This window comes from Camelus bactrianus, chromosome 15, assembly GCF_048773025.1.
Source record: "Camelus bactrianus isolate YW-2024 breed Bactrian camel chromosome 15, ASM4877302v1, whole genome shotgun sequence".
Classification (NCBI taxonomy): domain Eukaryota; kingdom Metazoa; phylum Chordata; class Mammalia; order Artiodactyla; family Camelidae; genus Camelus; species Camelus bactrianus.
Genome location: NC_133553.1, coordinates 31,755,474 through 31,821,985, shown reverse-complemented (window position 1 = coordinate 31,821,985; position 66,512 = coordinate 31,755,474). Strand labels below are relative to the sequence as shown.

General features: G+C 49.9%; 7 protein-coding genes across 20 annotated transcripts; 3 read left to right on the top strand and 4 right to left on the bottom strand.

Moving 5' to 3' along the window:
* Positions 1-567: 567 nt before the first annotated feature.
* On the bottom strand, positions 568-3,833 carry TCF23 (transcription factor 23). Its single transcript, XM_010948498.3, has 3 exons — positions 3,508-3,833; positions 2,564-2,806; positions 568-747 (listed from the first exon to the last, which is right to left on the bottom strand). Exons 1-3 carry the CDS (start codon positions 3,727-3,729, stop codon positions 568-570), a joined length of 645 nt encoding a protein of 214 aa, XP_010946800.1. The 5' UTR covers positions 3,730-3,833.
* Positions 3,834-13,306: 9,473 nt separating this feature from the next.
* PRR30 (proline rich 30) lies at positions 13,307-16,976 on the top strand. The gene has a single exon (XM_010948596.3). It carries the CDS (start codon positions 14,381-14,383, stop codon positions 15,590-15,592), a length of 1,212 nt encoding a protein of 403 aa, XP_010946898.2. The 5' UTR covers positions 13,307-14,380; the 3' UTR covers positions 15,593-16,976.
* A 506-nt stretch (positions 16,977-17,482) lies between these two features.
* On the top strand, positions 17,483-21,378 carry PREB (prolactin regulatory element binding). Its single transcript, XM_010948500.3, has 9 exons — positions 17,483-17,870; positions 18,421-18,613; positions 18,803-19,023; positions 19,208-19,288; positions 19,388-19,512; positions 19,710-19,883; positions 20,029-20,101; positions 20,296-20,455; positions 20,626-21,378. Exons 1-9 carry the CDS (start codon positions 17,736-17,738, stop codon positions 20,718-20,720), a joined length of 1,257 nt encoding a protein of 418 aa, XP_010946802.2. The 5' UTR covers positions 17,483-17,735; the 3' UTR covers positions 20,721-21,378.
* An 11-nt stretch (positions 21,379-21,389) lies between these two features.
* ABHD1 (abhydrolase domain containing 1) lies at positions 21,390-26,727 on the bottom strand. Its single transcript, XM_010948499.3, has 9 exons — positions 26,192-26,727; positions 23,547-23,707; positions 23,055-23,237; positions 22,805-22,850; positions 22,522-22,634; positions 22,217-22,390; positions 21,990-22,038; positions 21,724-21,889; positions 21,390-21,601 (listed from the first exon to the last, which is right to left on the bottom strand). Exons 1-9 carry the CDS (start codon positions 26,303-26,305, stop codon positions 21,390-21,392), a joined length of 1,218 nt encoding a protein of 405 aa, XP_010946801.1. The 5' UTR covers positions 26,306-26,727.
* A 4,014-nt stretch (positions 26,728-30,741) lies between these two features.
* On the top strand, positions 30,742-44,826 carry CGREF1 (cell growth regulator with EF-hand domain 1). 3 transcript variants are annotated; one of them, XM_074341807.1, is made up of 6 exons: positions 30,742-30,899; positions 42,334-42,430; positions 43,475-43,540; positions 43,627-43,697; positions 43,842-43,966; positions 44,167-44,826. In XM_074341807.1, exons 2-6 carry the CDS (start codon positions 42,345-42,347, stop codon positions 44,611-44,613), a joined length of 795 nt encoding a protein of 264 aa, XP_074197908.1. In that variant the 5' UTR covers positions 30,742-30,899; positions 42,334-42,344; the 3' UTR covers positions 44,614-44,826. The 3 variants fall into 3 exon arrangements, with proteins under 3 accessions (XP_074197908.1, XP_074197909.1, XP_074197907.1); XM_074341808.1 differs by having other exon boundaries at positions 30,773-30,899; positions 42,340-42,430; XM_074341806.1 differs by lacking the exon at positions 30,742-30,899 and adding an exon at positions 31,002-31,140.
* On the bottom strand, positions 42,736-57,355 carry KHK (ketohexokinase). 10 transcript variants are annotated; one of them, XR_012499272.1, is made up of 12 exons: positions 56,709-57,219; positions 53,126-53,242; positions 50,963-51,097; positions 50,651-50,785; positions 48,815-48,887; positions 47,739-47,885; positions 46,634-46,722; positions 46,338-46,495; positions 46,171-46,252; positions 45,705-45,837; positions 45,029-45,097; positions 42,736-43,651 (listed from the first exon to the last, which is right to left on the bottom strand). XR_012499272.1 is itself a non-coding variant. In XM_074341803.1 (11 exons), the coding sequence occupies exons 1-10, from the start codon at positions 56,828-56,830 to the stop codon at positions 45,055-45,057; spliced, it is 1,101 nt and encodes a 366-aa protein (XP_074197904.1). In that variant the 5' UTR covers positions 56,831-57,219; the 3' UTR covers positions 42,736-43,651; positions 45,029-45,054. The 10 variants fall into 10 exon arrangements, 9 of the variants coding, with proteins under 9 accessions (XP_074197904.1, XP_074197906.1, XP_074197903.1 ...); XM_074341803.1 differs by lacking the exon at positions 45,705-45,837; XM_074341805.1 differs by lacking the exons at positions 42,736-43,651; positions 45,029-45,097; positions 56,709-57,219 and adding an exon at positions 57,226-57,355 and having other exon boundaries at positions 45,113-45,837.
* A 334-nt stretch (positions 57,356-57,689) lies between these two features.
* EMILIN1 (elastin microfibril interfacer 1) lies at positions 57,690-65,568 on the bottom strand. 3 transcript variants are annotated; one of them, XM_074341797.1, is made up of 8 exons: positions 64,965-65,568; positions 63,881-64,024; positions 63,202-63,422; positions 60,084-62,009; positions 59,601-59,717; positions 59,129-59,146; positions 58,843-58,980; positions 57,690-58,438 (listed from the first exon to the last, which is right to left on the bottom strand). In XM_074341797.1, the coding sequence occupies exons 1-8, from the start codon at positions 65,132-65,134 to the stop codon at positions 58,101-58,103; spliced, it is 3,072 nt and encodes a 1,023-aa protein (XP_074197898.1). In that variant the 5' UTR covers positions 65,135-65,568; the 3' UTR covers positions 57,690-58,100. The 3 variants fall into 3 exon arrangements, with proteins under 3 accessions (XP_074197898.1, XP_010946812.2, XP_045367763.2); XM_010948510.3 differs by having other exon boundaries at positions 63,881-64,006; positions 64,965-65,567; XM_045511807.2 differs by lacking the exon at positions 63,881-64,024.
* Between the last annotated feature and the right edge of the window lie 944 nt (positions 65,569-66,512).

Sequence of the window (66,512 nt, the reverse complement as noted above, 5' to 3'; positions counted from 1 at the left end):
GCAGATACAAGATTCCTAAATTCCTCCCTGCCTCTCTGACATCAGGTAAGCATCTTGCAGTGCAGTAACAAAGCATATTCCCTTCTTCAGTTTCCCCTCTGCCTATGTGACCCCGACTGAGGTCTGTTCACATTCACAGCTGCCAAGAGCTTGTTTGGCCCCTGGCTTTCCCATCAGCACCCGCAGCTGCTGCCAGCCCAAGTTCCTACCCCTGTCCCTGGGCAGCAGTGTCTGTCCTCTTGGAATCTCCAGAGGGTCTGTGGGAGCCTGAGGGGAGAAAAGCAAGGAATGGTGCCCTGACTCAACTTCCAACCCAATCAAACCCTTTCCTCTCCCACTTCCCTTGTAATTGCCACAGAAGAGGCACTGGGGAATAACCCCCCTGGGGACAAGATGAGGATCTGCTCTTTAGTCCTCCTGAAGTGCCCACCGCTTCGCCTGGCCTGTGTGCTGGAACCTGGGAGCCGAGCTCGAGTGATCCGATGGGTGAGAGTCAAAATGAACTGACAAGGAATCCAGGTCCCTAAGCTCGGGTCACAGTCCAGGAGAAAAGGGCAACTGTGATGATCACTTGTCAGCAGATGCTGGTGAGACAGGCCTGGTGGGAAGAAGAGCATCTGCCTCTCCAGAGACTTGGGGCCCAGCCTCTGCCTCCTTTGCTCTTTGTCCCGAGGTGGCGGCTGTGGTGGAGTCCAGGCCAGAGCATCCCAGGCCTCCGGCATAGAGGCGAGATCGCATTGGCCACTTCTGCAAGACACGGGGAGGGAACGTGAGACATGCGCAGTAGGGCAGCCCCTCATAGTCCTTGGCGTCCAAAACTCCTCCTTCCCTAGCCTCCCTTCCTGGGACCCTCCCCTGCCAGGGCCGCTCCAATGACAGTGGTCTCAGGCTCACCACCACTCAAGGTCTCACACATTCTCCTGACCACTTGAACCTGTCTGAGAGGCGCAGGAGGAGCTGTCTGAGGAGAGCAACGGCACCCCATGGTGGGGAGGGAGGTGGCCAGCAGGGCTGGCAGCAGCCAGGGGCTAGGCAGTGGAGAGGGCAGCAGAGATGGGGCAGGGAGAGTCTCCTCCTGACACTGAATAGGACTGACCTCTTCTCTTGCCCAGCACCCAGCCCAAGTGCCTCTGGCCCCAGACATTAGTGCTGCCTGCTCCCTCTAAGCAGGGCACCTCCCAGGATTGTCCATCCTTCCAGCAGGAGCATGGGCAGTCCCAGAAAACTCCAGGTTTACTCTGCCCTGAGGTCTACCCTCCTCTTGACAGCCCTCCACCTGGGCCACTGGTCTTGGTTAGCTGCCCCACCCTACCAAGCTGCCAGAGTTCTAGATCAAGCCAGGCTCTCATTTATTCATTCTTCAACATTTTTATCCATCACCCACTCCATGCAAGGGCCTTACCTTGGCCACCATCTTACAGCTAAGGAAACAACTATGCCACTCCAGGACCCTGCACCAGGTGCCACCACTGGCATTTCAGAGTTGCCCCTTTTAGTCTCAAATTCTTGCATTTTAGTTGTATTTGTATGAAAGGAAAAAAAATTTCAAGACATTTTAAAACCATGATGTTTAAGGGAGAGAGATGGTGAAAAGTAGCCTCCTTAAAAATAAAATTGTCCTCACAAGGCAAAGATGGCCCTTTATAATAGTTACACTCTGTAATCAGCAACTTACAGTGCTGCCCCCCCTCCACCTCCTCCTGGGGCCTGCTTAGTGGCTATGAGCCCAGGGTCTGAAGTCACATACTCTGAGATTCAAACTGCATTCAGCCACTTAACCTCCCTAAACTTTGTTTTCCTTATCTGTAAAGTAATCCTCATTTAGTCTTTATGTGGATTAAAAGATAAAAATGCACTAAAGCACATAGTCTAGCTCCTGGCATAATTTTAGCCCCCAAGTAGTGTTAGCTGTTATTGAGATGATTATTGTTAATCATACTTTTCCTTTGTGATCTCATTTCATACACTGGAAGCAAAGTTAAAACTCACATTATCTTCCTTTTCACGTATAATAAAACTGAGGTTCAGGAAAGGTAGGCTGCAGGCAGGTAAGTGGTGGGTGCAGGAAGCCCCCCCTCCCCCAGCCCCAACCCCTTTCCTACCCAGCTTGGTTGCTTCCAGAGAGATGCTTCCTTAGACTTTTGTTCTTCCAGAAGGGGCTCCTGAGACAGAAGTCTGGAGGACACCAAGGTACTGTATGATGGGGTGATGCTCCCTGGAATCTAGGAATCTCCTAGGTGTTTCCTTTCCTTTCCCAGGCCCCAGCCCTGGAAACTGCCACCTTTTCTCCTCTACCACTAAGTGCCCCAGAGCCTTGGGGCCTTTAAGAATTTCCCTCCTCTTGAGGAACCACATACTCATGAAGTCATTTTCAATAGCCACCCGCATCGCACCCCATGAGAAACACAGAGTCAGTGCAGTCCCAAGAGCCAGCCTCAGCTCCTCCTTCTGAAACAGCAGGAAGCACTCGGCCCCAACATCAGCTCTGCCCAGGGCAGGGGGCCTGAGTCCAGCATCCCCCATCCCAAACTCCCTTTCCCAAGGCCCTTGGCCTATGACCTACCTTGAGAGGGTGTAAGTAACGGAGTCCACGCAGGAAGGGTGGCCAGGCAGGGCCAGGCATCTCATGGCCAAGCATGCGGGTGAGGTGGGCTATGTAGCTGGTGGCCAGCACCAGCACATCCAACTTGGACAGCTTGGTGTCAGGCGGCACGGCAGGCAGAGTGGCCTGCAGGGCCAGGAAGGCCTGGCGCAGCGTCCTCACCCGACTCCGCTCCCGCGCAGCATTCTCAGGACTGGCCTCGCTCTGCACAGAGGACACCAGGTGAGTGGGTCTGATGCATCTCCATTGTCCCTGGATGCTAAGAGCATCCTAGGGCGAGGTGTCCTGCCAGAGTAGTAGCACACAGGACAGCAGGGACCCGAGAGCCTTAGAGCTTTGTCCCCTCTTTGCTCTCAGGCCAGCCCCACTTTACAGCAGAGGAAATGGAGAGGAGGCCTTGCCTGGGCTCATAACTGGCTCCTATTCTCTTTCTCATCTTCCACTGTGTTTCCCCCTAGCCCTTGTTCCATCCACACCTGAGTATGAATCCTACTTATCAGGATGCCCTGGGGACACAAGGCACATGTAGCTACACTCTGCTCTGTAGGTCTGACCCTGGACCCAGCCAGCTCTGGAGATGAGAAGGCAGCTGTGCTGAAGAGCACCAAAACACTCTGGCCCTGCCGCTGACCACTGCTCTGGAACCTTAGGAAACTCACATCCTCCAGGCCTCAGTTTCCTCGAGAGAAATGAGTTGGGCCAGCTCTCTGACCCACACTCTGGTTAAGACGAGCTCTAATTTATCCCAACCACCCAAGCATGGAGACTTGGAGTGGAAGCGGCCAGTGTCCCCTCTCTGGGGCAGGACAGTAACAGTGAGTGAGGCTTGGCCATCAGAGGTGACATCGCATCCCCTCCAACCCCTTCCTCCCCCAGCTCCCTCTTCAGGTCTGGTGTTTCCTTACCCGGCCACGAGCCAGGCTCCTGGCCCTGGCCCCTCGCAGGCTAGGCGCAGCTCTGCTCCATCTTTGGTGGCTCCAGCCGGTCTCTTCCCACAGGTCCTGCCCTGTCCTGTTCAGGCGGCTCCTCTTCCTGTCAGTGCCTGCTAGCAACCGTGGCGTGGCCCTGGCTGGGCTCGGCCCCACTGCTGGCATGGCCAGTGCCTCTCCAGCCTCCCCCTGTGACATGCCACACCCTGCGCTGTGGTGCTGCAGCCCCAGGACAGGAACACAGTGGCTGAGGAGCCCTTGGGCTCACACTAGCCGGGACAGGCTGGTCATCCTGCCAGCAACGTTTATATCTGAGGGAGCTATCGCTAGCTCAGTCCTGCTCCGCTCCTTGCTCTGGGAAAAACGCCCACCCGGCACAGCCCCCACGAAAAGCCTCCTGACTGCCTCCCAACCGGCCAAGGGGTGGGGGTGCTGGATGCTGGGAGTGGCCAAGCCCTGGGAGGAGGCCCCTGCTGAAGAAGGCAGGAGGATGGTGGGAAGGGAGCTCCCTTCCAGGAGCCTGCCTGACCCTGACCGTAGTCCTGGGGTAGACCTGTAACTTCAGCACTGGGGCTACAGTCCATGGAAGGGCCCTGAGCTTCCTTCTCTGTGTCAGAAGCTGGCCTGTGCACATCACTGAAAAGAACTTTCCTCCCCCTGTCAGTGAACACGACCTCCAGCCACAGGGCTCTACTCCCCATCCCCCAACCATGCCTCCTATTTCCAACCCAGTGCTTCTACTTTTACCTTTCTGTCCCCCTGGAAGACCTTCCTCCAGCCCTGCCAGGGGAAAGGCTGCCCATCCTTTGGGTTATGCTTAAAGGATCTGTGAGGATTTCTTCAAACCCCACAGAGTCCAGGACCCACATCTCCCAGTTTGATTGGTGCCCCAATTTATGCGCAACCACATCCTGGCTAGCTTCCTAAAAGCTCAGTGTTCTTAGATCACTACATGCCAGGCACTGTGCTAAGTATTAATATGTATTATCTTATTATCTTATTTCTCAAATTATGTATTATCTTATTTCTCAAATTAACCTTTTGAGAAAAAAAGACTTGTATCATTATTTCACAGATGGGAAAACTGAGGTATCAGGAGGTGAAATAACTTGCTCAATGTCAAACATCTAGTAAGTGATGGAGGTGGATGAAAGTCCAGGCAGTCAGTTGGACTTGGAAGGCTGCCCTTCACCCTATGCTGTTCTGTCTCGGGTGGATTACTTAACACATCTATCCCTGTGCTAGAAGTGAGGTCTTTGAAGGCAAGGACCAGGATGTTTGCTGAGCTCCACTGGACCCTCCACACAGCTAGTTAGGAAGAGGCAAGCTGAAGGGACAGAAAGCCTGCCACAGTTGCCCGCTCTCCTTCAGGAACAGTCACTCATTCTTCTCCTAGTGCTTCAGGTGCTGTAGAAATGCCCTGGAAGTTTCACTACTTCCAGCCCCAAATGGGAGTCCTCTTTTATTATTTTTCAGTCTCCATTATGTCTCCAGATACTTCCCCTTTTTTTTGTCCTGTATTTCATTTGCACCCAACTCTTTTCTGTTCTTGTTCAACGTTGCCAGAAAAATACCTAGATTATCAATCTTTTCAAAGACCAGACTTTGTCTTTATTTCAATATTCTATATCTTTGAAAATTATTTATTTATTAGAAAATTATGATAAAATGTACCATTTTAGCCATTTTAAAGTATACAGTTCAGTGGCATTCACACTGTTGAGCAAACATCACTGCCATCCATCCAAGGAATATTTTTCATATTGTAAAACTGAAATTCTGTACTCACCAAACAATAACTCCCCCTTCCCCCAACCCCTATACCACTGAACTTTCTGTCTCTAAGAAGTTGACTATTCTAAGTATCCCATATGAGTAGAATCATGCAGTATTTGTCCTTTTGTGACTGTGATTTATTTCACTTAGCATGTCCAAAAGGTTCATCCATGTTGCAGCACACATCAGAACTGTCTTCCTTTTTAAGGCTGAATAATATTCCATTGTATGTATTTATCACATTTTGTTTATCCATTCATCTATTGAAGGACATTGGGTTGTTTCTACCTTTGCACTATTTTGAATAATGCTGCCATGAACATGAGTGTACAAATATCTCTTTGAGACCCTGCTTTTGATTCTTTTGAGTATATGCCCAGAAATGAAATTGCTGGATTATAATTCTATTTTTAATTTTTCAAGGGACTGCCATACTATTTTTCATTGTAGCTGCAGCATTTTACATACTGTCAGCTGTGTACAAGAGTTCCAATTTCTCCACATCCTCTGCAACACTTGTTATTGTCTGTTTTGTTTTTGTTTCATAATTGCTATCCTAATGAGTGTGAATCGATATTCTTTTAAAGCGTCCTCCATTTCACTAATTTTTAAGCCTTATCATTTTAATTTTCTTCCTTCTTACTTCTTCAGTTTTGCCTTACTATTCATTTTCCAACTTCTGGAGAAGAAAGCTGGGTTGGTTTGTCTTTAAAGTGTATTGTAATTTGCTAAATGATAAAAAGAACAACAGAACAAGAAGACATAATCATCATAAACTTTTTTTTTATAAACATATTTTTGTACCTAATAATATAGCCTCAAAAATACATCAAGCATCAACTGACAGAAATGCAGGAAGAAATAGATAAATCAACAATTATAGTTGATTTTAACATGCCCCTTTCAGAAACTGATAGATTAAGCGGAGATACATAAGCAGAGATACTTTTTGTTTGTTTGTTTATTTGTTTTTGGTGGGGGAGGTAATTAGGTTTATTTCTTTATTTTTAGAGGAGCTACTGGGGATCCAACCCACGACCTCATACATGCTAAGCATGAGCTCTACCACTTAAGCTATACCCTCCCCCTAGATTCTAATTAATACACTTAAGTATTAAATATATTCCAAAGTAGAGGATAAACAGTGGATAGCCCTGGAGAGAGCAAAAATAGGAAGAGTGTCAAGGCCAATTTTAAAATTTTACTCTGTACACATGTGCATTGTTTGGATTTTATGTAATGGAATTTGTGTATTGTTTTTAGACTTCAAAGAACAGTAAGTGCTAAAAGGCAAAAAAGCAGTCATGGTTCAACTGGCTGGCTCACAGTTTCCCCCCACAATACTCTGTCAAAGCCTTGATGAAATCAATATCCATAGGGATTATTTTAATTCCCAGGCTAGAAAACCCATTTACAAAGTAGGAAATAAGAGTAATGTGAGAAGTACTTAAAGACTATGCTTAGGCACAAACAAGCACTTGGGAATAAGGTAAAATGCATTGCAGAACTGCAAAGGCAACTCACTGTACATTCGAGTGTAGGTATGCAAACTTTAATACCGGTCTAGCAAGTCTCCATAGTAGCTGGTTTGAGGGAATGTGTTGATCAACTTTGGAAAAGTAAGAAGAGTCACAGAGACAAATTCAATGATACTCATCCCAGCACTGTTCAGAAAAGATAGAGCTTGGCCCAACAGACTTTGAGTATTTCTGTTGAGATGAGTGAAACCAACTCTCTTCGCTTGGTGCTCTCAGGCAATCAATTTATTAAATTGCACAATTTTTCTTGTTCTGAAACCATGTTTCTAGCCTCCTTCTGACTCCTAGGCAGTTCTGTCTACATGATTTGAGACTATTGATGATTTTGAAAGTGGTAAGTCAATCCCTACAACTATGACTTCTCATGGTAAATCAATTATGTGGATTCTGATTACATTTTGACCTTCCAAATACACTGTAGAGGGTTAGAATATGCTAATTATCGCCTGTCTGTGTGAAATACTTTTTTAGAGTAAATTTATGAATTGGCATTCTGGCACTGACTACAGGCTGTGTGTTTTAGTTGGCATGTTCAAGAGCACGTTTCTTATCCTGGAAAGTGAAAGGTCAGATATAACTGCCTTCCCTGATGACACGGCATATATGCCACTTCTGGACGGTTGCCTGTTCTCTACAGATTGTTTTACTTGAACCGACTCTGGCCATTGTGACCATCCATTTCCTAAGAGCTCCTTTCTAAGAGCTCACATACATTCTTCTTAATAATAGAGAGTAAAATTTTCCTGGCAGGCAACTAGAAATTTGACTGATTTGAGATTCTAGAATTTATCTTTTTTCCCTTTTTGAATATTTACTATTTCTGTTGTCTGACACCTCTCTTATAATCAGGATTTCTCCAAGAACACTCAAAGTAGTTCTGTAAGCAGCCCCTTCCTGTCATATTATAATGTAGAACCTAAACAGAAAAGAAAGAAAAAGAAAAGGGCAAATGTAAAGTTTTTTTAGATAAATCAATTTACTCATTCATTCATCCTCTCAACAAACACTTGTGGATTTCTGGAAAGAGCTTGCTATAGAGCATTTGAAAGAAACAGAACACCGTGTTCTTGTCCAGTGTTCTTCTCCACTACTTCTTGGAAAAAGTGTATGTTAGATCACACCTACAACAGGAAACAGCTAGCAGAACAGAAAACAACTGCATTACAATATCATGTTCCCAACTTGGATGCCAAATGCTTAGAGTGTTTCCATTTGCTTGGTCAGTAAAGTTTTATTAATCATATAGTAATTAACACAAAGCAAGGGAGAAAGTGGCTAGTGTAAACTGACATTACTATAGAAATTTTTTTTGAACAGTAATCTTCAAACTGGGGCCCTCATACCCTTAGGGGGAAGAAGAATATTTTCCAAAAGGATTCAAGTTCTAGGGTGACCAATTATCCCAGTTTATCTGAAACAGTTTTGGTTTTAGCACTGAAAGTCCGCATCTCAGGGACCCCTCAGTCCCTAAGGCTGGATCTCAAGTTCCATATTACCTCCTTCCTAAAACTGATATGCCTGAGATTTTGCCTGGTTCTGCTTTCCCACCACCCACCTTTTCATAAGAACCCTCTGTCACTTTATAGTAGCCATACTTCTTACTCAGTCCTAATTTTATTATGATGACTTGCCCTGGGGTGAAAAAAACCTCCAGGGCACCAAAAAAGGGAGACAATTAGAAATGCTGAAATGGGCAAAGCCTCCTTTAATCTAAGCATCACAGACTCTTGAAAAAGCACGTCACCTTTCACTTATATACTGTGATGGCTAATTTTTTACGTCAGTCTGACTGGGCCAAGAGGTGCCCAGATATTTGGTTAAACATTATTCTGGGTGTGCCTTTGAGGATGATTCCAGATGAGATTAACATCTGAATCAGCAGACTAATATGCAAATTGCTCTCTCTAATGTGAGTGGGCCTTGTCCAATTCATGGAAGGCCTGAATAGAACAAAATGGTGGAGTAAAGGAGAATTTACCCTCTCTGCCTGTCTTCAAGCTAGGACATCTGTCTTCTCCTGCCTTTGGACTCAGACTTGGACTGGAACTTATACCATTGGCTCTCCTGGTCTCTAGCTTGCTGACTGTGAACCTTGGGACTTTGCATACTCCCTCACTGCATGAGCCAATTCCTTATAACAAATTTCTCTCTCTCTCTCACATATATATATGTGTGTGTGTATATATGTATACATATACATACACACACACATACATACACACATATACCATATATGTATATGGTATATAGATATACTCAACCATACACCAACAAAAGTAGATAACTTAGATGAAACAATTTCTTAGGAAGATACCAATAGCATATATCTATATCTAGATAGATCTAGACACAGACACAAACACAGACACAGACACAGACAGATATATCCCATTGGTTTGTTTCTCTGAAGAACCCAGACTAATACATATATATTTCTGTTAAGGGCAAATCCTGACATTGGAAACAAGGTATTTTGTCCCTCTCTGGGATAGTCTGAATTCAGATTTACTGTGGAATGGAGAAGAGGTGGTATTAGAAGTTTTAATTTAATGACCTTGACTCTTCATCCCTTGGGAGCTGTCTAAGGAAGCCTTGCTTCTGAAGGGAGAGAGTCCTGAGAGCCTCACTGAAGACTGCAGGGCCTCCTTTCATCTAAGAAACAAGCTTATAGAAAGGCTTATGTCTGGTCTATCAATCTTTCTTAAATTTACAGTATTCAACAATTAGGCAGAAAACCAAAAAATATACAGAAGATTCAACCAATGCGATAAACTGACTAAATTGAACAGACATCAAAGAACACTCAACAACAACAGAATATACATTATTCTGAAGTGTGCATGAAACATTTTCCAAAATAGATCATATGTTAGGGCATAAAAAAAAGCCTTTGAAGATTTAAAAAGATAAATTTCCTGCAAAGTATGTTCTCCAACCACAATGGAATTAAGTTAGAAATCAACAAAAGAATAAATCTAGGAAATTCACAAATGTATAGAAATTAAACAACATACTTCCAAATAATCAGTATGTCAAAGAAGAAATTGCAAGGGAAATTAGAAAATACTTTAAGATTAATGAAAACAGAAAAACAATGCAGCAAAACTTATGGGATGCAGCTAAAGCAGTAAGAAAGAGGGAGAATTTATAGCTATAAACGTCTATATATAAAAAACAATAAAAATCTCAAACCAATAACCTACTTACCTTAGGAAACCAGAAAGGGAAGAATAAACTAAACTCAGAGCAAGCAGAAGGAAAGAAATAATGAAGATTAGAGCAAAAATAAATAAAATAGAGAATAGAAAAACATTGGAGAAAGTGAAAAAAAAGTTGGTTCTAAGATCAACAAAATTGGAAAACTTCATCTAGGTTGACCAAGAGAAAAAGAGGACTCAAATTACTAAAATAAATGAAAAAGGGAACATTCTTATTGACCATACATAAAGAAAAAGGATTAAAGGGGAATACTATAAACAACTATATGCCAACAAAAATAGATAACTTAGAGGAAAAGACAATTTCCTAGAAAAACACAAACTACCAAAATTGACTCAAGAAGATACAGAAAATCTGGGAAAAAATACTGTCAGAGATTGAATTAGTAATATAAAAACCTCCCACAAGAAAAGCCCAGACTCAGACAGCTTCACTGGTGAATTCTACCAAATATTGAGATAAAAATGAGTATCAGTCCTTCATAAATTGTTCCAACAAATGGAACAGGAGGGAACACGTCCCAACTCATTCTATGATGCCCAGTTTTACGGAGATACTAAAACTAGACATCACAGGAAAACTACAGACCAATATCCCTTACAAATAAAGACAGAAAATTCCTCAACAAAATACAAACAGAATCCAGCAACATGTAAAAAGAATTATACATCATGTCCCAGTGGAAATGGAGAGTTTGCTTAACACTCGAAAATGAATTGCTGTTTAACACACTACATTAATAAAATAAAGGACAACAACCATATGATCACTCAACAAATGAATAAAAAGTGTTTGACAGAATCCAATATCCTTTTATGATCAAACCGCTCAGTAAATTCCCTCAACCTGATAAAGAGTATCTATGAAAAACCCACAGCTAACACTAGATTTAGTGGTGAATGCTTTCTCCCTAAGATCAGGAACACAACAAGGATGTCCACTCTCATCTTTTATTCAATATTCTTCTTCTATCAAGGCAAGTAGGCAAGAAAAAGAAACCAGCATCCAGATTGGAAAGGAAGGACATTTATGGTTTTGGTAAGCAAGGTAATACCTCTCCTAAATGTCCATGTTTTAGTCCCTGTAACCTGTGAAAATATTAGGTTACATGGGAAGGGTAAATTAAGGTTGCTAATCAGCTGACTTTAGGATAAATTGTCCTGGATTGGGCCCAATGTAATCACAAGTGTAGTTAAAAATTGAAAGGGTTCACTGCCCTCTCTCTCTCTCCTTCTTTGGAGACAGCCCGCACTCTGTCTATGGAGTGTGTACCTACTTTAACTCTAATCTGAGCACCCAACCCCCATACCTTGTGGCCTTTCTCTTGCCTTTCGGTGTCTCTCTCTAAATAAATCTACCTTTATTCAAAAAAAAAAAAAATTGAAAAGGGAGGCAGAGTTGTTTAGAGCCACAAGAATGATCATGGAGATACAATGATGATGGCTTTGAAGATTGAGGAGAGGGACCACAAACCAAGGAATGTGCACAACCTTCAGAAGCTGGAAGAGGCAAGATAATGAATTCTCCCTTAGAGCCTTCAGAAAGGAACACAGCCCTGCCAACATCTTGATTTTAGCCCAGTGAGACCCATGTTGGACTTCTAATCTACAGAACTGTAAGATAATATATTTGTATTGTGTCAAGCCACTAAGTATGAGGTAACTTGTTACAGGGGCAATAGGAAACTTAAACAATGGCCAACAGATTTTTGACAAGGATACCATGACAATTCAGTGGGGAAAAAACAGTCTCTTCAACAAATGGTGTTGGGACAACTGGATATTTACATGCAAAAGAATGAAGTTGGACCCCTTCAACCACATTCAAAATTTAACTCAAAGTGGATCATAGATGTAATTTTAACAGGTAAAAACTACAAAAGTCTCAGAAGAAAACAGAGCAAATCTATGTGACCTAACTAAAAGATAGGCTAAAGATTTGAACAGATATTTCTCCAAAGAAGATAAACAAATAGCCAACGTGCACATGAAAGGACACTCAACATCATTAACCATTAAGAGAATGTAAATCAAAATCACAATATTATACTATTTCACACCTAACTAGTTTTGCGAAAATCAAAAAGACAGACAGTAACATGTGTTGGTGAGGATAGGAAAACTTGGACCCCTCATACCTTGCTGGTGGGATTGAAAAATGGTACAGATGATTTGGAAGACAGTTTGGCAGTTCTTCAAAGTGTTAAATATAGACTTATCATGTGATTCAGGAATTCTACTCCTAGGTATCTACTCAAGATCAATGAAAACGTATGTCTGTACAAAACTTGTACAAGAATGTTCACAGCAGCATTGTTCATAATTGCCAAAAAAGTAAAAAAAAAAAAAAAGTCCACCAATTGATAAACGGGAAAATAAAATATGGCACATCTATATAAAGGAATTTTATTTGCAATAAAAAGAAATAAAGTAACGATAAATGCTACATGAATGAAACTTGAATATATTATGCTAAGTGAAAGAAGTCAGACACGAAAGGCCATGTATTGTATGATTCCACTCATGAAATGTGTAAAATAGGCAAATCCATAGAAACAAAGTAGATTTGTAGTTTCCAGGGACTGGCGAGGGTGGGGGGGAATGAAGAGTGACTATGGGTATGAGATTTCTTTTCCTGGGTATAACTATGTCCTAAAATTAGATTGCGGTGATGGTTGTACAACCCTGTGAGGATACTGCACACTTTAAGTGGGTGGATTGCATGGTACATGAATTACATCTCAATAGAGCTATTGATAAAATAGCTATTAAAATATGAACACATATATATATGCATGACTGGGACATTGTGCTGTACACCAGAGATTGACACATTGTAATTGACTGTACTTCAATAATAAAAAAAAAAAAGAAAGAAAATAGCTATTAAAAACATATAAGCATATAAGGTGTGGAGCGTAAGTCAGTGCTCAGAAAACAAATGAAAACCAACAGTTGAAGGGAGTGTCCAGCCCAAACAGGCTGTATGGCTGGGGAGACCCCTGGCTGGAGGAGGTGGTGGGAGGTTTAAAGTATATGGGCAGAGAGCAGAGGTGGGGACTAGGCCCTGAAGGGGAGACTTGGGTGCCCCAAAGAATTTTGCTTGCTTCAGTTTTGTCAAGGGCCAGCCTCAGGATGATCTCTGAAAGAAGGTCCCAGAGCCTTGAGGAGAAGAGTATGTGATGTCAGCACCTGACCTTTGTGACACAGGTACTGGATTCCAGGGAGTACTGACCCCAGGAAATGGGGCTCCCAGCTCCCAAGTGGGGCGGCAACACCACCCCTTAGACAAAGTCCTTGACTTCTAGGCTTTCACCAGCTGGCCCCACTGCTGCTGCTGATCGTGATAAGCCATCTTGGCTGGGTCCAGGCTAAGCCAGGGGACATTAGCATTAGGGACCACAGGGATTAGGGCAACCAGAGTGCCAGGAAACCAGGATGCTTGCAGAATCTTTGTTTCAGATTTAGGAGAACAAAAGTCCGTAACAGAAGACCTCCTCCTGGCTGAAGGACAGAGGGCAAGACTCGGACAGAAATCTGGGTCAGAGTGAGTTTAGGGTGACAGATGCTGGGGGCAGGGATGAACTTATCCATCATTTGTTGACTCTGTTCCTCTCTCTCCCAGGTCCCCGTGTCGCTGAAGTGCCTTCAGAAACACAGCTCAGAGGGACCCTCATTGGTAAGAGCTCACAGCGCCAGAACACTCGCTATTTCTAGTCCCATCTCAGCCTCCATCCCCCAAGCCCCCTCCTCTAACTCTATCCAACCCATCCTACCCTCCCTCCTTCCCTATTCCTCCCCTCCTAACTTTCACCTTCCCTGGAGCATTTTGTCAGCTCTTCTGACCCCAGAGGTGATATTTAAGTTCTTGGTGAAACAGCCTGCATGGTACATTAGGCAGAGCCAGAAACAGACCCATTCTCTCAATATCTTGAGCTCTGTTTTTTTCTCCACAGATCCTAAGGGCTGTGTCATCCTCCCTGGCCTACCCAGATAATTGCTGCTGTCCCTCAGCTCCCAAGAGGCAGTTCTGATTCTCCATCCTCTACATCCCTCATCAATGGCCGACTGCAAAGGAGTGAGAGGCCAAATTTAGAGCCAAGCTCCTGCCTAAACACCCAGAGAGCCTGGTGCTACAGGGCTTGGTGTCTCCTTGGCCTCACACCAACAGCCACACCAACACCAGGCTGGAGCCACATTCTGTGCACAGAGGGCCTTGATTTGTCACCCACTTCTGGCCTCAGAGATATCGGTCCTGCCTCTGCCAGGTCTCTAATCTCTGCTCTTGACACTCCAGTCTCTTCTGGACTCAAGGCAATGTTGCCTCAAAACAAGGATCAGGCGCTGCTACAGAACACAGCACCCCCTGGGCAGCCCCCTCAGGGCCCCTCACAACTTGTGGACTCCCTTCCTTGCAACCTACAACCTCTGCCTCCCCAACAATCACTCCGTCCCACCCACCCCCCTTGCTCCCCTCCCTCACGGTCCCACTCTGCGGGCTCCCATTTCTACTCTTCTGACTCAAATTCTGACTTTCTCCTACATCCCTTCTCCTCTCTCCCAAGTTCCCCCACTTTCTTTCATCAGAATTACCTCTCTCTCTCCCTGCCACGGTCTTCCTCACCTTCCCACTGGCTATATCCCTCTCCCACTCTCACTCACTCCTCTTCTCCCTCTCAGCCGCAGAACTCCTCTCTCCTGGTCTCCGGTTGCCAGTCTCCTTCCCATCCTGAAGACCTGCCTAGCTCTACCCTCACCTCCCCCAGCTCCAGCCTACCTTCTGGTGAGGTCAGCTCTAACAGCCAGACATGGCACTCGCATCAGTACAGGGACCTCGGGTCCCTTGGGGTGGAGGGGGGATGCGTGGCAAGCGAGAGGGACCCTGCAGAGTTCAGGGACCCAGGAGTCTTGGCCCAGGTCCTGGTGGTCCATCTGGGGCACCACCGCATCGCCCGCGACCTGCAGCTACTGCTTTTGCAGCGCCTGTGGCTAGGCAGACCCGGCCAGGCCCCAGTTGTGGAGTATCCTGTATGCCTGGTGTGTCTCCGGCCCCGCAGCCCCTCTTGCCCCATCCCCAAGTACAGGACTGGACCCAAACTGCTTGCTTTCCCCCAGCTGCTGCCCTGTGCACAGGACCAGGAATCCGGACCACTCCGCATAGGCATTGGCTTTGGTCTCCGCCTGTCTCGGGGCCAGGCCAGGGCCTTGCATCTGTTGCCAGAAAGAAGGCTGGGGGAAGTAGGGCCTCAGAACGAGGCTTCTCAGGCCCGTGGGTGTCAAATCCAGGCACCTCAGGCCCCAGCAGCTCGAACCCCAGCAGCCCAGGCCCAGGCAGATCAAGACCCAGGCACATCCTCACAGATTGGGAGCCTTAGGTCTGTAGGTCTTCAATCACCAAACTCCACAGGCTGTTCAGGTTCTCCAACTCAGGCACCAAAACAGTTCACTGTCTCCCTGAAGCCCAGGCCTTCCTCTGCTCCAAAGAAGTCTGCCTCTCTAGAACCCATTCCCCGAAAGTCACTACCCTAGTTTCAGAGCCACGAAGGCTCCCTGGAGCACCTCCTCCAAACCCCACCATCCCTGCCAGGCCCCAGATCTCGGGGAGCCCCCGAGACACTCTGAAGGGCTGGCTGGCTGGAGGTCAGGTGTGTTCTCCAGCCCTGAATCCTGGGAGCCCCTTGTGGAGTCTGTTCTCTCCTGGCTGAAGAGGACCAAGGGCACCTGAGGCCCCACTTAGCCTTCAGTGTATCCAATAAAGCCTGACCCTGTGAAACTTGTGCTTGTGTCTTACTGAGCAGACACAGTGGGTGGTTGTACCTTCAGGAGGACTGGAACCCAACAAAGAGAGTCAAAAGAAACAGAATGGCCATGTATCTGAGGAGGGCAAAGGACTCAGAAGGCCTGAGCACCTGAGATGTGCAGAGGGCCCTGCCAGGCCCTTCACACATTTAATTCAATTCGGTGGGACAGATAATGGCATCCCCAGAGATGAAGCCACCAGGCCCCTTCCTCTGGCCACACCTTAGATTAATAAGGATGCATGCTGATGCATGCCAGGGGAGCAGCAGGAGGTGTCTCCTTGGAGGGAAGGGCATGACTAGCGTTCACTTGCAGAGAAACATGGGGTCCTCCTGAGACAGGAGCGGGCAGGGCACAGCCATTCAAGGAATGATACAGCAACTAACATCAAAATGGTGGAGGATTCAACCCTCTAGTAGGCCTTGAGGCTCAAGATGGTGGGAGATTTGACTTCTAGTAGAACTTGAGCTTCATTATATGCCCATTGTAATATACTAGCATGGTGAATAACATGCCAGCAGGCGCCATGACAGTCCCAGGGCTAGCCACAAGAGGTCAGAGTGGGAAATGGCCAACTTACTGGGAATCCCAGCCCCTTCCCCAGGCTAGTCAAGACTTGTCCTTCCACTTATTAGCATATGAGGCCACTGAGCCCATAAAAACAGGCAACACAACTTGCGGCCACTGCCCTGTCTCTCCCACTTTAGAGATGGCCTGCACTCTATGGAGTGTGTACCTACTTATACTCTAATCTGAGCACCCAACCCCCACACCTCATGGCCTTTCTCTTGCCTTTCGATGTATCTCTCTAAATAAATCTACCTTTACCCAACTGTGGCTTGCTCCTGAATTCTTTCCTGCCTGAAGCCAAGGACCCACACTTGGCAGGGCACGTCCCAGGGGCTCATCCAAAGCCTGGGACACAGCCCTCCTCACGCCCCGCATCCGTTTTTCCTGCATCACTCCTATAGGACACCAGAAATCTAAGGACCCCCTCAGAAGGATGGGGTGTCAGGCAGAGACCTGCCCTGTCTTGGGGTTCCAGTTGCCTCCTTGAGTGTATCAGAGGGGAGCAGCCCCCACCCACAAACCCTGAGGCGCAGGATTAGGTGCGGAGCCTTGACAATGGCCAACTAACTCCCACCTGGGCACAGAGGACAGGTGTTAATTGTTAAGGTAAGAAGTGTTTTTTTTCCTAATACTAGGAAGCGGTAGATTCGGGATTTGAAGCCAGGTTTGTTTTAAAGTCCACGCTACCTCCGTTAAGAGGCAAAAGAGACGGGTCACGTTTCTGGAGCGTGACCTTGGACAAATCACTTCGTCTCTGGGGTAAAACATAAAGGCTGCGCTCCATGAGTCTGCCTATCCCTCCTGAAGTGTGGATAGTCCTAACCCAAGGATTTCTTTATTAAAGGTTTATTAACCTCCCTTAACCTTTACTGATTCACCCAGCTCCTCCAGAACCCCCAAGGACGCTTCCGTGAAGCGGCCGCGAGCCTCCACTGCCCCCCAAAAAGATGGCGTAGTCTGACGTCACAAGGGGGAGAAGACCGGCATCCTAGCGCCCGGATTCCAGCAGGCCACGGCCGGCGAGTGCTGACGCGCGTTGACTGCTCCGCGCCTGCGTGAGGAGAGTCGTGCTCGGTGCGCTTGCGCACTGCGAGTCGGCGAGACAGGGTTAGCCTGCCTTGGGCCGAGATAGGGATTCGTGTGTGATTAGAGAATTTCCCCAACCCCACAGGTGTGAGAGGGGTCGGGAGTTTTCCCGGCAGCGAGGGGACCAAGGTCAGCAGCGGCCAGAGAAGTCGTCGAAGGCCGGGCGCGGCATGTCCCGGGTGCTTCGGCGCAGACAGTGAAACGCGCGGCGAGCGGGATGGGTCGGCGCCGGGCGCCAGAGCTGTACCGGGCCCCGTTCCCGTTGTACGCGCTGCAGGTCGATCCCAGCGCGGGGCTGCTCATAGCCGCGGGCGGAGGAGGCGCCGCCAAGACCGGCATAAAGAATGGCGTGGTGAGAGTACAGGGCCACTGGGGCCGGGTCACGCCAGGGCTGAGGGCGATTCTGGGAGGGTCTCATGTGTGGGCCGCTCTTCTGCTGCGGACCCTGTCCCTGCCAGGTGCGACTCCCCGGCATGCTGGGGGTCCTGGCGCGAACTTCAGTCGAGAACTCACTGGTCAATTGAGAGAATCCTAAGGTAAAATGAAACTGCACACAGCACTGCCAAGGCAGGAAGGCTTCAACTCGACTTCAGGAACAGCCCCCGGGGTCTTATCCTGGCTTTTTCCGGGGAGGCCACATAGACTTGCCTGTCTGCCCTCCAACAGAGGCGAGAGTTCAGCATAAGCTTGGTTTCTTCACTCTTCTGAGAGTTACCATATTCTGTAAACTGCAGGTGATAATCCCAGCGTTGCTTGCTGTACAGATTTGTGAGGCTCAAAAGAAAAAAGATCTTTAAAAGCCTTGTGAACTACAAAGTGCAGTAAGCCTTCAGACTACAGGTTGTAAGTTTGCTCTTGAGGTGCCCTCTGAACCTTGCTCATCCTGGTTCCCTCTCCCACAGCACTTTCTGCAGCTGGAGCAGATTAATGGGCGCCTCAGCGCCTCCCTACTGCACTCCCATGATACTGAGGCTCGGGCCACCATGAACTTAGCGCTGGCTGGTAATATCCTGGCTGCAGGGCAGGATGCCCACTGTCAGCTACTGCGCTTCAAGACCCATCAGCAGAAGGGCAAAAACAAAGCAGAGAAGGCAGGTGAGAGCCCCTGCTCTAGCTTTGTGAAAAGGGTTAAATGAGTAAGAGCTCTCTCATCTTGGTCTCTGAAGATGTGGGGCTGAAGGTGAGGTTCTCGTAACAGGCGAGAATTCGCTCGATGTTCACCACTAGAGAAGGGGTTATGACTACTTTAGAAGCCTGGAACCTGGCAGGCTGTTTGTGTTGCAGGTTCCAAGGAACAGGGGCCTTGGCAAAGGAAAGGGGCTGCCCCTGCAGAGAAGAAGTCTGGAGCTGAAACCCACCAGGAGGGGGTAGAACTTAGTGTGGAGAATTTGCAGGCGGTGCAGACAGACTTCAGCGCTGATCCACTGCAGAAAGTTGTATGCTTCAACCATGATAATACCTTGCTTGCCACTGGAGGGACGGATGGCTACGTTCGTGTCTGGAAGGTGTGGTTTTGGGAGGTTAGAGGATGAGTGTCAGTAGCTGCAAGGCCAGAGTTGTGAGAAACTGAACATGGGTTCTGGGAAACTTGAGTGAAGACTGCACTGAGTGGCTGTTAGCAGAGAGGGGTGGGGATCATTGTGCTCTAGCCCGGTAACTAGGCTAACTACGGTGGTGGTTTGGCTGCAGGTACCGACTTTGGAGAAAGTTCTGGAGTTCAAAGCCCATGAAGGGGAGATTGAGGACCTGGCTTTGGGGCCTGATGGCAAGGTGAGGAGGTGAGAGGGTGGAGAAAGTAGGTGATTATGCTGCTTGTCCCATAAGTGGATCCCCTAACTGTTCATCCTTGGAATCTTGATTCCTGACTAGTTGGTAACTGTGGGCTGGGACTTTAATGCCTCCGTGTGGCAGAAGGATCAACTGGTGACACAGCTGCACTGGCAGGAGAATGGACCCACCTTTTCTAACACGCCTTACCGCTACCAGGCCTGCAGGTGTGAAGACCCCAGAGGGTGGCTGAAAGAGGCATAGCCTAGTTGTAATGGGGAGTGGGAAGAGACGGGGAGCTGGGAAGGATCGGAGCCTTTTCAGGCATTACCCCCAGGGCCTGACCAGGGTGCAGGAGGGCACCAACCTCCGAGGAAGGTTGGGCAGGCCCCAGGAGCTGAACAGCCTCTCACCCGGCCTCCAGGTTTGGGCAGGTTCCAGACCAGCCTGCCGGGCTGCGACTCTTCACGGTGCAGATTCCCCACAAGCGTCTGCGCCAGCCCCAACCCTGCTACCTCACAGCCTGGGATGGCTCCACCTTCTTGCCTCTTCAGACCAAGTCCTGTGGCCATGAAGTCATCTCCTGCCTTAGTGTCAGGTGTGAGACTGTGGTGACTTGGCTGGGTGTGGGGGCACCTGGGGGGAAGATGTGCTGCCTGCCTGCCTGCCTGAGGACTATTGTTACTGAATGAATGTTGCTGCATGGGACTCCAGGACAGTGAGCACTTTATTGTTTGTTGCAGTGAATCGGGCACCTTCCTAGGCCTGGGCACGGTCACTGGCTCTGTTGCCATCTACATAGCTTTCTCTCTCCAGGTAATGGGTGGAGGTGGGCACAGCCCTGAGGACTCTCTGGGGGTGGGGATTCTAGGCTTGCTTCTACACTGAGTGTGTGGGAAGGGGTCTGGCCCAGCCTATAGAGGGAAAGGCTTCTAGGGGCAGAGGGCATATTTTCCAGAAGGAATGTTCCCAACTGGGCCTTCCCTTACTCGTTTTCCTGTTGTCCACAGCGCCTCTACTATGTGAGGGAGGCCCATGGCATTGTGGTGACAGATGTGGCTTTTCTACCTGAGAAGGGTCGTGGTCCGGAGCTCCTTGGGTCCCATGAAACTGCCCTGTTCTCTGTGGCTGTGGACAGTCGCTGCCAGCTGCACCTGCTGCCCTCACGAAGTGAGTCACTGGGGTGAGGGGGTACCACCCTACCTTTAGCTGTAGCAAAAACTTGCCCCCTGCTGAGTGGGTTGCTTGCTTGTAGTCACCTACCCCCTCCTCGAATGGTTCTGTTCTTTGGGCTGTGACTCCCCTTTGCTTACTGACTTCATCCCTTCCCCCTCCTGCAGGGACTGTTCCTGTGTGGCTGCTGCTGCTACTGTGTGTCGGGCTTATTGTGATGAGCATCCTGCTGCTCCAGAGTGCCTTCCCAGGTTTTCTTTAGCCTCCCTGCTCCCAGGGAACCAGGGGCCCAGACACTGCCACCTTCTAGACCAGAATGGAGGCCTGGACTCCACTGCTCACTCCACCTGGGTCCACAGCTGAGGTTGCCTCTGATGAGACTAGTGGGCAATGCCTGCCATTCCCAGTTAGAGCTTGGCTGTGACCGTGGGTGACCCTGAGTCCTGGGAACCTTGCATTCATCACCTTTGGATCTGCCCAGGACCATGGTGTCAAGCCCGGCCCACACCACCTGCCTCCTTCCCTCTGCCTACCAGAGGCTCTGGAGTTGAGCTTGTCCTTTCTCCAGAGATGTGTGAAGATGCCCAGGAACTTGGAGGCTGCTGTCCTTTCTGCAGAAACTGCCCTTTTCTTCTCTTCCCCTCACAGCCTTGTGGCAGTTGCTCTGCACATGAGCCCCTGGCATTTGCTGGGACAGGCACTGGCCTGGGACTTGCTATTAGGGAAGGAAAGGGCAAAAGGAAGACTCAGGCAGTAATCTTTGGGTTCAGCTGGGTAGCTCCAAGCCAGCCAGGCTAAATATGCAGCAAGTTCCTGAATAGTCTACCCTAGCCTCGAGAAAAGGGAAGATGAACCTCAGTCCATTTGGCAGGAAAAGTTGTTATTTAATAAACAAGGGAAGACTGAACTGAGACCCCAAATGGTACTCTTGTCAGCTCTTACCTCCCTCAGGAGGTGTGGGAGCTCTGAGGCAGAGCAGCTCCTGTGGGTGCTGGAAGACGGCTCTGGTGTACTGATGAAAGACGCGGTTCATGTAGCAGTGCTGCCAGGGGAGCAGCCCTTCCAGGTAGCCTATGTGGCCACCCCGGGCTGTGACGAGCAGTGCGACATGGGGAGAATGTTGGGCAGCCTGTAGGGGAAGGGCTGGGGGAGGGGTTGGAGAGGAGGTCAGGAACCCTGCCCCTGCCGAGAGCCCAGGCTCTTTCCACTTGCACCTTACGGCCCACTTCCTCTGGGGCCCAAAGCATCTGATTCAGGGTGCTCACCATGGACTGAGGAGAAGGGGTCGTCAGCTGCATTGAGGCAGAGCACAGGGATCTCGATGGCATCTACCTTGGTTCTTGGGCTCGCTGCTCGGTAGTAAGAGGCACAGTCTTGAAATCCAAAGGCCACGGCTGTGTAGCGCTCATCAAACTGGCGGATTGTGCGGGCCTGTAGGTGGTGGAGGGTGGGATAGGCTAGGACTGAGGATAGGGAATAAGATATTGGGAGAACAATTTTGGGCAGAGAGGGGATGGTTGAAAGATTATACCTGTAGCACAAAGTCTACATTCACCACCTTTTCCATCACTTTTCTATTTCTGCAAAAGAACACATAGTGGTTTGGCTCTACTCCTGGGCCTGACCCAGAGCCAGCCTCTGTCTTATCTCATGAATGAGAAAACCCAGACATAGAACTGACTCCGAGCACTGGGAGAACCTGGCATGTCTGCCATCCCACCCTGTCTGTTGCCCCCTCCCACTTGGCCAAGACCCTACCGGTTCACAATTTGGCAGAGCCCAGCAGTGAGGCACTGATTGAAGAGCAGTGAGTTCAGTGGGGTCTCCAGGGAGCGGGTGGTCTCAGAGGAATCCCAGCATGCAGAGAAAGTCAATGCTGCCACCAACCCTGCAGCCCGCCCCATTCGTGCTAGGTGGTTCAGCACTAATACCCTGTAGGATTGGACCAGGGGCCATGAAAGAAAGGTTTGCGCTGGGGAGCTGGGACAGGAGGTGGGGAGAAGACATGGAGGGGGAAAGAGAGAAAGGAAGGCTGGGCCTTTGGCAGGCAGTCTTTATTTTACCCTCCGAGAGAGACGCCCACGGCCAGCAGTGGAGCTTGGGAGTAACGGCGCTTTATGTGGTTCACGACTGTCTCCAGATCTTCAGTATTGCTGGCACAGAAAGCCCTGTAGGTCTGAGGCAAACCAGATCATTGGGTAGGGAGGGAGGCCCTGACCAGAAGGCAGAAAAATGAAAGGGCTCAAGAAATAAAAGGGAAATGGAAGGACAGGTGGGTAGAGCCGCAGGGCCCAGGATCTCTGAAGGGAGTGGGGTGAAGCCACTACAAGGAAGGAGGGTACTCACCAGCAGTTCTTCCCCACGACAGCCCCGGTTGTTAAATACGACAGCCCTGTGGTGCACACAGGTACATATTAGCCAGACCCTCCCTAGAAGCCCCACTCCCCTTTTGGTAGTTTTTCAGAAAGACCTCAGTCAAAGGGTGCCCTTCATATGGCACCTTCTCCCCACAGCTATCAGGGTCTGAAATGACCCCTCCCTCCCATTACAAGTTATCAGACACCACCCAATTCTTCTGGGCTGTGCCCATCCTTACCTATAGCCATCCTTCAAAGCTTGGTTAACTAGGTGCAGGATATATGTCTCCTGGCTACTGCCTGTGATACCAGGAAGCAGTAATACAATGGGCTGGGTGGTAGGGTCAGGGTATTGACAGCTGTCATGCTGACTGGCCCAGTCTAGGAGGATCTGTCCTCCATCTGGGGTTTGGAGAACTTCACTGTGGTTTTAGAGAAAAGGGCACACAAAGATGATGTTGGGAACTCCATGTACTTCAAAAGGTTTTGCGCCCCTCTCCCTCGTCAAACAACCCCCACAACTTCCCATCAGCATCATTTGAGGGCATGCATTGTCCAAAATAGTAAGACCATAAGAAAGTGTAATGGGGACATAAAAGATTGACTATTACCTTATGGTTGTGCAGTTAAATTGCCCTCCCGTATAGCCACTCTCAGAGGTTACCTTGGTAGACGAATGGGACTCCCCTATACTTGCAGCTTCGTGTTCACCCCCTTCTGTCCCATCTTACCTCGAGTAAAGAACTAGAGGCCGAGACTGCAGTAAGACACGGAAGATGGTTTGTAGCCGACCCTCAAAACACCAGAGTGTAGGGTAGAATGTCTCCATAGTGACTGGACAGTGCTGCTCCAGGAAGGCCAGGAACTGGGACCCTGTCACCAGTTGAGGCCTCTGTAATCACACAACACAATCTGCCTCACTCCCCTGATTTTTGCACCAAGCCAGTGAGGTACGGACACCAGAGTGACCCCTTCCCAGAGGCCAGCCTGGAGAGCACTGCTTCATCTGGGGGTGAGAAATCTAGCATACCTCAGTCTGGAATGGCCAAGTCACCTCTGGTAATACAGTCCCACTAGAGCCCCAAAGAATTCCAGTCCTAGAGTGCCACCTCTCCAGAGCTGACCCTGAGCCAACTCAGAACCAGGGCTGGGAGCTGCTGCAGTTGACTGGATGCTGACTCCCCCACTCAGCCTATCCGACTCAAACCCATTTTGGAGAGATCAGATAATATAAAACAAGTTGCCCAGCTAATCCTCTGCTGCAAAGGTTGGGGTCCTGGACAGAGGCTGAAGAAATGCAGCACCATTCAGCCAGCAACTTGTGCCTTGCAGTTGAATTATCCATACTCCGTCATCTCAAAGCCAGCTCTTGCCATACTAGTATGACTTTAGCATTCTGCTGTTGCATATTCCCATCCCCTACTATGTGCACTCACTTTAGAAGTGCTGCTTTTTACCACAATATCCCATTTTCTTATTTAACAGCCCCTGCTGTTAGACCATACCCTAAAGGAGGAATAGTCCCAATATGAACAGATTTTCTCTTCTTCATGCCAGCCAGAGGAAAGGTAACAGGGATAGGATGACGGGGCAGATGAGGTCAGTGGGCGCTTAGCCCTGACATCAACCCCTCTGCTTAGTTCTTCTGGATACACATCAAGTGAATGAGAGGGCCTATACACACAGAAGGCTTATGAGGGGGAGTATGCTGTACAAAGACAGAAGGCCTCAGGCTCAAGAAATAGAAATTGCATTTCTGTCGCAGGCCTGAAGGAACCTGAAGACCTATCTCTTCTTGCAGTCAAAAGGGGCCAAGTAAATGAACTAGGGAGGCCAAGTTGGTAGTGTGACTGTTGTGTCAGCACAACACAACAGCCCCGGAATAAAAACACCTGTGATTCATCGTAGGCTATTTGCTGACACTAGGCTAAACCCAACCTTATGAAATGAGATATAAATGAAGAAACTATGACTCTAGAGGTTGTTTGCCCAAAGTCACACAGCAAGCAAGAGGCAAAGTGGAATTAATAATTATGATACTACCACTACTAATAGTAAGTTGAGTATTAGTAAGTAGTATTCGTAAGTGAGTACTCATGTGCCAGGCATTGTGCTAAGTATTTTACATAATTCTATCCTGTGATCCTCACAACAGCTCTTTGAGATAGGTACTATGACCCACCTGTGGGAACAGGTTTGAATATTGAGTGAGTTGTCAAAGTGTGTCAAATCTAGTTAGTGTCAGAGCTGGGATCCAAACCCAAGTCTGTCTGACTCTAGAGCCTGTGCTTTTAGTTATTTTACTCTATTACCTCCTAACTGCCAAGATTTTGAGTTAGCAATTTATTAAATCTTTGATCAAATAGCTCAGTAGTGTCGAACAAGGAACTAACAAATGACAGGTTTGATTTATCTGGGTTAGTTTCATTTTAACTCTAGTGAAGTCTTTTCTTGACTTATCTCTGAGAATTAACTAGTAATATGTCATTAGTCACTGTGGAAGAATCAGTATCAACCCATGACCAAACTGGACAATCCAAACTGCATCCAGAATGGCACTTTCCTTGCATTTTAACCAGTATTTGGAAATCAAGGAAGAGTTTGGAGTATAAAGTGGCATAGGTCTCTGACCTCTGTGTGGCCGGTTGCAAGCAAAAGTACAGCTCTGTTCTGAAACGACTGACTTTCCAAATTAGACATGTAAAGTGAGGTTTATAGGACATTGTGAGATTTGGCTTTTAAAAATTGTTTCATTAAGCCAGATGTATTTTATCAATAATGCATATGAATGTATATAGCTCTGAAAATACAGAAAAGTTTAGGTAACATTAAATTTCCCTATAGATCTTTTTAAAGAGCTTGAATCAGTAGGTTTTTTAGACTCAGCTACACAGAGCCAAGTTTAGTGAAGATTAAAAAAATTTAGATTTTTCTGTATGTGTGAATTATGTATTTTATCTAAATTTTAGTGAGAATAAAACCTCATCAAAAAAATAAATCTAAATTTCAGTGAGAATAAAAATCTCATCAAAAAAGTTAATCAAAAATTTAGAAAAGTTCATCAAAAATCAATCTTTTCAGATTTTCCCATTGTACTGAACATGGAGAAGCTAGAACTTAAGGTGGAAAGAACAAGGACAGTTAGGTTTCCCCATAAATCCTGAGCTATTACCACCTCCACTAGGTGGTAATAGAACTGCGGGGCCTGGCCAGAGCGCTGGGCGTGAGTGGTGGTGGGGTTGGCGCGTCAAATTTCACCCTAGGCAAGAAGCCCAAGCAAGCCAGCTCCCACAAAGGGCTCGAGCCCCTGCTGGAAGATGCGCACTAGACCCGCATATCCCAAACCCGCCGGCAAGAGTTCTGGATCCGCACGCACCTGGGGCACCCATGTCCAGTAGTAGCCCAAGTAGAGGGAAGCGCCAAGACCCAAAAGCAGACTGAAAGGCTCTGTCCAGGTGTCATTCTGGGGGCTCAGGAAGTAGCTCAGCATATTGTGGTCGGGGATTTTGTCTCCCAAGTTCTTGACTGGCTCCAGTGCCTGAACTTCCACTAGTCACCTGGCAGGTGCGCGCTGGACCCCGCCCGTTACACGCCATTGGACGGCCTGTGTAGGTTCCGGTTCCACTGCTCGGCGGTTTGGGGATCCGGGCCCCGCCCACCGTCCCGCCTCCCCGCGGCGGGCGTGGCGAGGGGCGGTGCCAGGACGTTGCTGGGGTGGCCGGCTGCGCCCGCCGCCCTTCCCGGAGCTGAACCGAGTGACCAGCCAAAGGCTTCCCCAGCCGCGGCTCCGCCTCTGCTTACGTTTCGCAGGCCGGTGGCAGCCCCTTGTAGACTAGTGGCCTCCCCCAAAGCCGCCATCTTGGTGAGGGGCAGCTCCAGCTCCTTCCTCCTCAAACTCTGCCCTGGCGCGGCGAGTCAGGCATCCTGGCCAGAGTTCCCCAGCCAGTCAGTCACACAAATGACGCAGCCGCTCACGTGGTGACAACCCTACAGCCCCACAGTGTTCAGCCATTCACAGTGATCCTCACACACTGGATACGTTGTTCACACTGTGACACCCCAGTGTTACATAGTCACATTTCAGCTGCTGAGTGGCATTCCACATGGAGTCACACATATAGGTTAAAGTCACTCTACGCTGTCTCATACATCCCTATCACAAGTACAACAAATATTTACTCATCACCCCACTCTGTACCAGGCACGTGGGATACCCCAACGGATTCTGTTCCTATCTTCTTTGGGATGTGGAAACAAATTAGTAATCTCCTAGAGCAGTGACTATCAACCTTGACTGAAGATTGGACTCATCTGGAAGTTTTTAAAACCCCAGTGCCCAGGCCCCACCCCCTTATAGAGTTGGTCTGGAGAGGAGCCTAGGTAGCAATATAACTTCAAAGCTCTCTAGAAGCTGCAAATGTGTAGTCAGGTTTGAACCCCTGCAGTATAGCGTGGTGCTAGATAAGGGAAGTACTCCTGCGGTGGGAGCCCTGGGGTGGGTGCCCAGATTCCGAGGATCAGAGAAAGCATACCCAGATGTTAAATGACAATACATTTAAGGTGAAATAAATAAATAAGCACAAGTTTCCAAGGCAAGGTGAAGGAAGGGAGAGAGTAGTTGTCCCAGGAGAGGGAACAGGACAAGCAAAAGCCTGGATGTGAGAGACTTCTTAAAGGAATCAAAAGAAATTTGGTGTTGCTGGATCATCTGAGATGGTCAAGAACCAGGTTGTGGGCAGCTGCATAAAGGATGTTAGAGTTTATCCTAAGAGTAGAGGAAAGCCATCAAAGAATCTTAAGAAATGGGCAACATGATCAGAGTTATGTTTTAGAAGAATTATCCAGGCTACTTGGAGAATGAATTGGAGGGGGATGAAAATGGAAGCAGAGTGGTCAGTTAGGCTGTTAACAGAACTTTGGCATGGACCGTGGCTGTCTGGACTGGGGGAAGCTGGGGAGATGAGTGAAGATCTTTAAGATAGGAAGTAGAATTAATAGGACTTGGTAGTAGGTTGGAAGTGGGGGAAGAAGGAGGAATCATGGATGACCCCCAGATTTCTGGGGTCTGCATAGATTCAGGGATGCATGGTGGTGCTTGTTCCTGAAATTGGAAAACCAGGGGAAGGGAAGTTTTAAGGAGGAAGATGATGCATTCTGACTCAGACACATAGACAGTGGGGTTCTGGTTGGTGTTCTAATTGTTTTCTTAGGTTTCAAATTTCTGTTTGGCATCCATTAATCACAATCTAACAGCCAAAGTTGTTCACATCTCCCCTGAGATCCAGAGTCCATACTCTGAACCACTTCCTTTATCCAAATCTCATATACCAAACCAATATTTCCCTTGTCCTAAATGAACCCAGGGCTAGGGACCAGACACCTAGGGACAGCCCATATGCCTTAAAGCCCTCTGAAATTATTCAAACTAGCCAATCCTAAACTGTTTACACTGTCCTGTCTTGCTTTTCTAGCTTAATAAGTGCTGTGGCCTATGCCTTCCCCTTGCTCCTTTCTGCCTTTTGACCTTGCTTCCTTCTGTGGTCCTGTGTGGTAAGCTATGCCTCTTCTAAGGGAACTGTAACATTAACTTTTCTTTCAATGGCATTAACTTCTCTGTGTTGTCACTCAGTCACCTCTAAAAATTAAGATCCAAGCACAAATCAGTAGGCTGTTCAGTTCTTGAAGTGGTCTGGGGCTCAGAGATTGTAATTTGAGATATGGTCGTTATCAGCATTTAGATGATACATTAGCTTGCAGGGTTGCCATAACAAAGTGTTGCAAACTGGTTGTCTTAAACAGCAGAAATTTATTGTCTTGTTACTGGGAGGAAGGAAATAAGAATTACCTCGGTTCTTAGTCACCCGAAAAAAAAATTTTTAACAAGAAACAGAAAGTGTGATATAAACAAGATTTCATTAGTAAAGTAAAAAGGTAGTAAAAGATAGTACACTCCCGAGAATTGGGAGACGGTCAATCTAAGAGAGGAAAAATGGTGCCATTCCTTTGTTTTTTTCCTGTTTATATCCTGGCTCAGGGGCGTTTTTGTGATTTGTGGCTCAGGTTCTTTGAATGCTCAGGCTGACTGACAGCTCAGGTTCCTTGCGCTCAGACACGCCCATCCCCTTTTGGGCAGGTTCTTACCCTTGAAGCACACAGAGAAACCCACCAGAGGGGGCTCAAACTGTAATGCTAATTACATTACAATGAGCATTAGGTCAGGTTGAGCCAGGTCCCTCTCTCTATTGTGCGGCTGCTGCGGCTGCAGTGTTGGATCCTACCTGGCTTCTTTGCTGGCCCTCACTTAGAGAAAGTTTTTGGAGCCCCTTACGCTGAGTGCAGGCATACTGCTATTTTCTGGGTTGCTCCCTTCCCCTCCCTCTCTCCCTGCCCAGTGCTCATTTCTATCTCACTGCCTAACAGTCTCACAGTTCTGGAAACTAGAAGTTCAAGGTGTCTGCAGGACTGGTTCTTTCTGAGAGCAGTGAGGAAGAATCTGTTCCATGCCTCTCTTCTAGCTTCTGGCAGTTTGCTGGGAATCTTTAACATTCCTTGGCATGTACAAGCTTCACTCCAATCTCTGTCCGCATCTTCACATGCTGTTCTCTGTGTGTGTGTGTGTGTCTCCAAATTTCCCCTTTTAATATGGACATCAATCATATTGGATTAGGGGCCCATCTTACTCCTGTGTGACCTTATCTTCACTAATTATATCTGCAATTACCCTATTTCCAAATAAAGTCACATTCTGAGATACTGGGGGTTAGGACTTCAACACATGAATTTTTGAAGGACATAATTCAACCCATAAGAGATAACAGAAGCTACATGAATAGATGAACACATGAACAGATGGAGAGTGAGGAGAGAGCCCAAAGGAACACCAACGCTTAAAGAAACTAAGAAGAAATGACTAGAGAGAGGAATGGTGTTGCCAAAACCGATGATACCATGATCTGAGGAGGTAGTGTCCAACACTCGTCCACCTGTCCACCACAGGCAAGAAGATAAGGTGACCTTGATGGAAGTGCGTTTGTTGTTCTAATCGATGTTGATGGGAAGGAGGTAATGGAGAAGTTGAAGATTCCAGAGAGATAAGTCATTCGCTCAGAGAAATAGTCCTTGGGCCAGTGGGTGAGAATGTAGTCTGAAGCGTAGGTGGGGGAACTGGCCACTGTGACAAAAGAAGGTGACAGTGCAATTTGACCACAAATCTATAGCCACACACTGCTACACTACGCTGGCAAACAAATGCCACTGTCACCCTTAAGATGATACTTTTCCCAGGCCCCCTCTCACCCCACCTGCCATGTCTCATACAGAGCCACTTCTCAGTGATGTGCAGTCACAGTCACATAATGATACCTTCACAGGAAACCAGCAGTCAGTCACAGGTGTCACTTGAGCATCACAAACAACTCAGGAAGAGTTCACCCAGATACCCTAACACACACACTACTAACATCCTGAATTGTCACACCCGGACAATCAGTCATCCATTGGCCATGCCTTCTCATGTACTGTCATACTGGATACACAGCCACCCAAAATACCCCCTACTGTGTCACAAGTCCCTCAGACACACAGCATGCACCGGTCACAATCACACACCCTAACAGTAAGTTGCATTCTCTCTTGTCACACATCTGGGTCCCCGCAGGCAGCGGCATCCCCAGCATCACCGAACTTCTCTCCACACCAGCTTCATCTGTCTCTTTGCCTCTCTGTCTCTCCAGTTGTCCGTGTCTTTCTCTCTCTCTCACAAACACACACACACACACACACACACACACACACACACACACACACACACACACACACACACACACACACGCATTCTCGCTGGGTGTCAGTCTGGAGGGCCCGGCTCTGCGGGCCTGTCCGCGCGGGGCGGGGGCCCTGCCCGCGGCCGCTGGCTCTCCGGACTCTGCCCGGGCCAGGGCGGCGGCCGCGGCCAGGAGGGCGACGTGGAGCGGCCACGTGGAGCGGCCCGGGGGAGGGCCGGGCGGCGGCGGGAGCCTAGGCGCGGCGGCGCGCAGCCTCCAGCGACGACCAAGCCGGACCCGGCTCGCGCCGCGCCGCCGCAGGTGGGTGCGAGCCCCGCCCCGGAGGGCGGCCCGGGGCCGGTGGGGTGGGGGCCAGGGACCCCACCACGGGCAGCCGGGGACGCGCGCGCCGCGGGGCGGGACCGTGGACCAAGGCGGCCTCTGGGCCTCTGGATCAGATGCTGAAGGCGCAGTCCCACTGCATCTCCTGCGGCTCGGATGCCGCCAGAGAGGTGGTTCTCTCCTCTGGGCGCCTCTTGGAGGAGGTTATTCCTGAGAGCAGGTAAAGGGAGGCCTCAGAAATCGAGTCTGAGCTCCCTCGCTGTGATGAAGGGGGTTCATAATCCCCCAGGCGCTTTTCCCTCCAGTGTCTCATTCGTCGCTCTGACGGTCCTGGGTTGGGGGCTGGGGGGTGGAGTGGGAGTGGCGTGGGGGTGGGGGAGGCTGGCAGGCGTTTCATTCTCTCTTGACACATGAGGAAAAGAGGGACTGCAGAGGGGCCGAGGTTATTACTAGCTGGAAGTGGAGCTCTCAGTTGTGGGACCCCTTTGGCTGTATCAGCACTGCCTCTTCTCTTGGGGGCGGGGGCGGTGCTGAGAGTTACAGGGGCACCAGAGAGATAAAGGAGAGGATTCAGTTCAAAATAACTTCCGACAGTTAGCATTAGCCAAAAATGGAATGGATGACCTGTGAGGTGCTAGGCTCCTGTCCTGGAGAGTCCAGCGGAGGCTGATGGCCATTGACAAGGATACTGTGCAAGCAATTTTTGCATTGGATGGGAAGTTAAGCGAAAGAAAAGGCCCCTGCGACATCTCAGAGTTTCTGAAATACGCAAGGAGCATCGGCTTGCTGCCAGCCACTCAACCTACATTATTCCGTTGCATCCTCTCCAAGCCCCTAAGAGATAGATACTGCTATCCATGTTTTTTACAGTGAAGGTCCCAGGGCTCAGAGACATTGACACCTGCCTAGATCATACCATTAGCACAGTGAGAGGCCAGATTTGATCGGAGTTTTAACGCCAAGGCTCTCCTCCTGTGCACTGGTGCAAAGGCTTGAAAAAAATCAGAGGCCAGAAGGTCATAGTGAATGTGAGTGAGTGTGTGTGTGTGTGTGTGTGTGTGTGTGTGTGTGTGTGTGTGATATGAATAACTCTATTGAATTATGTCACAACTCTAACAGTTGTGGTGGATTTATGTGGTGGTCATTATGTTTATGTACATTATAGTAATTGAAAATTATTAGGAACATTTTTATTTGACAGGCAGTTGTTCAATAACTGCTTTAATCCTGTTGCATATAAAAGCTTTTGTAAATAGTTAGAGATGTGTACGTGTGAACAAATCACATCACACCAAACTCATTACATGTTGCTTGAGGTGCCTTAGCCTGACTTCCTTTAAATAATACAGTTGAGTTACCTATACTAAAAATGTCACAGTTGGAAGCATTACTTAAGAGAATATTACTTAGATGACACTAAAAGTCTACATGCAATTATTTGTTATAATGAACTAGGATGTTAAGGTTGTCAGGAGGGCCCAGGATATTCCAGGTAGAGCATAGAACAGCTTGGGCAAAAGCACTGAAAATTGAAAGTGAAAAGTACTTCAGGGGACTCCAGTAACCCCCTGTTTGAGACAGTGTTAGTATAATGGAACACTGGAAGGTGAGTCTAAAATGGTAACTTGATATCTGATTGTAGAAGGCTTTGAATGTCCAGGTGAGGACTCTGCATTGTAACAGAAGTAGGCAGCCATTGAAGTTTTTGGAGCAGTGGAATGCTAGCAAAGGAAGATTACTCTGATGTGGGTATGGAGGATTCTTTAAATTGAGAAGATAGCAGAGGCAGGGACAAGAATGAGAACTACTGTATTAGCTTGTGCAAGGAGTAATTCGTTTTCTTTCTTTCTTTTTTTTTTTTTTTGAGTAATTTGTTTTCTACTTAATATTCACTGTAACTCTGTGAGGTAAATATTGTTATTATCTCCATTATGCAGGATAATTAACTTACCCAAGGTTGCAGAGACAGTCTGTGGTGGAGCTGGGATTTGAACCTAGGCCTGGCTATGTTCCACAGTTCTATTCTCTGTCCACTGCACATGCTGAATAGTTGCATGCATGTGACAGTTATATAGGACCAAGAGGAGGAGAGTGAGAGTAATTCATGTGGGCAGGCTTCAGGACCAGGTCCTACTTCTCAGGGCCCAGGACAAAAATAAGATTAAGAATTTCAAGACAGAGACAGCAGAGCACAACTAAGCCCAGAGCCCTTCTGAGAGCAGGGCCCTGTGTGACTGCCAAGAAGCCAGTTCTAATCCTTATGACAATTTGACAAACCACCTCAAAACTTAGTGGCTGAAAACAATAGCATTGACTTTGCTCGTGAGTGTACAGTCTGGGCAGGGCTGCAGAGACAAGTTCAGTTCTGCTCCAGCAGTGTTGGCTGGGGCAGCTGAAGGCTGGGGCTTGGAATCATCTGGAGTTTTTCTCTCTTACCTGTCTGGCCCTCAGGCAGGGAAGTGAGCAGCTGGAACCTAGCACAACTGGGACGGCTCAAGCATCCTTATCTCTATGTGGTTTCTCTACATTGTCTTTTCAGCATGGCACACTTCCTGCATGGAGGTTCAGGGCTTCAGAGATGCATATCTGCATGGAGAGAGGGAGAGAGAGAGAGAAAGAGAGATGAACCAGGTGTAAATCATGTTGCCTTTTATGATCTAGACGTGGAAGTCGTGTAGTATCATTTCAGCTATTTAGTAGATGTGAGTCTCTAAGTCCGAATCATACACAAGGAAAGGCAAATTTGACTCCAGCTATTTCCCACAAAAAAGAATTTGTAGACATGTTTCTCACACCATCACAGTTGACCAATGATGAGTGAGTATATTAGTGGGATCTGGCAGGTGCTTCCCCTTTACGCCTGAACTGCTACCACCAGCATCATTCTATGTAGTTTACAAACATCCTCTTTTAAAAGGCAACTGCTAGTGGATGGTAACACATTAAGCTTGGATGATAGGTTTTGACAGTTCTGAGCTATTTAAATTACTCTGGTGCCTCCTGTAGGGCTAGGTCCTGGTGCTAAACAGATGGGGAGGAGAAAGCAATTTGATGGTATCCAGGTGGGGAGACCAGGATGTCAGGATGTGTGAAGCTACCGCAGAGCAGTCTAGAAAAACTTCTGGAAGGAAAATGCCTTAACCAGGTGCTGCGCTGTACACGTCTTGTCTCATTTAACCCTCAATGCACCCCATGAGAGGGGCTCTCATCAGTCTCATGTTACAGACGGAGATTCTGAAACTCCGAAGTCACACATCTGGTGAGTTGCAGAGCCTGCATTTAAACTTAGGTAGCATGAAGTTAGGACCCGTACCCTGAAACTCTGGGCTGTGCCACCTCTTAGCAATTCTGTGTTTCTCTTTCTTTCTCTTAGTCATTGTTTTAGCATTCGTATCTTTTCCTACTTATGTATTTGTAGCTTTATGGAAGAAAAAGGATAAGTAATTTTACCTTTATGATCTTACTTATAAGAGTGCCTCACTGATAGTAGGTGCTCAATAAATATTAAAGCAATAAAGACCATTTGTCCTTATTCTACAGACATGTTTACACTTGCCTTCCTGACTGATGCTCACCTTCCTGGTCTTTGTCACCAAAGGTCTTGACTTCTCCTGATGCTTCCATGGTATTCTCTGTGGCATCTGGTCCCAGGGTCCATACCCTCTGGCATTCTCCTTTTGGCCTCTTCTGGCCAGCTGGCCGTCTCAGCCATTTTGTGCCCCTCAGTCTGGAACCCTCAGCCCTCTCTCTTCAAACCAGCAGCACTCTGGATACAAAGAACTGGGTGAGGTGGCCCTCCTGCCCAGTCACCTAGACTCTCCCTAATCTATTGTTTCCTAACCACCCAGGCACCCTGTGCGCAGGGCCTTCTCTCTAATCCTCAAAATTTAGGCACATAACTCTGCAGTTCTTGGATTTCCACTCAGTCTCCATGGGGTTTCTGTGGAGGTTTCTGTCTCTAGCCCCCTGTGGAGGCCCAGGTGGTGGTGAACTCCATCCTACTGAAAACCCAAATAGCCTTGAATCCGAGTTGCATTCCCTCCAGTCCTCCATCACTTATCTTCTTGAACTTCATTCATAGTGTCTTTCATAATACAGAAGTTTAAACTTTTGATATACTCAAATCTGTCTGTTTTTTCCTTTAAAACTTACGAATTTGAAATATGTATCATTTTTAGTGACTTTGTCATGTAATATGATTTGCTTAGCCATTGCCTAAATGTTACACATTCAGATTGTTTACAATTCTTTGACTAGTATTAACAGCACAGCTATAAATATCTTTATAATTTTTTCCATTTGTGTTATTCCTTGTGTAAGCCCCAGTATGATATTGTTTTATGGCAATTAATACAGTTTTTCAGATTGCTCTCTAGAAATAGCTAAGGTTTACAGTTCCTCAAACAATATACGTTAATACTAATTCAATTTCTTTATTGTGCTTATAGGACCATTAAAATATGCTGTTTCTTTTGGTATCAGTTTTGCTGTATGAAGTATGTTCAATTCTCCCACCATAATGGCAGATTACATTTTTCTAATTCAGGTTATGCCAGTTTTTTTTTTAAGACTTTATTTTTTTTAGAGCAGTTTTAGGTTCACAGCAAAATTGAGAGGAAGGTACAGAGGTTTCCCATGTACCTCCTGCCCTACACGTGCACAGCATCATCCATTACGAACATGCCCCACTAGAGTGGTACATGATGAACTGATGAACCCATACTGACAAATAATAATCATCCAAAGTCCATAGTTTATCTTAGGGTTCACTCTTGGTGTTGTACATTCTATGGATTTGAACAAATGTACAATGACATGTATCCATTATTATAACATTATACAGAGTATTTTCACTGCCCTGAGAATCCCCAGTGCTTCGCCTGTTCATCCCTCTCACCCCCAGTCCTTGGCAACCATTGATCTTTTTATTGTCTCCACAGTTTTGCTTTTTCCAGAATGTCGCATAGTTGGAACCGTAGTGTGTAGCCTTTTTAAATTGTTTTCTTTCACTTAGTAACATGCATTTAAGATTCTTCCAAGTCTTTTCATGGCTGAATAATTCATTCCTTTTTAGCACCGAATAATATTCTTTGTCTGGATATACTACAGTTTGTTTATCCATACAAGGGTATCTTGATTGCTTCCCAATTATGCTGGGAATAATTCATAATTGTGTTGTCAGTGTTCTGGATTTTGCCCGTTCTATTAGGTATATAGCGTTATGCCAGTTTTTGTTTTAGATGTTTTGAGGCTGTGTTATTAGCTACATACAAGTTCAGAATTATCTTTCTAGGGGATTAAGCTTTTAAGCATTTTTGTAATGTTTATCTATAATAATGCTTTTCACCTTAATGCCTATTTAGTCTAATGTCAATAAAGCTATGCCAGCTTTTTTTGGTCTAGTATTTCTTTGTATATACTTCTGTAATTTTGCTTTCAACCTTTCGGTGTCTTTGCCTTTTAGGCTAATCTCTTGAAAATTGCATGTAACTGTATGTTGCTTTATATACCTTTTGATAATCTCTATTCTTAACTGATAAGCTTATGCAATTTATGTTTTTTTAACTATTCACTTTTATTTTTAAATATATCCAATTCATGTTTATTATGATTAATAGTATACTTGGATGTATTTTTACCATCTTATTTTATGCTTTCTATTTCTTTTCCATTTTAATTAATTTATTTAATTTTAGGTTTTTTTTCCTTTTTCCCTGACTTCCTTTGAATTGATTTTTTTAAAAATTCCATTCCCTTTTTTCTCTGCTGGTTTGAGGTCAAGCATTCTATTTCTATTTTTTCAGTAGTTTAAAAAAAAAATTTACATGCACATTTAACAAAGTTGATCAACATGTCTATTTTCTTCCCAAGCAACCATCGTCACCATACATCATAATGTTGTCCAATATTGTAGTTCAGGCTACCTTTTTTGCCCCATATATTAACATAATTATCACTATTTAACAGTCTCTGTTTAGATTTTCCCATGTACTTTCTGATGTCTCTGTTCACCATTGCATTTCAAACACTCGCTTGCATTTCAAACCTTCCTTCTGGGATCATTTTTCCTTTTTGTGAATTATATCTCTTAAAATTTCCTTTAAAAGAGGAATGTTGGTAGTAAATTCTCTAATTTGTGGTTTATCTAAATTTTATCTAAAATTTTTTTGTTTGACTCATTTTTTTTGTTTTCTCATTCTTGGAAGATAATTTTGCTGAGAATAGAATTCTAGAATGGCAGTTTCCACCCCTTTCTCAACATATTAAAATACTAAACTACTGTGTTCTGGTAACACTGTTGCTGTCAGTCTAATTACTCTTCCTTTTAGGTGATTTATTTTTCTTTCTTTCTCTTTTATTTATTTATTTGTTTGTTCATTTTTGTTTTTATTTTTTCATTGAGTTACAATCAGTTTACAATGTTATGTCACTATTTTTTAACTGAAGTATAGTCAGTTGCACTGTGTCAGTTTCTGGTGTACAGCATAATGTCCCAGTTATACATATACATACTTATATTCATTTTCATATTCTCTTTCATTAAAGGTTACTACAAGATATTGAATATAGTTTCCTGTGCTATACAGAAGAAATTTGTTTTTTATCTATTTTTATATATAGTAGTTAATATTTACAAATCTTAAACTCCCAAATTTATCCCTTCCCACCCCTTTTCCCCCAGTAACCATAAGATTGTTTACTATGTCTATGAGTCTGTTTCTGTTTTGTAGATGAGTTCATTAGTGTCTTTTCTTTTTTAATTTATTTTATTTTATTTCTTTCCAGTTTTATTATGTAGAATTATTAACAGTTTGACCTCACTCTGTGCAGCTATACTTCTCTTGAGTTCTCTAAACATCTTCACCATCATCATTTTAAACTCTTTCTCAGATAAATTGCCTATTTCCTCATCACTTATTTCTTCTTCTGTGATTTTATCTTGTGTCTTGTCCTGGAGGATATTCCTCTGCTGCCTCATTTTGTCTGTCTTTCTCTTTGTGTTTTTAGATGGGCTAGTTAAGATTCTCAACCTTGGAGAAGTGGCCCTTTGTGGGAGATGTCCTGTGCATCCCAGCAGTACACTCCTCTCTTGTCACCCAAGGGGCAGGGTCGAGCTGGTCCCAGTGTAAAGTCTGGCCTGTGTTTGTGGATTCCTTCCACAGGCTTGGGGCTATTGTTTTCTTATTTCTGGTATCTGCCCCCTGGTGGATGAGGCGGGGCTAGAGGCTTATGTAGGTTTCCTGACAGGAGGGTTGGTGCTTGCCCACTGCTGGGTGAAGCTTGGCCTGGACCTCTGGTGGGTAGGGCCCTGCCTAGGGGTGTTTGTAGCTCAGAAAGTGTGCTGATGAATGAGGCTGTGTTTCCACCCAGTATGTTGTTTGGCCTGAGGGTTCCTAGCCCTTAAGCCTACTGGCTGTTGGGTGGGGCTGGGTCTTGGTGTTATTAATCCAATCAAGATGTCAGCCTCCAGGGAAGCTCATGAAGATGAACACTCCCAGAGTGTCCACCACCAGCTTCTATGTCCCCTGTGTGAGCTGCAGCAGTCCCCTAACTCCCCAGGAGAACTTCCAAAACTAGCAGGCTGGTCTGGCCCAGGTTCCTATGCAATCACCGTCTCTGCCCCTGGACCTGGTGTACTCAAGATCCTGTGTGCGCCTCCCAAGAGAGTTAAATCTGTCTCTCCCAGTCCTGTGGGGCTCCTGAAGTTAAGCCCCACTGGTCTTCAAAACCAGATGCCCTGGGGTCTCCTCCTCCCACTGCTGGAACCCTGGTCTGGAGAGACTGATGTGGGAGTCAGAACTCTCGCTCCTGTGAAAGTGCCTCTGTGACTTAATTGTTCTTCAGTTTGTGGATTGCCCACCCAGAGGGTATGGGACCCAACTATATTGTGAGCTCACCCCTCCTACCTTCCTGTTGTGGTTCTGTCTCAATGTTTCCACTTGAAGCGGATCCTTTTTGTTAGACTCCAGTCTTTTTTCTCAATGGCTGTTAAGAAGTCAGTTGTGGTTTTGTTGTAGTTGCAAGGAGAGGTGAGTTCATGGTCCCACTACTCCACCATCTTGATTCAATCTCTCCTTTTTTCTTTTTTTAGATTCCATATATGAGTGGTATCCTATGGTATTTTTCTTTCTCTTTCTGACTTAATTCACTTAGAATGACGATCTCCAGGTCCATTCATGTTGCTGCAAATGGCATTATTTTATTCTTTTTTATGGCTGAGTGGTATTCCATTGTATAAATATACCACATCTTCTTTATCCAGTCATCTGTCAGTGGACATTTAGGTTGCTTCCATGTCTTGGCTATTGTATATTGTATAGTGCTGTTATGAACATTGAGGTGCATGTATCTTTTCTAATTAGAGTTCCCCCGGATATATGGCCAGGAGTGGGATTGCTGGATCATATGGTAATTCTATTTTTAGTTTTTTGAGGCATTTCCATACTATTTTCCATAATGTCTGGACCAAACTACATTATGACCAAAGTGTAGGAGGGTTCTCTTTTCTCCACACCCTCTCCAGCATTTATCGCTTGTGGACTTTTTAATGATGGCATTCTGACTGGTGTGAGGTGATACCTCATTGTAGTTTAGATTTGCATTTCTCTGATAATTAGCGATATTGAGCATTTTTTCATGTGCCTATGGGCCATTTCTGTGTCTTCATTGGAGAATTGCTTGTTTAGGTTTTCTGCCCATTTTTAGATTGGGTTGTTTGTTGTTTTGTTATTAAGTTGTATGAGCTGTTTGTATATTCTGGAAATTAAACCTTTGTCAGTCACATCATTAGCAAATATTTTCTCCCATTCTGTAGGTTGTTGTTTTGTTTTGCTTATGGTTTCCTTTGCTGTGCAAAATCTTGGAAATTTAACTAGGTCCCGTTTGTTTATTTTTGCTTTTATTTTCATTGCCTTGGGAGACTACCCTAGGAGAACATTGCTAAGATTTATTCAGAAAATTTTTTGCCTATGTTTTCTTCTAGGAGGTTTGTAGTGTCTTGTCTTATGTTTATGTCTTTAAGCCATTTTGAGTTTATTTGTGTGTATGGTGTGAGGGAGTGTTCTAACTTCACTGATTTACATGCTACTGTCCAGTTCCCCAACACCACTTGCTGAAGAGACTGTCTTTTCTCCATTGTATATTCTTGCCTCCTTTGTCAAATACTAATTGATTGTAGGTCTGTGGGTGTTTTTTCTTTCTGACTGCTCTTAAGATCTTTTCTTTTTCTCAGTGTTCTGTTGTTTTAGAATAATAGCTCTAGACGTGTGTTTCTGATTATTTAATCTGCCTGGGATTGTTGGGCTTCCTGGATGGGAATATTAGTGTTTTGCAACATAGTGGAAAAATCTCTGATATTATTTCTTCAAATATTGCTTCTGTCTGATTTTCTCTATTATTGCTTCCATCCTCCATGCTGCTTAACCTTTGTTTTATATTTTCTATGTCTTTGACCCAATGAACTGCATTCTGGATAATTTATTCAGATTTATTTTCCAGTTCATTAATTCTCATACCATCCGTGTCTAATCTGTTTAACTCACTCACTGCATTTTTTTAAAAAAAATCTATGTTTTTAAAAACTTTGTATAAATTGTATTTTGAGAGAAAAGCTGTTTGAATCCAAAATTTGTGTGGGTAATCTCCTATTAGTCTCTTTACATTGGGAGGGCCCAGGCTTTATCTCTGGTTTCCTCTATTGTACAAAGTACTCAACTGGTAGTTGAAGTTAAGTTGGTTTGGTTTGGCAGATACTTTTCAGGCAAAAGCTGATTTCAAGCACAGTTTTTCACCAGAAATGACTGTTTTCACTGTGCTTTTGTACCCTGGGTATTTCTTACTTTCTTGCCAACTCAATGCATTAAAAAAGATACTTTCTGTTTTTATCCGGCTTTGTAGTTACTTTCTTTGGGACATTTACTCTTATACTCCCAGATGTGGAAGTCTGGATATTGTTCTGGTCCATCCTTTCACTGAGGTGTGTCCACTGTGGTGGGACCTCTAAGAGTCCCCAGGAGTATGGAGACCTCAGTTCTAACTGCTCCCTTGGACAGGTCTAAGACCTATCTTCTCTCTTGGCTACAACAACTGAAGTCCAAGGATCTATGTTGCCAGTGGAAGTTCACAAACACCTTTAAGGCAGCTGTGGCTTCTGCACCTATTTGGCCACAGGGGATTATGGACACCAACAAACTATATATCTGTTGGGGCCAATGTATGTGTAGAAAAGTGGAGACAGTTTCTATGACTCTCAGTAGCCTCATTTTCTCGTGGACTTCCATGTTTTGCTGCTTCTTCCTCAAAACAGCTCTATTTGCACAGCTACAGCTGGGTCCCCACATGTACCTGCCAGTTGGCCAGATGCTCACCGGCTCTACCCCACATCTCTTAGGAAGCTGACATCCCCCCTTGCAGTGGTTCCGAACCCTGTCAGGGTCATGGAACTCTTTGAGAATCTGCTGAAAGCTATGGATATTTCTCCAGGAAAATTCAATGCCAGCCAGAGTGCATGGTACCATTTCAGAGGGTTCCTGATCCTCTGCACCTGATGATTTGTCTTTCTTGAGATGAGTTTGAGGTCTCAGGCGTTGGCTTTAGAGGGCTTCTTCTTCCTCAGAAACTCACATGATACGTACACTCTCAGGACTAATCAGAACGCTTCATGCTTGGTGCTTTTGATGGATCCTCTGTTTGACTGCTTTCATATAATCAAGTGATTGTGCTGCCAATGGGCCTACACAATGTAGATCTAAAGGAAATTGACTGTTTTTTCCTTCATACTGGGATCTGGTTTTCCTAACTGCCTTTAGTAAATAGCAATTCCTGGGACCACTGTTGGATTGACCTTGATTTGCTGATCCTTGATCAACCTTGATCCCTACCTGAGTGTAGAACTGTTTCAAGCAGTCTGAGCCCCTTTTGACTTGTTCTTCAGTGAGTAATTCATAAATACAAACCAACAATCTGTTTCCCTCTCTGTTTAAGGCTTGGTCTTTTTGTAACTCTCTGCATTTCTAATTTGGCCTTTTTCTTAACCTCTCTGAGCTAGTTTCCATCCATAAAATGAGTGGACTGAACTAGATCAGATATACTTAAACTGCACTTTTCTGAGCACCTGGGGGGCTGGCAAGGCAAGGGGAGTGGGGTGTGTGGAGGGGCTTCTGCCCACAGTGTGGCTTCTCCTAGAGCAGATCTGCTTTATGCACTTTACAAGCTGGAGAGGGAATAAGATTTATTTTGAGTAAAGTTCCATGGGAGGGGGGGTTACTGATGTCTGTGTGTGACTCCTCCCTGAGCAGGAGTCCTGTCACCTGGGCTGCAGGTGGAGGCAGGGAGAGAGGCCCAACCCACCGATCCCTGCCTCTGTGGCAGACACCCCTTCCCTCTGACCCCCTAACTCTGTTCCTACTTCCAGTTACAGGAAGGATGTTACCACTGACAATGAAAATACTAGTTTTGCTGCTGCTGCCGCTGCCCCTGAATCAGGCTGCTCCCAAGGATGGAACCATGAGGTAACGGGATTCAGAGGGCAGGGCCGTGGGCCTGGAGCAGGCAGTGTCTCTGGAGAATCGGAGGGGTGGTGGGCCCCTCTGGGAGGCAGAAGACTGGGGCACACGCTCCCTGACTTCTGTATCATCCCGACCCACCTCAACCTCTGCCTAGTGCCTGTGCAAAGTGGGTATTCAACACATGTTTTCTGGACTTGCTTGGAAACCAGGGGTTCATTTCCAGTGAGGTGTGAAGCTATGGGTCAGGGAAGGGGCTGCAGTCCCCTTATCAAGACTCTGTAGTAGGAACGCCAAAGAAATAGAGATAATTAGCATATCATTTCTATTTTATTTGAATACTTTCTTGTGGTTTTGTGTGTTAATGCAATGTGGTGGGAAAGCTGGGTGGGGCCGGGGGACAGATACAGAACAGCAACAGGGCTGGCAGCAGTGACAAAAGTGCTGCACCAGCTCCTGCCAGCTCTCTGGCATCAGAGGTCTGGATAGACTTGGGCAAACAGGGATCCCTGTCCAGAAGTGGGAGCAAATCTTGAGCTTTAAAGACGGACAGAGCAGATTGAAACTCCAAAACCAATATATGTGCCCTCAACTTGGGGAAAACAGAGTCCATTTCATGTCATGGAGCAACTCAGGTCTGTGTAACACTGGGCAGTACCACTGGGCTCAGCCAGAGACCTGTCCCTGAGCTCCCAGCATCACAGTAGAAGAGTTGCCACGATCCATGTTGTCCTGCTGCCCACTGTGCTGTTTTCTTGGGTCTTAAACTTGTACCTTCTAGGTGTGACCTCCTCCTAACTGGATGTTTTATTGAGATTTTCACTTAACATTAAAGTTAGGAATCTGGAAGAGCAGAGTCTGGGCAGTAATGTTCTGCTTCTGAGGAAGCCAGAAGGGCCTCGTCCCCACAAAGTTTTGGGAATCCAGAGAAGCAGCTTGCTTTGGGTCTGGGGAGGGAACTGTACCAGGAGCTTGGGGATAGAAGGCTGCTGCCAGGCTGGGCCCTCAGGGAGGCTCTTTGCAAGGCTGGTCCTTCCCTCCTTCCTCCAGGCTGGTCCCTGAAGTGCAGCATCTGCCTCTGCCCAACCCCTTCCAGCCAGGCCAGGAGCAGCTTCGGTGAGTAGGCTGGGCTGGGGACCTGAGGGTCAGGCCTGGGCCTGCAGACTGGCTTCTTGGGGGCTGATTTTCTGCTTTTCTGCCAGACTTCTGCAGAGCTACCTAAAGGGACTAGAGAAGATGGAAGAGGAGCCGGAGCACATGAGCCGGGAACAGGGTGAGGACCTGGGCTGGGCTGTTAGGGCCAGTGGACCGGAGGCTCAGGGCAGCCTGAGCTTGGACCGACCTCGGGCCATCCCAGGACTCCTGCCTCCTCCACCTATCCCCTGATGCCTCTTCTGATCCAGCCTTTCCTTCTTAGTTCTCCTCTACCTCTTTGCCCTCCATGACTATGACCAGAGTGGACAACTGGATGGCCTAGAGCTGTTGTCCATGTTGACAGCAGCTCTGGCCCCTGGAGCTGCTGACTCTCCCACCACCAACCCGGTAAGCCCTGATGGATGGGAGGCCCCTTCTCCCAAGAAGAAGACCCAGCTCCTTGTGGCTTTGGTTTTTTTCATCATGATTCTTTGGGTGAATCCCTTGTAAAAGGAGGGCTCAAAGCCTGCATGGCGGGATGCAGAGGGTGTTGTTGGGTGGGTCAAGGCTCCTGGGAGCATCTCCAGTCACTGTAGACCCTTCCACAGGTGATCCTGGTAGTGGATAAGGTGCTGGAGACCCAGGACCTGAATGGGGATGGGCTCATGACCCCTGCAGAGCTCATCAACTTCCCTGGAGAGGCCCCCAGGCTTGCAGAGCCCAAAGAGCCCCTGGGGCCACAAGAAGCTGAGACGCAGCCTCTGCTGGCTAAAACCCCATCAAGACAAGAAGTACATGAAGCCCTGGGTCCTGGAGAAGAAGCTGGGGGACAGATGGAGGCCAGAAGGGAGTCCTCGGAGCCTGTACAGGAGGCTGAGGGACAGGCAGAGGCTGAAAAAGAAGCCCCAGGCCCAGGAGGGGAGATTGGGAGACAGGCAGAGGCCAGGGACACTGGAGAGGGAGCAGAAGATCTCCCAGGGGAAACACTGGAGTCTGAGAACACCCCAAATGAGTTTGAGGTCCATGCTATTCAGCTGGAGAATGAAGAGATATAAACCTTGAGGATACAGGTTTGCACCCCTAGAAGTCTCAGTGCTAGAACATAAACCGTGAAGGGTGGGTGGGGTGTGTATGTTGGGACGATGACCCCCTCTGTGCCCTGTTCCTGGCCCCAGTAGGCGGCAGGTCTTTCTGTGCAGCTCAGGGAGACCCTAAGTTGAAGGGCAGCTTTAGGGCCCGGACAACCAATAAAGAACTGAATGAACTCATCCCTCCTGCTCTGACCTCAGGCTGCAGGGGGTAGGGGACTGGACAGGCCTCTGGGAGGGGCAGGGATTCAGCTTTTCCAGTGTTCCCAGATGGTGCTGAGACACAGCAGCGTACCGCACTAGGCCACAGCCAGCTGCAGACAACCCGGGCAGGAGAGCTTAGCCTCTTCCTGCAGCCCAGCCACTCCTGGTCCCCTCTCACCTGGTGTCAGACCCCCAGAGGCCTGTTCAGAGCAGATCTTCCTCATCATCCTGTATCTGCCCCCAACGCCTGAAAATATTAACAATAACTACCATTTGTTGAGAGCCTAGTACACACTGGGCAGCATGGCAGGCATTTTATCTACCATCTGATTTTATCCTTATGATAATTCTATCACTAAGCAAAATTAGTTCCATTTGATAGATGAGGAAATTGGAGGTGAGTTCAGTAACGTACCCAAGGTGACACAGCTAATGAAGTGGCACATTTGAATTCAGGTCTGTCTCACCCTTTATCATACTCTATGGCCTCACTCCCCCTGTCCCAACTCCCATGTGGAAATCCACCATTCTAATATGCCCTCAGACCCAGGGACAGCAACACTCTGTATCCTGGGTCACATCTGTGGCTGAGGTACCACCTTAACTACGAGGTGGCTCCAAGGGTGAGGCGGTCAGACTCGGTGGCAATGACTGGGGAGATATTTTTAAACTGCAAAGGCTCCACCAAACCACAGACTAGGCTCCCTACCCAGCCTGTCAGTTTGGCTCAGCCATGTGGACACTCCTGCAGCCACGGGACTTGAGTCTCATGACAGCCCAGAGGAGCATATCTCAGGGCTTGTGTTTTTTCAGAAGTTTCCCTGGGGAGCAAGGGGTTAAGTCTCCTCCCCTACCAGGAAGTCTGGCCTCTACCAGGCCCAGTGGCTGCTCTTCACCAGGGAGGGCTGGGCGCCAGCAAGGGCACAGCTGGTGGCAAGCCTGGGGCACTTCCTGCTGCTCTGGTCTGGACGGGTGCCTCCTTGGGGCCTGGGCAGGAGGTGAATTTGGGGAACAGAGAAAAAGAGGGTGAAGGACTACATGATGAAAGCTTCCAGAATCCCCAGCCAGAGCAGCCTGGACATCAAGGATGAACAGACTGCCAGAAGGGAGATGGCTCTGGGAAAGGGGTTTATTTGCTCTGCGGCTCTGCCACATGCGACACCAGGTCACAGGGGGGCCCTCTCACAGCTGGCATCTGCCCAGGGAGCAGGGCAGCCTGATGCCAGGCTAGCTGGAGAGAAGAAACCAACGGCAGCCAGTGCTGCCAGACTTGCGGCAGGTCAGGGGTGTGAGCCCGTGCCCCAACTACAGGGCACTCACACGATGCCATCGAAGCCCTGCAGACCGCACTTCTTGCCGGCCACCTGGCAGCCAAACGTCAGCGCCTCCTGCATGCTCTTCCCTGGAGGGAGGGACAGGCAGCTGGATCAGCCTGGTGTTCCAGCAGGAGCAGGCAGCTGCCCCGTGCTTCCTGTTGGAGTACTCACCCTGGGACAGGCTGAAGATGACCGAGGCGTTGAAGGTGTCTCCTGCCCCCAGTGTGTCCACAACCCGGGGCGGCGGGAAAGCGTCAGAGTGGAGCAGCCGGCCGTCAGGGCCCAGGGCATCCGCGCCCTCCTCGGCCCAGGCACAGATGAGCGAAGCCCTGAGAGACCCTCCACTCAGCTGGGTGTCAGCCCAGCCCTGCCCCCCCCCCCCACCTCCTCCGCCTCTGGGGCAGACCCGGAGGTCAGGCGCACTCACTCCCCACACCCAGGGCTTTTGCCTGGCTCCCCCAGCTCACCCTGTCCTCACTCGACCGTACAGGCCCCTCAGGGCCTCCACTGCTGACCGGAACCCCAAGTGCTTGGCCACATCTTTGCTGACAAACACCTGTGAGTAGTGGAAGAGAGGCTGACACTCACCAGGGCTCTAGCCCCAGCTGTCACTCACCAAGCAGCCTGGCATTGATATTGTAACGCGACTCCTCCAAAGTGGCCACTTAAGTCCCCCAACAGCATCTCGCTGTCCCTCAGGAACACAGTGTCATATTTGCTCAAAATATGCTAGAGAACAGCCATGTAAATTGTAACAAAAAAGCCCTATTTATTCTAAGATCAATGAATTTCCTCACAATTGAAAACCCAAAGTGAGTCTTCAGCGCCATCTTGTGGTGAAATCTACCAATAGCAAGTTAAACCATGGCTCTCAGGGCCGTTTTTATTGTTTTGCTTTTCTCATACGGTTATGCCCTCTAGGCCTGATTTCTTCATCTTTAAAACAAAGGGGTAGGGGTTCTAGAGCTTCTTCCACACCAGCTACATATTATAATCACCAGAAAGTTTTGTTAAAAAATACTTCAGCCCAGGATCCACTCCTACCAACCAAATAAAAAAAGAGGGTGGGGCTCAGGCATCCACATCTGTTAAGTGCAGCCAAGGTGGAGGCCCCACCAGCTTCTGCTGTGATGCTAGAATTATCACCCAGATCCCATTTACATTCCAAATTTACCATGTGCAAGGCGCCTTCCCATCTGCCCTCACCCTGGGTGGCTCCCACCCCAGAGTTGGAGGACACCTGGGAGAACAGTCCTATTCCAACATTTGACGGAGGAAAAGGCAGGAGGCCCAGGGAGGAGGTGCGTCCACGCGGGCTGGCCCTGTGGCTGGCTGGCTTGGTCCTGTCCAAGCCCTCCGGCTGCCCTCATACCTATGCCACCACTAGGGCGGAGAAAGTCTACTCCTTGGCCTCTGTGAGGTCTGCCTCTTTGCTTTGCCCCTACCTGCCAACATCACCAAGCCACAAGATGCCATCCCAAGTGTGGTAGGCAGGACAAGGGAACGCTCGGACTCTCTTTAAGAACCAAATTAAGCTGGATGTGGCAAGGGGAGGCTGCGGGGAATGCTCACCACGTCTCCGTAGCCAAACAGCTGGTACAGTTCCTCTCGCGGCTTCTCCACCTCCACGGACACCTGGATCTTCTGTTCTGGAGGCTGCCCGGCATTGTGCTGTTCTATCCGCTGCAGCATCTTCACTTGCTCCGATGCGTTCCGGCCCTGGGGCAGAGCAGGGCAGGGCGGGCAGCTCAGGACCACCTAGGCACTACCCAGCCCATCTGGCTCATTCTTCTGTCCCTGCTAGAAGTATGGGTAAGGGGGAGAGGGGCCAGGGAGGCTAGGCTGAAATCCCATCCTAAGTCTCAAAATTCTAGCACTGTGATGGACCAAGACCTTACTGACCAACCCTCCCATTTCACAGATGAGAAGACTAAAGAATAAAAGAGAGACTTTCCTAAAGACCTACAGTAATTCAAATGACAGGGCTAGGATTAGAACTGAGGGCTTCTTGGGGTCTCCTCCCACCCAGACTCTGAAACTTTCTCTTGGAATGAAAATTCTAGTTCCCTTTTTGGGAGCTAAGTAAGACCTTCATTCCTGCCTCCCTAGAAGTAATGGGCCACGCCTCCCACAGGCAGGATCCTGCCAGAGGTCTGGTTAGGAGGAAGTGGGGCAGCCTGTAACACAGAAGGCACAGGACTTTGCCTGGAGCCAGCATTCTGCTTCTGGTGCCCACATCCTGCCGTGTGACCTTGAGTAAGTCACCCAATCTTTCTGGGCCTTAGTTTCCTACCTGAAAACATAAAGATGGAGAGGGGACAAGGGGGTTGGGTTCATTTATCTCTAAGGTACTCCATGCTTCAAAGAAACTGAGAAGGGGGGACGGTATAGCTCAAATGGCAGAGCACATGCTTAGCATGAACGAGGTCCTAGGTTCAATCCCCAGTACCTCCATTAAAAATAATAATAACTAAATAAACAAACCTAATTACCTCCCCCTTCAAAAAAAAAATAGAGTAGGATTCAGTAAATGTTAAAATAATAATAAATTAAAAAAAAAACTTTTTAAAAGAAACCGAGACGGAGGCACAACATGTAGAGGAGCTGGCGGGTTGAGACCCTCAAAACACAGGTAGGGCAGGGCTTGCCTCAATGTGGATCCACTTGAACCGGGTCAGATCAACTTGCTCAAAGTCTTTGGCAGACACATCTGGCAGGTTCCTGAGTCACAGGACAGAAAGGACAGAGAAGGGGCATGGTGAGGCCAGCCAGGGCCAGGATCTCTACCTGGCGCAGCCTGCAGCATGGCAGGAAGCTGGATCTACCCACAGCACAGGCTTTTGAGGCTCAGCTCCAGGACAGACTCTGATCCAGGCAAAACTCAGGACCACTCCTCCTCACCAGAGTCAGCTCCACCCAGACAGGGGACTGGAAGTGGTGATAGGGTGCCCCTTCCTGTGTTTGAGGCTGTGATATTATCTAAGGGCAAACTCAGCCATAGCATGTGTCAAGCAAGGGGCCAGTTCCACGTGCGGTGGAGACCACATCTCCCAAAATGCTCTAAAAGCACCAGGGACTACAGTTCCCAGAATCTCCCCTTGCCAGCAGCTCCCAGCATGCAGTGCCTGGGAAACTACAAAGGCCATAGCTGTTCTGCCCAGAGCTCAGGTCTGGTCCTACTCACTTCTGGCGCCCCAGCGATGACAGCACCATTGTTCTGAGTTGGTTAGCTCCATGTTATGACCCTGAGATCACGGTTGGTGCTTGAGGGCAAGTTTATTTTTGGCCAGCTTAGGTGTGGAGACCTGGGAAGGGTCCGCCTTGACCTTCCTTGGCCAGAGACCTACACACAGCAGTGTCCTCCCCTCCATGTTCTGTGGCTGAATCCTCCCTCGATTTAACTAGCTGGGTGACCGAGGCCTTTCTGAGGTGCTCCCCCATTGGTAAATGGGGCTGAAACCCCCCGCCTCACAGGCCTGGTGCAGCTGGAGATAATGTGTGTGGATATGCTTGGACCGAGGCCAGTGGGCCATAAACATTTCTCCTCAGAGCTCCCTCCCTTCCCAAGAATACCTATGTTGTATTCATCAAAGTTGCTACAGATTGTTACTTACTGGGCAGATGACTAGGGTTGTCCAGTGGGAAGATCACCTCTAGCATGTATGCCTATCTACTCATTCACTGGGAAACACAGAGCCCAAGGCTACTGGTTATAAAGCTTGTCCTAGGATGACTGCCCCTCCCCCAGGTCCAGAGGTCATGCTGGGCAGCAGGAACAGTCTGAACCCCAGGGCAGATGGGCTTGGGCCATCTCAGCCCCAACAGAGCACCTGGCACACACTAGATCCACACTAGTAAACTAAACCTTCTTCAGGAGGGAACCTGGGAGAGATGAGAAGGGTCTCCCTCCCCCAAGGTTAGCAATACATCAGATGGCCCTGAGCTGCTGACCCAATGTTCCTATTTCCCTGGCTAAGGTGTGTGGCATCTGGTCTGACTTCATTATCCTGGGAATCTGGAGGGGCTTATCTTTTTCAAACGTCCAAACCCAGTCCCTGGTACCATGCTGTAGGCTGGCAACTCCGGGGTTGACCCTGGAAATTCCAGTGGGCCCCCTTCAGGGTTCAAGATGGTTTGAATCACATCTCCCAACCCTCTGTCCTCAGAACAATTTCCCCATACCCACACCCAGGCTGCTGATTGGCTAATTATGGCGGAATCACATCATAAATTATATTTTGCACAGGCCTGCCTGCGCATCCTTGGTGTTGACCAAGGGCAAGTTACCAGGCAGAGCAAAGCCCATCCCTTCCCACCTCACTCCTCCCCTAATTGGAAGCAATTCAGAAATCACTGAACAGTTTGGCACAGGGACAATTTCTGGTACAAAGAGAGAGGCCACAGAGGTGGGCAATAGGATGCCCTCAGTGGCGAGTAAGGAAACTGATTGGTGGGCTGTGGCAGGGGAGGCCAGGGGGCCTTACGTGTCATAGAGCACAATGGTACGGGAGCCACTGGAGGTGTTGACGATGCAGCAAGAGCACGGGGTCTCCCCCCTGCTCTGCCAGGCCACCTGAGACACGTCCACGCCCCGCTGCCTGAAGTCAGCCACCAGGAAGCTTGGGGTGGAGCCCGAGCCAAGGGAAGGGCAAGGAGACACACATTAGAGGATACAGGTGGCCTGGACCTCCCGTGGGGCGAGGAGCAGTGCTGGGCCTCGGAGAGAAGGGTCCTGCTCTGGGAGCTCAGTGATGGCGATGGCAGCTGGCAAGGCGCACACAGACAGGTGCACAAACCTGTAGGCATGCAGGATGGTGCGGCTACCACTGGCCTCATTGACGATGACTGTGGAGATGGGGACGGAGCCCGTGGTCTGAAAGACCGTGTAGCGTAGGTCCACGGCATAGCGGCGGAGGTCGTCCAGGACAAAACTGCCGGAGCGGAGTAATGTGGGGGAGGCACAGTTCGGCGGAGGGTTTGGGGTCTGAAGGGTAGGTGGCAGGGCCACTAGGGACCCTGGGGTGCAAGCAGAGGGGCTAGGAGGGGATTCACCGTCACAGGCTGTGTGGGGGCAGGAGAGGCAGGGGTGCACTGGAACTTAGTGAGAAAAACACTAAGGGACATTCTTTTAGGTCCTGATTGAAGCCAACCTTGACCCTGTCCTTCAGTCTGACTCAAGCTGGAAAGAATCTACTTAAGTTCATAAAGCTAGAGGGGTTAGACTTAGAACCTAGAACACATACCCTATTTGAACCAAGCAGGTGAGGGCACTGTGGCCTGTATGATGCAAGGTCCAGGCAGAATTAATAATTACCAAGGTGATACTTTGTCCCCTAGTTGCCCTCTGCATCTCATCCCCATGGTACTCCTCTCTCTGAAGTCCCTTCCAGTCCTAACATGATTCCTCTCATTCTGCACCTGCCTCCATGATGCCCAGCCAGGAAGTGGTACTCCCTCGGGGGCCTGCTCACCACCCTCTCCTTTCACAGCATGATGAGCCCTCCCAGTGCCTGAGGCCCCTCAGTATGGACTGACAGGGTCCAGGACTCTTGCTCAGAATCCCCTCCAATCAGAGTGAATGGGGAGAGGGCAGCCCCTCAGGAGGACTGCACCAGCAGAACAAGGAAAGTACCCCACCCCTCCTGGCTCTCTGGAAATGCAGTGTCCTATAACCAGGAGCTGGTAACTATGCCCAGTAGTCCAGCCACCATCCTGGCCTTTCTCACTATGGCAGGACCCCACCTTTGGCAACATCAAGGCTGGACAATACAGATTTGTGTAAAGGTACCATGCTGGGGCATCGTTCCTTGTTTTACATCTCAAGGATCCTTTAAATAGTAGCTTTCCCACAGCATGGAAAATATGGTTTGGTTTGCCAAATACTTTTTGCACCCACAGCACTGGGCACATGGTAGGTACTCATTCAGTGTTTGCTGAACACGAGAGGAGAATCACGAATGGCCTACCTATGGCATGATTGCTACATGAAGGTGGGTCCACCCCTCAAAGCAAGAGCCGCAGTCTTGCTCTAGCGCGGAGGGAGGCAGCTGCTGAAGAGGGTTGATAGGTGAGCAGCTGTTGGCTCCGGGTCCCTCTGTCCCACCTCATGGGGCAGGGTCTTGCCCCCTTATTTGCTTCATGCCAGTTCTTCAGGAAGGGAATCTGGCTGCGGTTTGGGGCTGGGCTCTGGCAGCAGCCCCTCTCCAACTAGAGTTCAAAGGGCTGTGCTTTACAGGCCAGCAGCCTGGCAGCCTGCCCCTGTGCCCACAATGGGCAGAGTGTGGGCCTCACCTCCTGATAAGCGCTTGCTGAGTCAGCAGTGCCCGGGGTCAAAGGGCTCTCGGGTCTCTGCGGCAGCCAACATGGAGAAAGTGTGTGGGCCACTACGGGCTGCAGGCTCCCAGCCAACGAGCTGGGAGGAGTGGGTCCAGGCCGAGTTTTAGCACAGGGCATCGGGGTGCCCTTGGGCAGGGAGCTCTCACTGCTTCAGTGAACAACAGGGACAAAGCACAGGCCCTGCCCCCTGAGCTGGGAAAGACACTGCGGGCCTGGACTCTGGGACCATGGATGCAGGACATCCCTGAGGGAGGGCAGGTACAGCATGTCCCTAACTGCCCTCTGCAACCAGCACAGCCAGGATAAGGGACTTGAGAAGGGCAAAGTCACATCCACCGCAGAGAGTCTGTTGGAAGCAAGGAAGAAGGTGGGAAGCTGAAGCGGGCTCCAGGGAGTGGCCAAGGAAACAGGCTTGAAGTGAAACCTTTAACAGGAGCAATGTTAACAACTGAGCAGCAGATAAGCCACACCAGGGAGGGTCTGGGATGCTGGTACTCCACTCCTCCCCCTCCACCCATTTCTGGTGGCCGCAGACCACTTCTCAGAGGCTGCCCACCCAGGGCCAAGGCTTCCTTCTCCTCCCCCAACGCTGCAGGCTGGCCTCCCCTGCGCCCTCCACTCACTTGGCAACGTGGCCTCGGGCCAGAGAGCCCATGAAGGCACAGGGGGCTCCAAGCAGGGAGAGGACAGTGCAGGAGTTGGATGCGTTGCCTCCACGCTGCCATCTCTGGGACAAGCACCTGCAAAACACAAGGAGGCCCCTGCAGCTCCAGCAGTCTGGTGCCGGGATAAGCCAGCCGAGCCCTGGGTAGATCCCACAGAATGTAAAAGCCAGGAGATCCCCTCAGAAAGCGTCCAGACCCAGCCTTCTCATTTTCCAGGTGGGCAGCTAAGGCTCAGTGAAGAGAAGGGGCTCGGCTGAGGACCAAGTCTGTTCCCCAGCCCAGGCTAAATTCAAATTCACAGTGATGAATTTCTGTCTTTCACCTATTCTTATGACATCAGGAAAGTACTCACTCAGGCCCATCACAACCTGAGGGCTCCACTGACTCTGGGTTCCCCCCTCCTCAGTTACAGTGACCCAGCTCTTCCCCAGCAAGCCTCTTCCGTGGGAGCTGGATAACTCCAAGTGCCTCTTCCCAAAGCTGGCAAATCTACTGCTGCTCCTGTCATAGCAGGGCCCACTTTAGTAATAACTCGGGTTAAAATGAGTAAGACAGGAAGCAAGCCTGGACATCATGATCATTTAAGAAGAGGGAGGAGGTGCTAACTTTTACCATATCAAAAGTTAGGATTATTGGGTGGAGACCAGTTTTCTCTATCTTTGTTTGACCCCCTCCACCTTTTTTTCAGCTTTATTGAAATATAATTGACATACAGCATTCTGTAAACTTAAGATACATAACATGATGATTTGATATACGTATATATCATGAAATGAGTACTACAATATGGTTGGTTAACACATCCATCACATCACATGATTACCTTCTTTTTTCCCTTTGTTTTTCTCCATCTTGACTGAAAATCTAAAAAAAGGAAATTAACTCAAGATATACCTGAAGGGCTTCATTGTCATTATCAACAACAAAAATTATAACTTACGCATACATAGTCAAAGTACTTCAATGATTTCTCATTTGTGCTCCAAAAATAATGTGAGGCAAACAGTGCAGGCTGTTGTTTCTATTCTTCCGTTCCAATAATAATAATAATAATAATAATAATAATAATAATAATAATAATAATAATAATAATAATAATACTTGTCGCAGCTTACAACAAGAGGAACAAATATCAAAGAACCACTAAGAGAAACAAATGAAGTAGAATTTTTAGGGTAAGGCATATTTATACACAAACTTAAATCCTGAAGTTCTTTTCAGCCTTGGGAAAAGAGGACCCTGATCTCATGAGAAGGAAGGATCCTAATCAGTGAAGGGTCAAACATTTCTCAAGCTATGAGCTTTAGAGAAATTTTCATGCAGAGAAAAGAGAAGAAGCCTGGAGGGACTGGACTTGCTCAAGATCACATCAACCGTTAATGAAAAAGCTGATACCAGAACCTGGGCTTCCTGACCTCAGAACCCCTGCAAGTACTCTGCATTTCTGAATGGAGAGCAGTTGGGCCTCAGCTTGGATGAGGTTTCAGAGAAAGGAGATACAATTTTACCCTGAAAACCCTTCAGTCACATGGATGCCCAACTTCCTGTACAGAAATGCTCTGCTGAGCATGAAGATGCCTCTTGGAAGTGTCTTCTTAGCTTGGACTCTGGGAGGCAGGGCCATTCCTCAGGGCCGAGTTCCAGGTGGCAGCTCCTGAGTCTGCAGCTGCCTATGGAGTGAGCCCAGGACAGGTGAGGCTGAGATGCCTGCGCAGGGCCGGGTCTCCACTCAGGTTTGCTCATCTGAGAGGCAGAACAGAGTCCAGGAGCTGGGCTGGGTAGGATGGGAGCACAGGAGAGAAGCCCTGTGGACAACCAATCAGCTCTGCAGAGAAGCAGAGCCACGTCCGGGGCAGGGGGAGGTACCCCCTGAAGGGCAGGGAGCATGGAGGACTTGGGAAGGGTCTCGTTAGAGAGGCGCCTTGCTTAGTGCCCACCTTCAGAACTAGCCCCCATCAGCATGGGACTAGCACGATCTCCTTAGCTTCCCGACATAAAGGGAACGGGACATGGCTCTAGTGGAACAGGCACTCTGGGTCCTCTCCAGGCCCTCCACAGTTCTTGGAGAACCAGTGGCCTTAGAATTCACGCTGTTCTCCTGAGAGTAAACCAAATTCCTTGCTGTGCACCAAGTCCTAGGGCTGGCTTGACCTTGGTGGGCGGGCTAGGTGCACACAGCAGCAGTCTTGTGCCCCTCCCCCACTGTCTCTGCACCCCTGGCAAGGAGCTCTAATCTTCAGCAAACAAAGCAGCTGGAAGCAAAGAATCAACTCCATGAGATGGGCAGCAGCAAAGGAAGCGGAGGACACAAAAGACGGTAGAGGACTGGAGCACCAGCCTCGGGGTTAGGACACCTGAGCTGTAACTACTGCTCTGCCTCTCATTAACTACACGCCTTTAAAAATTATTTAATTTCTCCAAATCTTTAGCTTCCTCATCTATAAATAGAGGATGTAGCTGACCCCTACATGCTTCCCATAGGCTGCTGTGAAGAAAGTACGGGATAACGTGGTGATAGCGCTGTGAGGACCCACGCCTGAAGGATGCCCCCTCAATTAGCCTCATAGCCACCGATGCTGTTGTGTCTTGCCGGAGCTCAATCCCAAACTAGCTTTTTATCCAATTCTTGGCTGAGAAAATTGATAGCCAAGAAGCAATTCTTCTCAGGATTCTAAGCACTAGACTGCACTGAGAGAAGGCTATGGATTCTGGGGCACAGAAGTGTCCTGGGAAAAAAAATTAGTGTCTTGGGATTATAGTGTAATGGAGTGGGTCTTATCAAGAGTAAATATGAGAACCAACAAATGACTCTTCAACTTCTACCAGACAACTGAAAAGGATGTTTCCCACTATGCTGTTCACTGACTATTGTAAAAAAGGACTCCTGGTAAACTCCTTCTGGAATTCTGCACCAGAGAGAAGACTGTTGTGGCTCATGAACCAGCTCTACCAATAACTCAGCATCTCCAAATTTGCCCACAGCGCCAGCAAGCCTTGAGCTAACTGAAACTCAATCACGATGGTTTAAAATGTTCTTGAATAGTCTAACTTCACATATGTTCTTATTGTAAGCTACATCAAAAAAAATTTTTTTAAAGAAACAGATGGGATATATATGTGGTAAATAAATTAGAAGTAAATGCTGGTGGGAAGCAAGTGCATAGGTCTTGTTAAAAAGGAAGAAACTGATCCTGCACCTTTCTAGCTACGTGCCCTTGGATAAGCCACTGCGACCCCCAGAGTCTCTATTTGCTTATTCTACTTAGTAAAATGGGGATAATGATGTCTGACACGGTCTCAGGGTTGAACTGGGAATTGGCGAACACAGTGCTATCCAAAGCCTGGGTCTTATTACTGAAGGCCTCAATTCTTCCCCAGGTCCTGGCAGAAGGGCACGGGGCACCGGCTCCCGGCTCCGGAGGCAGGCTCTCACAGACTCGCTGCGGGGCCTCTGGCTCAGCAGCCCTGTAGTCTTGGCTGCCGGGCACAAAGCGGGACTGTAGCGGCCCCTGGGGTTTCCGAGGGGCCCGGACGCCCCTACCTGGTGTCTGTGTCCTCCTCCGGGTACTTGTCCACCACATTGATGACGTCCAACACCACTAGCCCCACGCACAGGATCTGCTTCTCTTCCATGAGGCTTCTCCCGGAGCTTTCTGCACGCATGGCTGACGGGGTTCCTCTCGCGCTCTGCCTCTTATCCCGGAGGATCGTGTCCCCGCTCCCAGGGGCTGCCCTGGCTCCTCCTCCGCGTCCCGAGCTCCTCCTCCAGGGAGCTTCCCGAAGCGGCGAGGGGTGCAGTGGGGTACCGGGGACGGAGCCGGGCTCTTGCTCTCCACGCTCACCTATCCCGGCGGGCCTGGGGGCGCAGACCCCGAGGTTTTGATCTCCGGCCTCCCCTTAGCAGGTTGTGTGGCACAGGATATGGCCACGCATCCCACTTCTCGGCCTCAATTTCCTCACTTGTCACACGGATTCGGAGCTAATGTAAAGCTGTCCAAGGGGCAGCTAGGCAACCTCATGAATGCCAACAGAAAGTGCGGTAGAAAGGCACCTCTTACCCTGCCCTCTCTTGCACCGGCGGCTCCCACTCCAGACCCTAGACAGGAAGAGATGAGTCGGGCCTCGCAGCTGCGGCCTAGCCCCCCTGCATCCCGCGCAGCTGCTCGCGCCGCCGCCGATGCCCCGCCCCGCCCCTGAAGTCCGGCCAATCGCAGCCCGAGGCCTAGCGTCCGCCGCTAAGCAGCCGGGGCCCGCAAGGTGAGCGGCAGTGGTCACGTGACCGGAGACATCGCCCGCCGGCTCTGTGGTCTCAGCTCCCAACGCCCTCTGGCGGACGTCGGCGGAAAGGGCGACCTGGAGGAGAGCCAGTCTCGGCGCACTTCCCGCCCGCGCGTCGAGTGACTGAGGGCAGAGCCACCCCAGGCAGAGCGGAGGGCGCGAGCAGGGTCCGGAACCCAGGGATCCCTCACCCAATCCCCTGTGAATTCCTGTGTACCCCTGAACACATACTGGAGCAGACAGCTTTTCTCGTTTTGTTTTGTTTTTTAGAAAAACCAAGTGTCTTTATTCCTGAATAGTTTAGTATGGCAATGGGGACCGGAGCCCCCTCGGGAGAGCCCCGGAGCCCAGGGAATCAGCCAAAAAGCCAGCTGGGGGAGGAAAGGGTGCAAGGATCGGCTCTTTCGCAGTCCAGGTCTTGCAGGGGACGGTGATCAGACCAAAAGTCCCAATAAGGCGACCCCCAGAGTCCTCGACCCGTACGCTCCGACCGTGAGGAGGAGGTTACTCTGGGCGCCTGTGCCGCGGCGGGTACGGAGACAGCGGCCCGCTCAGGGTCGGCGCCCCGTCCCTGGCAAGACCCCGGGGAGCCGCCGCCCCAGCTGGCTCTTTGGCCGGCGTAGACACTTTGGGCCGGTCGGGCCCAGCCCCTGGTCTACGCCTGTTCTAGCTCCAGGTCCCCATAGAGCAGGGCTCCGCTGAAGATGGTGAGCGGCTCCTCCGAGTGCGCCAGCTGCCCCATGACCAGGTCGATGCAGACGGTGTCCCCAGCCTGCAGCGGCAGGATGAGGCTGAAGACGCCCAGGGCGCCTGGGCTGGGCTGGCTTTCCGCCACCGGCTTATTCTCCAGGCCCTCAGGCTCGTACCCGCCAGAGTCTATACGAGCCACGCCCAGGTTGGAGCGAGACAGCACCGCCTCCACTTTCTCGTGCCGGTGCCCAGTCAGCACTGCGCTCAGCAAGTAGCGTCCAGCCAGTGGCGCCGTGAACACGCCTGGGGGCAAGAGTGGCGGTCAGGAGGGGACAGGTGGCAGGGACTGGGAAGGCCTCTGGGAGGCCATCCAGAACTCCTGGACCAGAGAGGGACCTGCTGGGTCTTTTCTCCTCTCTTGTAATGTAAGCTCCACGAAGGCAGGGCATTCAGTTTTGTTCATTTCCGCATCCCCAGCACTTCAAACTGCCTGGGCAAGAGCAGGCCCCCAGAAGAGAGCTCTGGACCCAGGGCGCCTCCCCTCCCAACCCCACCCTTCAGCCCAAACTGTGGTGAGAATGAATAAATGAAGGCAAGAACACGGGTCTCCCCAAACCAAAGAACGAAGATTCACCTTGTCTGAAAAGTCAAGAATAGGGACATATCACTGCACAGCCTCCCTGACTCGCCCCAGTGCCCGAGCTTACCAGTCTCTGGATCATAGTAGCCCCCATCGTTGAGTAGGACTCTGTCGAAGGGCACTGTGCCTGGTTCAGACCGGGGCAAACTCAGGGCAGCTGAAAAGGCCACCCGGGGCACAGAGGGTGCTGGTGCCCCCTCCACTCCTGGGTGGGGGTGAAGAGGGTGTCAGAGTGGATGCTTGGTGCAGAGCTGTCCAGCCCCCTTTCCCTCTCTAACCCCATAGCTGCCTGAGGTATCCTCCAAACCTTAGTTCAGTTCCCCTCCCTCCAGCACTGAATGAGAGGAACTTACCCTGTTCACCTTGGGGACCTGTGGGAAGAGGAAAGGGAGCAGTGAGAAGTAGGGCAGCTTTTGCTAAGTCACTCAGCAAACATCTGTTGAGTCTTTTGCACTGTGCTAGGTGCTATGCAGACTCCAAAGCAGGAATGGGGGTATCAAGAAAAGGAGGAATAGAGAAGGTCCGTTCTATTCAACTGTTGGGCTATGAGCCCTAGCCCCCAGCCTTTCACACCTACACAGCCTTTGTAGGCTCAGCCTTCGTAGGCTCAGCCTTCAACACAGCAGTGAGGCCACTGTAGCCAGTTGGCCAACACAATGACTATCCTAGCTCCTAGTCACTTTCCTTGTCATTATCAGCTATGTAGGAGCCCCAGTTCCTCGCCTCCTTCCCTCCTTCTCTGTCAAGGTCAGAGTGGAATGTCAAGCCCAGGTCAGCCTAGGTGGGTGATTACCCTGGCCACAGCAAGGATCTCAGCACACGTACCTGGTGGCCCAATTGGCCCCTCTTGTCCATCCTTGCCTGGAGGTCCTGGAGGTCCAGCAGGGCCTGGGGGTCCCTGCATCCCAGGAGGCCCTGGGGGCCCAGCCTCACCTGCAGGCCCTACAGTGACAAAGCTAGGTTGAAGAAGAGCCATAAGAGGAATTTCCAAAGGACAAGGAAAATGGTGGCTCCATGGACAGGTGACAAGGCCCTTCACTGCCCATGCTGGGTATCTAGCTGGCAGTGCAGCACCCCGCCTCCACCCAAAGGCCTGTCTGAGCCATCAGGGGAGGGCAGGGAGCTGGGACCTTGGGTCATCTCTTGTGGACAAACCAAGCCCTGGGACAGTGGTGGGTCTGCAATTCATACTGGGCAGGGCCAGGAGAAAGTAGATGAGGTTAGGGCGGGGCTGTCTTAGGGTCAAGGGAGGAGAAAGAAAGGACTTGAAAGAGGCCCCTCACTCTGCACCCCCTCTTCCCCTCTCACCAGTGAGGTCCGTCAGACTGAGCTGGTGAAGTCGGTCTTCCAGGAGCAGTAGGGAGCTGTTAAGGGCACCAAGCCGCTTGCCCAGGCCAGCCTGCCCCTCCAGCAGCTTCTCCAGCAGGGCTGCCTGGGTCTGGCTGGTGCTGTTGGTTTCCCGTAGCCTGGCCCAGAGCCCAGCCACGTGTCTGGAAAGGCCTTCACGCAGGCCTTGCAGTCCCCCGGCCACTGTGTCTAACCTCTCACAGACTCCCTCAAGGCGGCCCAATCGCCCCTCTAGGCTGGGGCACTGGCCAGCCTGTGCCTGTCCTTCTTCCAGGCCTCGGAAGCGCTCCTCACTCTCTGTAGCATGCTCTGTGGCCTCCTGCTGCAGCCTGTTAATCTCAGAGATGATGCGGTCCTTGGTGGCTCCCAGGTCAGCCAGATCAGCACCCTGGCCCTCCACGGTGGTCTGGAGCTCATGCAGTGAGTCATTGAGGGAGCTGAAGGTGAGAATAACCTCAGAGAGCTCTCCTTGCAGGGCCTGGAGGGCTGAGCCTGAGCTGCCCCCAAAGACACTGAAGCCATCCAGAGGCCCACGGCTTGGTCCCCCGACACCCGGGCCGGCCCCCGGGCCCCGTGGGGGTAACAGTGGGCAGGAGCAGCGCTCCACACCATCCCGAAGGCGGCCCAGTTCCTCCTGGACACCACCGCAGGCCCCACAGCCCTCATCCCCACGGGCCTGCAGCAGACCCTCCAGTTGGCCCAGCCGTGCAGCTGTGAGATTCAGCTGCAGTGTGAACTCTGCAGCTGTCTCATCCAGTGCATCGACACGACCCTGGAGATGGCCCACGACACCTTGCAGTCCCTCCAGCGCGGCCTGCTGGGCCTCCCCAGCTGCTTCCACCTTGTGCAGGCCTGAGCCTACCAGCCGCAGCTGCCCCTCACTGTCCAGCACCCTGCGCTCCAAGGCACTGAGGATCTCACTGACCTGGGAGTCCTGCTCCCCTGGGGCTCCAGAGCAGAGCTGCCCACATGCCTGCACAGCTCCTGCCACCTGCTCTTCCAGCAGATCCAGCCGCCCACCCAGCTCCCCGCTCACATTGGCCAGCAACCCTTCCAGCTTCTCTAGTCGGCCCCGAGCAGCAGGCAGCCAGTGGCCCAGCCCTCCAGGATGCCCGGGCCAGCCCTCCTCCTGCTCCTCCGAGGGGCCTAGGGTGGAATTGAATCGGTCCTCTAGGCGAGAGAGGCGGGACACTAAGCTGGTGTAGCCTGGGGGGTGGCCTCCCTGCCCAGCTGCTCCTCCCAGGTTGGCGCCTCGCCGCCCGCTCAGCACTGTCACTGAGCTGGCCACTACATCCAGCCTCCGCTCTAGCTCAGCCAGTCGCCGGCCCAGCTCCGGAGGGCAGCACTCCTGAGGGGGCCAGCGGCCCAGTGCCTGCCCAGCGAGCTGCCGCTGCCGCTCCTCCACGGAGGCCAGTAGCTTCTCCAGTGCTCGCAGCCGCTCCCTGTCCTCCTGCTGCTGCCGGCGGAAGCCATCCAGCCCTGCCAGGCACACAGAGCAGGGCTCCTGCAGCCGCTGCTCCAGCTCCCGCATCAACTCCTCACTGTGGCCAGGAGGAGCCGGGGTTGAGTCCATGGCCCTGCCACCACTGCTACCACCACCACTGTGATGGTTGTTGAGATGGCCCAGCTCCTGGTCGTGGGTGGAGACGCGGTTGTCCAGGAGCTGCAGCTGCTGCTGGATCTCGTTGAGGGTTTCGTGCACGCCAGGACGGGCAGCTGCATCTGCTGGCTGCTGCCTCCCATTAAAAGCCGTCTCCACAGCCCTCTGGACATCTTCTGCCAGGCGCCCACTCAGTCCCTGCAGGACACCCCGAAGGCCCTGCAGCTCCTTTGTCAGGCTCTGTACCTGCTCCTCCAGCTGCTGCACCTTCTCTGATTCCCCAGGACCTGGCAGAGAGGGGACACATTAGGCAGAGGGACTAGATCTCAGAGCTCAGTGCCTACCTCATAGGTCCTGCTCTCCCCAGCCCCAACAAGATGGCAGAGGTCCCAGCTCATATGGCCACTCCTTAGCTGGGTGACTTGGGCAAGAAAAAAATCGAAGAAACTCCATTCACTGAATGCCTGTAAGCCAAATGTGTACCATGGCACTTTCCTCCATTGAGTAGATACCATTAGCTCTTCCCACTTTATAAACTGGGAAACAGGACCAGAAAGATTAATTAACTGGGCCACGGATTACAAGTTTAATAAGTGGCTGAGCTAAATTTCAAACCCAGATCTGACCACCGAGCCCAGGTCCTTTCCACCGTCCAGAATGCCTCTTAACTTTATGGAAACTGTTTCCCTATCTGAAAAAATGGGAATGACACTATATTGCTCCCTCAGGGTGAGTGAAATGGGAGTGTGGGGGAGGCACTGTGCACCCCACAACAGTGGCTATTGCTGGGTGGCACCTCTCCATACCACCCCAGGGACAAAAGCAGCTCTGAGGCAAGCTGTAGGGGTTCTGGCTGGATGATGGGAGAGTCAGCCAGAAGTTCCTGTTTCCATAATTACAGCACGGCTATCTCCCTGGCAGGCAAACACAGCACATCCGCGGTGCCTGGCAACCAGGACTGCAGCATTCTGGGTTCTGCAGTCTCCAGAGGCCACTGAGGGGCCTGGGATCTGTAGTCAGTTGCAGTGCATGCTAGGACTTGTAGTCTCAGCTGTCTATCCCCTTGGGCCAAGCTTCTCGAAGGAATTCCCCCTTCCTCGCACAGCTGTTCCCAACTAGGAAGGATCTTGGCCACACGTGGGCGTGTGCGAGCAGTCTCTTTGCCTGCCTTTCCTCTGGGTTTCACTAGATCTCTCTGTCTCTGTCACTCACACAGACACACAGACACACAGACACAGACACACAGACACAGACACACAGACACACAGAGAACAGAGACACAGACACACACAGACACACAGACACAGACACAGACACACACACACATTTTCTCTCCCTCTCTCTCTCTTGCCTGTGGGAATTTCAGGGATCTCATTAACTCCCTTCTGTCCCTTTCTTCTGCTCCCTCAGCAGCCTGGCCCCACACTTTCTCCCCAGTGCTATCACCCAATCCTCTCCCCAAGCGGCTCCCATACTCACCCTCCCCGCCCAGTCCACTCAGGTGGCTGCCCGCACTGGAGCCAGAGAGGTTGGGGCGGGCCGGCTGGGGCCGTGGGCGCGGTGTGGTAGGTGCAGGACCCAGCGCAGGGGCAGGGCCCTCGGCGCAGTCATCGCCCCCGTACCCCTGGCAGCACCTCCACTCCATGTCCGTCACTGTCTTGTAGGCCACACGGTAGCGAGGGCGGAGGAAGCTGCGGTACCTGGGAGAGGCAGAGGGAGGCCTCTTTACTCCTCCCTGTACTGTCAGTGATCCTGGCCCCTGTCCTCAGAAATGGACGGCTCCTGGTGGGCTAGGCCATCCCTCAGGCTGGGTCCCCCTTACTGACCAGCATGTGGCCTTGCTCAGTTGACAGCTGTCAGCTTTTTGGCCAAGGGCCAAATCTCTGTTCTTCCTCCCCTTGTCCTGTGCTGGAACTTTGAACTCCTCTCCTTGAGCATGACCCAGCCCAGAGAAGGCCCTGGGGTGCTGGCAGGGTGGTGGAGGTAAGTTTGCCCTCAGTATCCCACCAGCCAAACTGTTGCCTCAGCAACTCCTCAGAGTGGTTCTGAGTGGAAGCCCCTGGTCCTGCCCCTTGCTACCTGCTTTGTACAAATTCCCTGGGTTGGCTGCCCTAGCCCAGCCCTCACCAAGTACCCATCCCCCAGCAGTGGGGCTCACATGATGCTGCGGGAACACTGGGGCTGGCCCCAGCCACAGGGCTGGTAGTCGGGCTTGACGAAGGTCTCCACTCCATCCTCAAGGACACAGCTTACTGTCCGGGTCACCACATAGGCACACCAGTTCCTGCGGGCACAACCCCACCTGGGCCCAAGGGCCAGAGACACACTCCCCGGAGGAAGGCCCTGGGGCTACCAGAGGAGCTAAGGGAGGGTAAAAAGATGAAGGGCCTTGGGGACCAGTGAGAACCAGGGATTTGGCAGGGGCAGCTCCCCCTACGCCTTCCTGTGCAGCAGGAGTCGATAAAGACTTTTCAAGATGGAGGAAGGAGGCACAGAATGGAAAACCACAACTACAAGATGTTGATCCTCATGGCTGGGGGCGCCTGGGGGGGCCTCTGAATCCATGCATTCATTCCTGTCCCTTTCTGTCTCAATCCCCAGCTTGGCATGGCTGGTGTGAGCTGGCTGGCCAGTTCCTCTGGTGTTCCCCTGGATGCTGGCTTCCACCCACCCCTCAGGGGAGAGGACAGGGCAGGCAGGGGTCCAGTTCAGGGTTAAGGAGAGAATAAGCCATTGACAAGCCCTGCCCGCCTTGGGGCTCACAGTTCTGCACTCTGGGCCCCATTCATGCTGACCTCTGGTCCATGTCCGGCTGGAGAGCCGAAAGGAGCAAGGCAGGAGTGGTATCAGAATCGTGGATTACGGGCAGGGCTGAGGGAGCCCTCCAAAGGGATCAGAGGTCGGCTGAGAATCCCAGGCTGGTGTGCAGCTGGCAGCTGGCAGGAAAGCCAGCCCCTCGCCCCTCGAAGTAGTTTCCCTGGGCACCTTGGGCACCTAACGTGGAAGCTGATGCCCCTGAGGTTATGAGGTTAGACTGGGGGTACCTATCCGTTCAGGGGGCCCTGGAAGTGCCCTGCAGGAAGGTTGGCCTGCAAGAAGCCACCTGATGGCTGGGTTCCTCTTCCCCCTTCCCTGCATTAGGGGGGACAGCCCAGGGAGGGTACCAAGGGAGGGGCCAGGATACCCACCTTACCCCCCACCCTCCCACCTACTTCCAGCCTTGGGCTGGGACCCAGACTTACCTGTGGCGGCTGGCAGGCCGAGGGGCACTCTGGGCCTGGGCTCCCCCAGGGCTGAGGGCCCCGCCACTCCCAGTGTAGAGGCTGTAACCGCGAGGAGGGTAGCTGGCTGCCCCCACAGCTGTGGTCAGCAGGCAGCAGAGGTAGCAGCTCCAGAGGGCGCCGGGGGCCATGGTGGTGGTGCTCCGTGGTGGCCCTCAGAGGCACATCCTGGCCTGACTACTGGCGCCTCTGCCCGGAGCGGGGGTGCCGCTGCTCTGAGGGGTAGTGCCGGTCGGGTCCTGTCCCCAGCTTCCTGCCAGCAGCCCCCAGCCACACGCCTCCTCCTTGGCCGCCTGGCCTGACCCCTCTCCCCCTCCTCTTCCCTCCTCGGACTCCTGTCTGTCCCTCCCTTGGTTCCTTCCGCTCTCCTCTTCTCTACTTGTGAGGGGAGTTTGTTCTCTGTGCCCCCCAGCCTCCAGTGCCTGGTCCTCTCAGATGCTGCTTCCTGGGCCTCCACCCCCTCGCCCCAGCTGGCCCTCCTCTGGTCTCCCTATCTGTTTTCCCCAATGACTAGATCCTGGGGGTGACAGGGCTTGGCCCCTGTGGCTGCTCAGAGGCGCAAGAGTGGCTGTGGGGCGGGCCCTGGCCTCCCGCCTCTCTCTCTCCCTCACTCCCCTCCCTTCCCCCCTGTCTGGCTGGCGGTCCAGCCTCCCCCTTCCTCCCCCCACCTCTCCAACCATCGTGCGCCACATCTGCTTCTTGTTAACTCCGGGAAAGAGAGAAAAAAAAAGGAAAAACAGAGAAATGTGGAGTTGCCGCCGGGCCTGGGGCCAGCCTCTTAGATGGGCCACATGGAGTGGAGCCGGGGCCAGAGCTGGGGAGGAGGCGCAGGGCTGGTCACTTAGGCAGGGAACAGGAGCTGGAGCCACAGCTCTCCTGGGGCCAGGGCAGTCCTCCCCTGGGAGAGAAGACCTGAGGGACAAGCTCAGAGGGGAGAGCTGGAGGGGAGAGCTGGAAAAGGGAGAGTGAACTTGCAGGACTCAGCAGGACGTCACTCATCATCTTGTCTAGCTGCCTCCTTTTATAGATGTGAACGCTGAGGCCCAGAGTGGGAAAGTAACTTGTCCAAGGTAACACAGCAAGTCAAGAGCAGGGCTCTGATTAGAATCTATATAGTACCTAGGTCAGTGGCGTGGGAGGAAAAAAGAGGAGAGGACAGAGGGCTACTGGGCCAGGGAGGGAAAGGAGAAGGACTCCACTGAGGCAGGCAGGAAATTCAGAGAAGCCAGAAGGAGAAAAAAGGAATCTGGAAATGGAGAGCAGTCTTCTGTCAAGCGCTGAGAGGACATGGGAAAGAGGAGAAAGACCCTCATTCTCAAAAGGCCAAGTGAATATGGGTCTCAGGCTTGTCTTGTTGATGGTCAGCCACGTGGGAGGGGAAGGAGGGAGGAAAGTTGGGTCCTAACTACTTAGATCGATGTAAGTCACTCTCTAGCATGGAACCAAGTCTGATAGCCTCTGAGGCAGGCAAGGAAGTGAACTCAACCATCAGCGTGGCCCGTAGGTTCC

What these genes read in the sequence shown, in the direction of transcription:
- TCF23 (XM_010948498.3), bottom strand. Translation starts at nt 3,729, where the DNA reads ATGTCACAGGGGGAGGCTGGAGAGGCACTGGCCATGCCAGCAGTGGGG. An exon ending in GGAGCCTGGCTCGTGGCCGG is followed by an intron (nt 2,807 to 3,507) that starts GTAAGGAAACAC and finishes TCCTCTGTGCAG; the next exon opens with AGCGAGGCCAGTCCTGAGAA. An exon ending in GTTACTTACACCCTCTCAAG is followed by an intron (nt 748 to 2,563) that starts GTAGGTCATAGG and finishes CGTGTCTTGCAG; the next exon opens with AAGTGGCCAATGCGATCTCG.
- PRR30 (XM_010948596.3), top strand. Translation starts at nt 14,381, where the DNA reads ATGTTGCCTCAAAACAAGGATCAGGCGCTGCTACAGAACACAGCACCC.
- PREB (XM_010948500.3), top strand. Translation starts at nt 17,736, where the DNA reads ATGGGTCGGCGCCGGGCGCCAGAGCTGTACCGGGCCCCGTTCCCGTTG. An exon ending in AAACAAAGCAGAGAAGGCAG is followed by an intron (nt 18,614 to 18,802) that starts GTGAGAGCCCCT and finishes TTTGTGTTGCAG; the next exon opens with GTTCCAAGGAACAGGGGCCT. An exon ending in GCTACGTTCGTGTCTGGAAG is followed by an intron (nt 19,024 to 19,207) that starts GTGTGGTTTTGG and finishes GTTTGGCTGCAG; the next exon opens with GTACCGACTTTGGAGAAAGT.
- ABHD1 (XM_010948499.3), bottom strand. Translation starts at nt 26,305, where the DNA reads ATGCTGAGCTACTTCCTGAGCCCCCAGAATGACACCTGGACAGAGCCT. An exon ending in GTGGGCGTCTCTCTCGGAGG is followed by an intron (nt 22,391 to 22,521) that starts GTAAAATAAAGA and finishes CCAATCCTACAG; the next exon opens with GGTATTAGTGCTGAACCACC. An exon ending in CCCCTTCTCCTCAGTCCATG is followed by an intron (nt 21,602 to 21,723) that starts GTGAGCACCCTG and finishes CCCCTCCCCCAG; the next exon opens with CCCTTCCCCTACAGGCTGCC.
- CGREF1 (XM_074341806.1), top strand. Translation starts at nt 31,077, where the DNA reads ATGCCGCCAGAGAGGTGGTTCTCTCCTCTGGGCGCCTCTTGGAGGAGG. An exon ending in GAGGTTATTCCTGAGAGCAG is followed by an intron (nt 31,141 to 42,333) that starts GTAAAGGGAGGC and finishes TCCTACTTCCAG; the next exon opens with TTACAGGAAGGATGTTACCA. An exon ending in GCACATGAGCCGGGAACAGG is followed by an intron (nt 43,698 to 43,841) that starts GTGAGGACCTGG and finishes TTTCCTTCTTAG; the next exon opens with TTCTCCTCTACCTCTTTGCC.
- KHK (XM_074341802.1), bottom strand. Translation starts at nt 56,830, where the DNA reads ATGCGTGCAGAAAGCTCCGGGAGAAGCCTCATGGAAGAGAAGCAGATC. An exon ending in TCAAGTGGATCCACATTGAG is followed by an intron (nt 47,886 to 48,814) that starts GCAAGCCCTGCC and finishes GCTCTGCCCCAG; the next exon opens with GGCCGGAACGCATCGGAGCA. An exon ending in TGTTTGGCTACGGAGACGTG is followed by an intron (nt 46,723 to 47,738) that starts GTGAGCATTCCC and finishes CACTACTCACAG; the next exon opens with GTGTTTGTCAGCAAAGATGT.
- EMILIN1 (XM_074341797.1), bottom strand. Translation starts at nt 65,134, where the DNA reads ATGGCCCCCGGCGCCCTCTGGAGCTGCTACCTCTGCTGCCTGCTGACC. An exon ending in CGGCCTGCCAGCCGCCACAG is followed by an intron (nt 64,025 to 64,964) that starts GTAAGTCTGGGT and finishes CCTTGGGCCCAG; the next exon opens with GTGGGGTTGTGCCCGCAGGA. An exon ending in CAGTGTTCCCGCAGCATCAT is followed by an intron (nt 63,423 to 63,880) that starts GTGAGCCCCACT and finishes TGCCTCTCCCAG; the next exon opens with GTACCGCAGCTTCCTCCGCC.